The 72089-nt window shown below is 38.2% G+C and overlaps 1 protein-coding gene, 1 long non-coding RNA gene and 2 pseudogenes across 3 annotated transcripts; all 4 read left to right on the top strand.

Annotated features, from left to right (window-relative positions):
- The first annotated feature begins 2098 nt into the window (after nt 1-2098).
- On the top strand, nt 2099-13532 carry SLC10A5 (solute carrier family 10 member 5). The gene is given in 10 exon segments (XM_063708890.1): nt 2099-2192; nt 10143-10204; nt 12450-12767; nt 12769-12868; nt 12871-12954; nt 12957-12974; nt 12977-13060; nt 13063-13380; nt 13383-13465; nt 13467-13532. Coding segments are annotated over 10 exon segments (1227 nt in total).
- A 7384-nt stretch (nt 13533-20916) lies between these two features.
- LOC101148818 (inositol monophosphatase 1-like) lies at nt 20917-25514 on the top strand (annotated as a pseudogene).
- A 2264-nt stretch (nt 25515-27778) lies between these two features.
- LOC129523544 (uncharacterized) lies at nt 27779-43087 on the top strand. 2 transcript variants are annotated; one of them, XR_008668049.2, is made up of 5 exons: nt 27779-27878; nt 34067-34175; nt 35342-35382; nt 41079-41141; nt 42223-43087. It is a non-coding gene; the product is annotated as an uncharacterized lncRNA (long non-coding RNA). The 2 variants fall into 2 exon arrangements; XR_010134956.1 differs by lacking the exon at nt 27779-27878 and adding an exon at nt 29012-29263 and having other exon boundaries at nt 41079-41334.
- LOC101149878 (magnesium transporter NIPA2-like) lies at nt 29635-30735 on the top strand (annotated as a pseudogene).
- Nucleotides 43088-72089: the final 29002 nt, after the last annotated feature.

Genomic DNA, 72089 nt, shown 5'->3' on the forward strand with positions numbered 1-72089 from the left:
AAAATTAGCGGGGAGTGGTGGCGGGCGCCTGTAGTCCCAGCCACTCGGGAGGCTGAGGCAGGAGAATGGCATGAACCCGGGAGGCTGAGCTTGCAGTAAGCCAAGATTGTGCCACTGCACTCCAGCCTGGGCAACAGAGCAAGACTCTGTCTCAAAAGAAAAGAAAAGAAAAGAAAAGAAAAGAAAAGAAAAGAAAAGAAAAGAAAAGAAAAGAAAAGAAAAGAAACAACTGTACTTCCTTGTTGCTCTTCATTCAATTCACGGTACATGTACTTGCTAGAAAGCTCATGTGAAACAGTAATGTGGATGATAGGACAAATCCTTACCCTCTTTTGTGCCCTTTCTTGCTTGGCTACAAACCTTTCCACCTTAGTTGTCTTTGTTACCTACTAGCTAATCCCTACGAAGGCATTAATTTACAACAGCTTTAGAGAGTAATTCTGAGAATTCCTGGGAGTGAAGGCCTCCCCTAGATTGTTTTGATATGTTTCCATAAGAGGAAATTCACTTTCCATTTTTCTATCTGTACTACAACCACCCTACCTGTGAGAATCACCATAAATGGGGTTGAGCCTAAGAATTACACTGTTAACTGTAGAGGGTGTCCAGGTTCTTGGCATCTTGAACAAAGAATTGGACAAAATGCGCAAAGCAAGGAAAGAATGGAGGGTTTTAGTAAAAAATGAAAGTACACTCCACCGTGTGGGAGCGGGCCTGAGCACAGGGGCTCAAAGGCCCTGTTACAGAATTTTTGGGAGTTTAAATACCCCGGAGAGAATCCCCCTGGTTACTTGCGGTACGCCCTATGTAAATGGAGAGGATGAAGTAAAGTTACAAAGTCATTTAGGCATATGCCCTATGGAGAGGATATTTCCTGTTATAGCTGAAGTGTGAATTGGCCTTACATTCCCTCCCTCCAGCCCCTATTTTCCTGCCTCAATACCACATAGAGAGACTATTTGATTTATCTGACAAGTGGTCATGTGTTACGGCCAGGCCAGGTAAACCAGATCTTCTTATCTTGTATTACTCTCCCCAGTCATTACCATGAAGAAGATCCAGTGAGATCAACATTTGAGACCTCTCAGCTAACCTGAGGGAGACATTAGGGGATGTAGCCCGATGCCACTTTCTGCCTTAGGAATTTAGGATTGAAAATGTTGGGTGTGACTGCATTTGCTGGGTTTCCACTTTTTTGGATACTTGCTTGTAACATGGTTCCATGCGTTCTGAAACCTTGTCAGCTGGACTTCACCATACCAAGAGCAGCTTTATCATAATTCGGTAAGAATTTGGCTGTTTTGGTCCAGCTGAAACCCTAGAGCCTGATTAATCTAATGGAGGATATCCTTTAGTGCTCTGTCAGTCGGCACAGTGATTGTTAAACTGCTTCTAAATTCTGAGATAAGTATTAAGCAAAGGGACCCACCTAAAGACAAGGTCCTTCATTTCAACCAATCTTAGGAGCACCTGTTTTCTGAAGGTATGGGCAGGGCACTGCAGGGGTCTAGAGATGGGAAGGCTGAGTGCTCTCCCTTTGGATAATGACAGTTAATAAAAGCAGTATTTAGTGAGCACCTGGCAGTTAATATACATGATTTAATGTAATTAGCTACAATATTAAGAAGAAGAATATAAGGAAAGTTTGATGGAATAAGACCAATTATCTGCTATAAAGATTTGGAGGTGCCAGTGTGGTGGCTCATACCTGTAATCCCAGCACTTTGAGAGGCAGAGGTAGGAGCCCAGGAGTTTGAAACTAGCCTGGGCAACATAGGGAGATGCCTGTTTCTGCAAGTAGTTTTAAAAATTAGCCAGGTGTGGTGGTATGTGCCTGTGGTCCCAGCTACTCAGGATGCTAAGCAGGAGAATTGCCTGAGCCTGCGAAGTGGAGGCTGCAGTGAGCTGTGATCTCACCACTGCAGTCCAGACTGGGCAACAGAGTGAGACTCTGTCTCAAAACCAGACAAAACAAAAAAGATTTGTAAGGAAAACTCTCAGGAGGAATTGGAAATACTTCATGGAAAAGTTGGTTTTTGAATTTAAGGCCGTAAAGAATGGATGAAATCTGGAAAGCTGGAGGGGGGATTGGCATACCATGAAGGGGAAACGCCAGGAGAAAACCCTGGGAGACAGAGAAGGACTGGTTAGTTTAGGGAAGGGTGAGAACTCCGATGTAAGGAGTATGCAGGGTAAGTCTAAGGAACCCTTGGGAGGGACCTGTTGTGCAGTGTCTTGGATGCCAGGCTGGGCTAAGGAGTTTCTCTCTAATTTGCCATGGGACTGTTCAAGGCTGTGGAGCAGTGAAGAGATTGATGGCAGCTAGCACATAGGATTTAGAGGTTGTCGAATAGCAGCATGCAGACAGGGGTATATTTGGAAATGACTGAAGCCAGCTAAAAGATTTACAGTAGTCCAAGAAACAATGAGTGATGGAAACCTGACTGTAGGCAGCAGAAATTCACAGGATGGGGACAGATCCAAAACTCTTCGTGGAGATATCATCCATGGGATTTTGGCAAAGATTAGGGAGATGGTGACACAGGAGCAGATTTGGGGATGAGTTCTTTTGGGGGCATGTTGAGATTCAAGCAACAGTAGGAAGTCCAAGTAGAGATGCCCAGAGGGCAGCTGGAATCGCCACCTGAGTTTGGGAAGGGAGAATTAGGAAGACTGAGATTTTTCTGCTGAGGTGATAGTTGACACTATGGGAAAAGAGGTGATTGCAGAATTGCAAAAGGATGATATCAGAGGTAAAAGATCCTCCTTAGAGGATCTTAGTGTGGATCCATCCTCTTGAAGAAAGGCTTGTCAAGGAAGTTGTTATGTATAAAATAAAAATAGTGACTGAGGCTGGGCACGGTGGCTCATGCCTATAATCCCAGCACTTTGGGAGGCCGAGGTGGACAGATCACTTGAGGTCAGGAGTTCGAGACCTGGCCAACATGGTGAAACCCCATCTCTACTAAAAATACAAAAAATTAGCTGACCATGGTGGCAGGTGCCCGTAATCCCAGCTACTCAGGAGGCTGAGGCAGGATAATTGCTTGAACTGGGAGGTGGAGCTTGCAGTGAGCCGAGATAGAGCCACTGCACTCCAGCCTGGGCAACAGAGACTCCATCACAAAAAAATAAAAAATAAAAAATAAAAGTGACTGAAAGCATTTAAACCCACCAGGAACTGATATCTTGACCTAAGATGTTGGTTATCAATTAAGAGCACAATTTGACTATGGAGAAAACAATCAGGTGACACGAAGGAAGAACTGCAAGGAATCAATTGGCAAATTTATCTTTCAAAACTCCTCATACAGAAAAGACTTAACAAGGAGAGGAGAACCACCCCTGTGATTGTAATAAAGTTTGGATGACAGGCTAGGCCTCCCGATTTGTGATATTTGGGATCACCCTGTTTGGTTTTATTTTTATAACTATTGTCCTGAAATAACCTTTGTTCTGTTTCCTTCTTTTGGTTTGTTTTACTCTGTCCAGTGTAATAGGAGCAAGCATAGATAATTCCCCTTTAAAATATAAACCTAAATAATAGGTTAAGAGAGATCCACCATAAAACCCATTCCTGCACCTAGTAATTTATCCTGCTTGTTCCAGCACTGGAAGTTGATCCTGCATTTTTACCTGGTGATTACCTGGGCAGGGCTACAACCTGAACAAACATTTATTCTAGCCAGAAAACACTTCAAATGGCAAGATGACTCTTTCAATATTTACTAATCTGCTATTAGCTTAAGCCAGTACACTCATAATGACTTTCAAACATACAAAGAAAGGTTAATAAATCTGAATGACAGCTATCGTACTCTTAAGTCACTAGGTTAGTGGCAAATAATGGTATAGAGCATATAATGATCAAGGAAATGACTACTATAAAATACATAACAAAATATTACCATGGAAATGAACCCATTTATACGGGCATGAGAGGCTACTCACAGCAGGTTTCTCAGCAAGTGAAAGGGAAGCTCAATTCTGTCCAGCTCCACTCTCCAGCCGAAGAGCATGAATGGCCCTTTAAGGGGAATACATTCCTTCATGGATGAAGGCACTTTGGCTTCTCCCTGTTTTCTCTAGTGGTAAAACTCAGGAGAATTGGCAAAGGAGATTCTGCTTAAAGATTTTTTTTTTGTTTTTTTTTTTGAGATGGATGGAGTTTTGCTCTTGTTGCCCAGGCTGGAGTGCAATGGCGCGATCTCGGCTCACTGCAATCTCTGCCTCCTGGGTTCAAGCGATTCTCCTGCCTCAGCCTCCTGAGTAGCTGGGATTACAGGCATGCACCCCCATGCCCAGCTAATTTTGTATTTTTAATAGAGATGGAGTTTCTCCATGTTGGTCAGGCTGCTCTCCAACTCCTGACCTCAGGTGATCCGCCCACCTCGGCCTCCCAAAGTACTGGGATTGTGCCTGGCGAAAGATTTTTAAATCTTCTAAAGAATCAGATCTTGCTCATTTTAGACTCATTTTCTTTTCCTACTCTTTAAAAAAGTGGAACCGACATATAGCTCTGAAATAATTCAATTGAGCCATCCACTAAGGGGTTGCTTCCTGTTTTCTGGACACTCATGCAGGCAGTAGAGACATTGGTGAGAAGGGCTTTGGTGTCAATTAGTCCAGAGTTCAGCTCTCTGCTCATTTATTTCATTATCCTTAAGTCATTTAACCAGATATTTCTGGAGAACCCAGTGGCAGGTTTCAGGTCCCAGGGTTATGGTGATGAACAAGTAGATACCGTCCCTGCCCTCATGGAGCATACACTTTAGCTGCAGGGGAAAATTTTTTAAATACCATAATAAAATTCAAAACAAGGCCACAAGGCTCGGATTTTCTGTGTGATCTTTGGCAAGTGTCTTAGCACTTGAGTTGTTTTCTTCTCCTTCTTCTTCTTCTTCTTCTTTTTCTTCTTCTTCTTCTTCTTCTTCTTCTTCTTCTTCTTCTTCTTCTTCTTCTTCTTCTTCTTCCTCTTCTTCTTCCTCTTCTTCCTCTTCCTCTTCTTCTTCTTCTTCTTCTTCTTCTTCTTCTTCTTCTTCTTCTTCTTCTTCTTCTTCTTCCTCTTCTTCTTCTTCTCCTTCTCCTTCCTCTCCCTCTTCTTCTCTCTTCTCTTTTCCTCTTCTTCTTCTTTTTTTTTTTTTTTCCTGAGACAGAGTTTTGCTCCTGTGACCCAGGCTGGAGTGCAATGACACAATCTTGGCTCACTGCAACCTCTGTCTCCCGAGTTCAAGTGATTCTCCCACCTCAGCCTCCCTAGTAGCCAGGATTACAGGCACCCGCCACCACGCCCGGCAAATTTTTGTATTTTTAGTAGAGACAGGGTTTCGCCATGTTAGCCAGGCTGGTCTCGAACTCCTGACCTCAGATGATCCGCCTGTCTCAGCCTCCCCAAATGCGGGGATTACAGGCGTGAGCTGTGGTGTCCAGCCTAAGCTCCTCAGTTTTCAAACAGGGTTCTTGGGCATTCGATTCAATAATAATTGCAAATAACTATGTGGTCTGGTATGTAGGAACCACACAATGATCATTATCTGATATTGTTTTAAATTTTACAATTACAGGATTTCAAATTGTTTTGTTCACTCACTGCTACATCCCAAGTGCATAGAGCTATGCCTGGCACATGGCAGGCATCCAATAAATATTTGTTGGCTGACTGACTTTAAAGATGAAGAGAACCATGATGGCACAAAAAGACAATAACGGAGATGAAATTAAACCACAAGGAAAATTCATACACTACTTGATGGAGCCTTTGTAAATTTAACATAAGAAAATGTTTCTTCTTCTTCTCCTCCTTCTTCTTCTTCTTCGAGATTGTGGTCTCACTCTGTAGCCCAGGCTGGAGTGTAGTGGGTGATGGGATCATGGCTCACTGCAGCCTCAACCTTCTGGGCTCAAGCAATCCTCTCGTCTCAGCCTCCCAAGTAGCTGGGACTACTGGCATGTGCCACCACACCTGGCTAATTTTTTAATTTTTGGTATAGATCGGGTCTCACTATGTTGCCCAGGCTGGTCTGGAACTCCTAACCTCAAGCGACTCTCCTGCCTCAGCCTTCCAAAGTACTGAGATTACAGGCATGAGCCACCATGCCTTGACTCAAAGTGTTACATTTTTGGGGAAATCCAAGCCAGAAAACAGAATTAGTGCTCAGAAATTGAACTCATAACTAGCCCTAAGTGAAAAACTCAAATACTTTCTTCTCCATCTTCATCCACTAGAGGGCGTATATTAGTTAACACAAGTCAGCCTTTCCCAAGCACGGCCGAAGCTGTTTTAAAATGATGATTAATGGAACAACGAGTAGACCTAATGACCTATCCTGTACATTTTGATTTAGGCAGATTGTTAAACTAAATGGTCTCAGATAAAAAATTAATAGTATCGAAAAGAAATGATCAAAATGTGATTCTTATAGTTCCTCAAACTTTGTAATAGAAGAATAAACATTAAAGAAATTACATCAATTTCTTTTTTCAAACATTTATTTGTCAAAGTCATTTTGTTTATATCCTAACTCAAGATAATTCAGTTAAAATGTACTTAAGAACAAAATCATGAATAATATTAACATATTTCAGGACATTACACCAGTAACGTGCCAGCAAGAGTATAGTTTTTCATTTGAAAGAAGCTTAGCAGGTGCCAAAGAATAATCAAAAATTAACTGTACAAAATGACATTTAAGGGGATCATTATGTGATGATTTTACTTGGATCATATTTGTCAATCTAAACATTTATGATATGGCTGAAGAAACTGAGGAATGAAAAATCCAAAACACCTATTTTTGGTTTGAAACTTGTTTCTAGAGATTGTTTTTTTCCCCCTATTTTGGTAGTGGAGCTTTAATCAGTTAAACCATAAGATACCTCCTCTTTAGTCAGGCAGTTGTTTTATTCAATTCTGTGGGAGGAGGAAACAGTAAAATTCAAATTTCACTGGGGAACACTTTAGACTGAAAGAAAGGATTCTTCTCCTCTATTAAATATTTTACATCCTTAAAAATGAAATTGTGACTGGTCACCAGAATAGACACTTGCATTGAATAAATATGTCAGACTCTATATTGAATATTAAATAATTATTTTGTCTCAGGCAAATGCTCATTTATATTCTGTGTAAACCGCTGTGACTTGCTATATATTTCCTGTTGTTTATTTACCAAGAGCCTGAAAACTACTTGAAATGAGGACTTTAGTCTACTTTTCTATAAGCATGGAATGATTGCCATAGGGCTAGAATATAATTCATGCTCAATAATTACTTGTTGAATTATGTTTTTAATACTATAAGCCAATATTTCCCTAAATATGTTCTGTTGAGAATTAGGCTCTCTAGACAGAAGCTCGTAAAACATTACCTCCATGGTCAAATAAATTTGAGGAACTACCTGGTGTATTCTTTTTTTTTTTCATTCAACAAACATTTATTTAGCTTTGACACTGTTGGGTGCTAGGTTGGTCTTTGCACAAACAGGAGAGTATGGCAGAGAAACAAAGGCCATCTGAAAAAGTGACATCTGCTGCTAGTGTAATAGTGTGAAAATAACTCATATATTATTACAATAAAATATATTTTTTCTGGATTTATCATATTTCTCATTTTAAAATGTTTAATTTTTTTCTATTTTTAATTTTTATAGGTATATAGTACATATATACGTGTATAGGGTACATGAAATGTTTTGATGTAGGCATACAATGCATAATAATCACATCAGGGTGAGTGGGACATTTATTACCTCACTTATCATTTCTTTGTGTTAAGAACATTCCAGTGATACACTTTTAGTTATTTGAAAATGTACTATAAGTTATTGTTGACTGAAGTAACCCTACTGTGATATCAAATATTAGATCTTATTTATTCTACTGAACTATATTTTTGTACCATTAACCATCCCCACTCACCTTGCCTCCCCTCTACCCTTCCCAGCCATCATTCTGCTCTCTATCTCTGTGAGTTCAATTATTTTAATTATTAGTGCCCACAAATGAGTAAGAACATGTGAAGTTTGTCTTTCTGTGCCTGGCTTATTTCACTTAACATAATGTCCTCCAGTTCCATCCATGTCCTCTAGTTCTTGCAAATGACAGGATCTTATTCTTTTTTATGGCTGAATCATACTCCATTGTGTATATGTACTGCATTTTCTTTATCCATTTGTCTGGTGATGGACACATAATTTGCTTCTAAATCTTGGCTATTATACCACAATAAATCTAAGAGTGAAGATATTGCTTCAATATGCTGATTTCCTCTCTTTTGGGTATATGCCTAGCAGTCAGATTGCTGGATCATTTGGTAGCCCCATTTTAGTGTTTTGGGGAAGCTCCATACCGTTCTCTATAGTGGCTGTATTAATAATTTACATTCCCACCAACACTGTACAAGGGTTGCCTTTTCTCCACATCCTTGCCAGCATTTGTTATTGCCTGTCTTTTGGATAAAAGTATATAACTGGGGTGAGATGGTATCCCATTGTAGTTTTCATTTGCATTTGTCTGATAATCAATGATATTGAGCACTTTTATATACCTGGTTGCCATTTGTATGTCTTCTTTTGAAAATGTCTTTTCAGATCTTTTGCCCATTTAAAATATAGGATTACTAGATTCTTTTTCCTCTTGAGTTGTTTGAACTTCTTATATATTCTGGTTATTAATCCCTTGTCAGATGAATAGTTTGCAAATATTTTCTCCCATTCTGTGGGCGTCTCTTCACTTTGTTGATTGCTTCTTTTGCTGGGCAGAAGCTTTCTAACTTGATATGATCCCATTTGTCCATTTTTGCTTTAGTTGCCTGTGCTTATAGGGTATTACTCAAGAAATCATTGCCCAAACCTATTTCCTAGAGAGTCTTCCCAATGTTTTCTGTCAGCCATTTTATAGCTTGAGGTCTCAGATTTACATCTTTAATCCATTTTGATTTGATTTTGTTTTTCTTTTTTTAGGCAGGGTCTTGCTCTGTTGCCCAAGCTGGAGGGCAGTGGTGCGATCTTGGCTCACTGCAGCCTCTGCCTCCTGGGTTCAAGTGATTCTCCTGCCTAAGCCACCCCATTCCCTGGGATTGCAGTGGCACACCACCACATGTGGCTAATTTTTTGTATTTTTAGTTGAGATGGGGTTTCGCCATGTTGGCCAGGCTAGTTTCAAATTCCTGGCCTTATGTGATCTGTCAGCTTCAGCATCCTGAAGTGTTGGAATTACAGGCATAAGACACCGTGCCCGGCCTGATTTGATTTTTGTATGTGGAAAGAGATAAGGATCTAGTTTCATTCTTCTGAATATGAATATAGTTTTCGGGCACCATTTATTAAAGAGACTGTTCTTTCCCTAATATATATTTTTGGCACCTTTGTCGAAAATGAGTTCTATGTAGATATATGGATTTATTTCTGGGCTCCTTTCTGTTCCATTGGTCTATGTGTGTGTTTTTATGCCAGTACCATGCTGTTTTGTTTGCTATAGCTCTGTAGTTAATTTTCATGTAAAGTGATTCCCTAGTTTTGTTATTTTTGCTCAGGATTGCTTTGGCTATTCTGGATCTTTTGTGGTTCCATATTAATTTTAGAGTTTTTTTTCTGTTTCTGTGAAGAATGTTATTGATATTTTGATAGGGATTGCACTGAATTTGTAGATTGTTCTGTGTAGCATCAACATTTTAATAATATTGTTTCTTCCAATTCATGAACATGGAATATTTTTCCATTTTTTGTGTCCTCTTCAATTTCTTTCATCGATGTTTTATAGTTTTCACAGAGAGATTGTCTTTATCTTTGGTTATATTTATTCCTAGGTATTTTATTTTATTTGTAGCTATTATAAATGGAATCACTTTCTTGATTTCTTTTTCATATTGTTTGCTATTGTCTTATAGGAATGCTACTGATTATTGTATATTGATTTTCTATCCTCAAACTTTACTGAATTTGCTTATCAGTTTGAATAGTTTTTTGGCGGAGTCTTTAGGTTTTTCCAAATATAAGTTCATATCATCTGCAAATAAGGATAATTTGACATCTTTCTTTCCAATTTGGATACACTTTATTTATTTCTCGTGTCTGATTGCTCCTAGCTAGGACTTCCAGTACTATATTGAATAATAGTGGTGAAAGTGGGCATTCTTGTTTCAGATCTCCTCATTCAGACTGATACTAGCTGTGGGTCTGTTGTATATGACTTTTCTTGTGTTGAGGTATGTTCCTTGTGTACCCAGTTTTTGAGGGTTTTTTATCATGAACTAGCTTTTCTACTTCTTTAAGATGCATTGTTAGGTTGTTTATTGGAAGTTTTTTCACTTTTTTTGATGTAGGTGCCTATAGTTGAGTTTTATCAAATGCCTTTAAGCATCAATTAAAATGGTCATATGATTTTGTCCTTCATTGTGTTGACATGATTTATCACACGGAATGATAGTGTATACTGAAACATTCATTTAGCTAGTCTCTGTGTTTTGGTTGGAGAATTTAGTCCATTTATATCCCATGTTATTATTAATAGGTAAGGATTTATTACTGTCATTTTCTTATTTATTTTCTGGTTGTTTGGTGGTCTTCTCTTCATTATTTCCTTCTTTCCTGTCTTCCTTTTTATGAAAGTGATTTTCTTTGGTGGCATGTTTTAATTTCTTGCTTTTTATTTTTTGTGTAACTTTGTAGTTTTTTTATTTTTTAATTTAATTACCATGAGGCTTGCAAATAACATCTTTTTTTTTTTTTTTTTTGAGATGGAGTTTCTCTCTTGTTGCCCAGGTTGGAGTGCAGTGGTGCAATCTTAGATAACTGCAACCTCTGCCTCCCAGATTCAAGCAATTCTTCTGCCTCAGCAGGAGGCAAACATTGGAGAAGATTTTTACTGTATACTTACCTGCATTTTTAATTGTGTGAAAATATTATGTATTAAAAATTATATTTAGAGAAATATATACAAAGATTTTATATGAATCCTGCATCAGAAAAAACAAGTTTTAAGGCCCCCTCTAAATGCCAGTTTGGCAAAGGTGACATTGAAGTGGGATTTTTTGGTGCCTCTGATTTGGGATTTTATCACTATTGTTATATTACTCAGGTCAAATCATAAATAAAGACTAGGAATTAAAAGGAAAGAAAGGCATTAGCTATCTTTTTGGAAAGAAAGTCTGCAAGTATTAATTGATTCAAAATTGCTACTTAAATGTAAATACATGTGTTTATCCATTATAAAGATGTTATAAAGTTGTTCAAGTTATTCTCTTATATTCCCAAATCTCTATTGTGTCTTTAGCCATTCCATTTCATTTTTAATAATTGTCATTTGTAGTTTTCTTTCTTTCCCCTTTAAACAGTACAGTTAGAGGTTTATCTTTATTTTTTGTCAGTCTTTTCAAAGAAACATATATCAGTTTTATTCCCCTATTGTTTCATTGCTTTCTGTTTCACTAATTTCTACTTTTTTTTTTTTTTTTTTTTTGAGATGGAGTCTCGCTCTGTCATCCAGGCTAGACTGCAGTGCCGCAGTCTCGGCTCACTGCAACCTCCACCTCCCAAGTTCAAGTGATTCTCCCACCTCAGCCTCCCAAGTAGCTGGGATTACAGGCACTTGCCATCATGCCCGGCTAATTTTTGTATTTTTCTCGAGACAGGGTTTCACCATGTTGGCTGAGCTGGTCTCGAACTCCTGACCTCAGGTGATCCACCAGCCTTGGCCTCCCAAAGTGTTGGGATTACAGGCGTGAGCTACTGTGCCTGGTCAATTTCTGCCCTTGTATTATCTCCTTCTCTCTGCTTTTTAAAAAGATTTTATCTGATGTTCTTTTTCCAGTTCCTCACATAGGATGGGAAACTTACTGTTTTTAATTTACTTATTTGGATGTGATTTTTTATGATCTTTATTTTGATACCATTTAAAACACAGGCAAGTTCCAAACATAGTACATATAACTTTTCCATAGACTTTACCCAAATGCACCAATTATTTACCTTTGCCCTGTTTGCTTTATCATTTGCAGTCCCCCTCTGTCCATATGTATGCACATATTGATTGATGTGTGTGTGCTTGTGTGTGTGTGTACTTAACTAGTTTTTGGTCAACTTGATCTATCAGTTTTTGAGACAGATGTGTTAAAATCTCCCACTATTGTGGTTTTATTCATTTTTTTCTTATAATTCTAATGGTTTTGCTGAGTAGTGTATTATCAGGTGCATAGAATTTCTGCATTGTTATATGCTCTTTGTGAATGTTGCCTTAAATCCTATTTTGAATTATAATAATATCATTTCACTAGCTTCTTTTGGTGAATATTTAACTATTATGTCTTGTTTTTATCCCTTTATATTCAACTTTTCTGTGTTGTTTGTTTTAGGATGTCTGTTATAAGCAGCATATAGCTGGACTTTGTTTTTTAAATCCGGTTTTGTAGTGTCTCTCTTTTATAGATGAACTGAACCCTTTATTTGACCAAGAAGATATCATCATATGTTATAAACTGTACCATAAATCTGGTGACTGATGAAGAAGGAGAAACAAATGTGACTATTCAATTCTGGGATTCTGAAGGTAGGCAAGAAAGACTCATTAAAGAAATCAAGAATGTGAAAGTCAAAGTACTCAGACAAAAAGACAGTCTTCTCCAGGCACCAATGCATATTGATAGAAATATCCTAATGCTTATTTTACTACTAATACTGTTGAATAAATGCACATTTAGTTGCAATATTGAATTACAGGTGTTTCAAACAGCATTGAAGAGACCTTTGCCAGTAATTCTTGGGGCAGTTACATAGTTTTTTTTTTATGCTATTTTGTGGATTTCTTTTGTCTCAGATTGTGGCATTGCCTGAGGCACAAGCTTTTGGATTTGTAATGACCTGCACGTGCCCAGGAAGGGTGGGAGCTGTCTCTTTTCTCTGCTTCTAGACGGAAATTTCACATTGGCCATTTTGATGACTTGCACATTAACATTATTGCCCCGATCACGATGCCTGTCAATTTTACACATACAGTAAGATATTAGGGTTGTCAGGTACATTTCATATTCCTGTTTCTAAAATTGTGTCAACACTCCTTTTCATACTTTATCAGTATCTGTTGAAATAGTCATCAAGCGTAGAATACCTGAAAGAGCAAACTTCTTAGAGAGAATAATTAGACCTCTGAGTTTTATTTTAATGTTCATAGGGATTTATTTGACTTTCAGAGTGGGATTAATGTTTCTAAAAACAGACAAACTAGAGGTGCTTTTGTTGGGTCTCTTAGTTCCTGCTTCACATTTCTCATTTGGGCACTTTTTTGCTAAAGTTTGTATGCTGTGTCTTCTTGTTTATAAAACTGTTGCTATTGAAAGTTGGTTGTTAAATAGTTTCTTAGTCCTGGCCATTATTCAGCTGTCTTTTCCAAGTCCAAGGCAAACTTAGCCTCTGTGGCTCCTTTTACAGGAGCCATGTGTTCTGGATGTGAAATGTTACTGTTCCTTTTGGTCTTACAAGGCTAAGAAAAGCTGTACCCTTATCTTAGAAGATAAGAGAAAAAGAAATTGCCTAGCTTAACAATTAAGGCATTGCCGAATTCCTACTCAGGCACTGTGGGAGAGTCAAAGAGTAACTAAAATGATGTCCATTCATAAGCCACTTATGAGCTGATAAAAAAGTTGACATGGGGTGAGGAAGAATATATGTGTATATACACCCAACACCATAAATGTTAAGCATCCAAAGAGTGCTTCCAACAGTAGAGCGCTACACAGGAGTTCAGAGGAAGGCGGTAACTTTTCAGTTGTGTTGGTTTGAGAATGTTTTATGGAGTACAAGGTGAATATGATACTTTATTATGGTAGCAAAACGTAAGATCTTATTAGCTATCCTGGACACTCCACCCCTGACCAGCTGCCATGGTGTATATATAATTATATTAGGTCAGAGTCCACTTAAATCATTAACTATTAACTGAGAATATCATGGCATGTAGAAACTAAACCTTTTTTTTTAATGAAGAGAGAGGTCATTTAAAAGAAGTCAACTCCAAAGACTAAGTGCAGTTGACAAGATGCCCATGATTTCTGGGGAGGGAAATTGCCCACTCATTCCTGTGGTGGCCTCTCTTTATTATGCAAATACAGGCCAAGTAAGCACTGTCATCCTTGCCTTTGGGAAAGGATAACAGACCTTCTTGTGGCTTCACAAAGGCCACCCTTCCCTAGAACTCTCTTGTGTACACTCAGCTGTCTGGGGAGGTGTCAGGGACATTGGATCTCACCTCTCTTTCATTCTGAGGTTCAGCGTAATTACAACCTCTCTCACAGATGGGAGTCAGCTGACAGGAAAGGATACCAAAGGCCTCCAAGAGGGAGCTTCCCTTAAGGAAGGTTGAAAGAGTGAGGAGCTGGACATCATGCCAGGAAGCAGAGTTTGTGCTGCTGTCCCCTGACCCCGACAACACCTGGGCACAGCAGATGTTCTTAGGGTTAGGAACAGTGGCTGCAGATGGGACCAGAGTTTTAGATACCGCCCCTTTGGGAACTCAGAGGTAGTGCATACTGTACTGAGGTCTCTGCAACTTTCTGAACTACTTTCACAATATTGGACCAAAGACCCTTTGGATTTGTGAGACCAATTTGCAGCTTTACCACAATCAAATCTGAACACTAAGACTTCCCTGTGTACCGACAGATTTTGCATTTCACTTTCAGTAGGCATTTGGAAGCAGAACGGCCTCTTTGGACTGAAAAAATCTAGGTTACCTGACAACAATTGTGAGGCAGATGCTAAGGTCTCTAGAAAAATACTAGGCTTCTTGCTCACCTGACACAGGTAACTTGAAACGTTATCATTTGAAGGAATAAGATAGGTGATATTTAATCTCTCTTGCTTCAAATTGATTATACTGATTTTAGCAGCTTTGCAAAATCATTGGGACCACATTCATTTAAAAAGGTTAAAAGATGATGGATGACATTTCTGCTAAAGCCTGGAAATTTTTATTTAGTTATGAATTAACACTTGTCATCATGCAGTTGGCAAGATTTTTAAGATGATTGACAATGAAGAACGAAATAGCTAGTTTCTGAAAGCTTGTCTTTAAAACAAAACAAAAATCATTTAATAGGCAATAGAGATATCCAAACCAGATACCTAAGGCATCATTCTTTAGACAATTAAAGACAAGTTTCTTGCTTTTTGTGGGGTGTGGGAATTGGATCCACAGTTCACATTATTAATCTCTGGGAAGTGTTTCATTGGCAACATGATTGTGACAACATCTTGTCCTTTGATTAAATGAAGAGAAACAATCACTTCCTAAGCAAGGAGCCAAATAGCTCACTTTTCTGGTCCTGCTGTGGCTGGGACATCTTATATCTGTGCAACAGTTTTTGCATGATGATGATGTATGTACCACAATGCTGCCCCTTCAAGAAGAAGAAACATTTTAAGGACCATAAACTAGTCCTCGTACCTTGTATAATGCAACCTCCTTGTGCCGTACATTCTCTGCGTGAGGACTTTTGTAGGACCAAAGGGAAAATTTCCCTTTGTTCTCTGAATGCTTGCTGAAAATCAACTGACAAAAGACAGATTAATAGGAGAGAAGGATACAAATTTATTTGATCATAGTTTTAAGTGACATGGGAGCCTTCAGAATGAAGACCCAAGATACAGGGGAACAGTCCATTTTTATGTTTAGGTTCAAACAAAGTATAACCAGCTGTGTAGAAATAGGATTGGACCAAAAGTGTATAGTGTAATGCAAATACACTGAGTGGGGAAACCCGGCAAAGCCTTTCTATTTAGATTTTATTTGGCCTCTCTGTGGTGCATTCCTTCCTTCTGTGCACTGGGCAAGACCCTCTGTGGAATGGGGGTCTTGAGACCTACAGTCAGAAAAAGTGGGTTGGATAGTTTCTTTATGGTCTGTTTTTATGCGAAAAATTGGGGAGATTAGAATAATATTTTTGGGTTTCTAGGACCTGCCTTGGGGAAGAAGAATTCCAGTTTCTAAGGCAAGCCTTGAGGGAGAATGTGGGGCCAGAGACAGGAAGGCAAGAGGCTTCAAATAACTTTTTTTCTGTGAGGCTGCTTCTGAGGCCTTCATTTTGGGGTGTCGTTTTCTGAGCCCCAACACTTTGGAGTCAGTGTGTTTCACTGCTCTGCTCTTGCTGTGTGACCTGTGACCTGTGTGAGGACAAATCATTTACCTTCTCTGAGCCTCAGTTTCTTCATCTGTGTGATGAAGCTAATTATACGTACCTCAGGCAACGTTTAACAAAAATAATGCATATAAAAACACAATTGCTGAAAGCATAGTAAGTCCTCGATAGATGGTATCTAAATACATCACTGAGAAAAAGGGCAGTTAGTTCTGGCTACTGACTATTAAAAAAAAATTAATATAAGTTTACCAGGTAATGCTTTGGCAAATAAAAGCTGCTCAACCGAAGTCATATGTCCAATTTGTGTTTTGTCAAAATGGTACTACGGAAAAATGAGAGAAAGGGTAAAGAAAGAGAAATGGGAAAAGGCGAGTGAATGGAAGAATAAAGAAGAAAAGAGAAAAATAAAGAGGAATTGAATTTCAAAAAGATTTAGAGAAGAAAGGGCAAGCAAGAGAAAAGAAGTTAGAAGAACCAGAACTGGGAAAGAAGAGGCCAGATCTGAGGCTCCTGCGCCGGTGAAGACCCGGGCCGGGCCTGGCAGAGCCTCTCAGGGCGCAGCTCGGGGCGGGGCCCAGCAAAGCAACCACGCCCCCTCATTGATGGGCTTAAGAAGCGGCGACCTTTTGGTCCCGGGCAGCCCCTCTGCCTCCCAAAGCACTGAGGCTGGATAGCACCAGGAACCCAGCTAGCAGGACAACTCGAGGTGAGGCCTCTGTTTTCCCCGCCCCCCTCGCCTACTCGAGGTGAGGCCTCTGTTTTCCCCGCCCCCCTCGCCCTCTCCGGGTTCGGCGCTTCTCTCTGCTGGGGCGGGGGCGAGCGCGGTCTGCGGTGCGCGGTCAGCCCCTGGGGCGAAGGCCGCATCTGGGTGACTCTTGCCTGCCACGTTATCTGGAGCTGCCCTGGGGTGACCAGGAACACTCCCGATGTTGGAGTAGCGGTTCGCGGACGCCACTGCACTTAATCCCTGTGGCAGCTTCTGTGGAATCATTGCCGCTTTTCATTTTCCCTACTCCGAAAAGCTCAGAGAAACTTGGCGCATCCCAGGCTCAGTTAGTCACCGTAAGTGATGGGGCAGCGCCCGAATGACTGGCAGCGCCAGTCGCGCTGCTAGGGACAGGTGGCCGACAGATGGCAGAGAGATCACTTACAGGTAGTCACTGTAAGAGATGGGGCAGCGCCAGTCGCACTGCTGGGGACAGGTGGCCGAGAGGAAGATGGCCTGGCTCCCACGCTGGGAAGGGTGTGACCAGGACAGAAACAGCAGGAAACAGTTCAGGTGTTTATGGATTTGGGAAAATGAAAGTGAGTAAATACGGCCCCTTTCCATCAAGAAATGTACTTGTGATATGATATATACGTGTATATCAGAATAAATGTATTACATATATATGTTTTCATCCACCATTACTGGCTCATAACTCCCATAAACCCTTGTTACAGTCTTTTGTTATAATGTCGGGGCACTGCAGCCCCCAGAAAAATGGAATTTCTCTCTTTGACCTTCTGTCCTCCTTTCATCTGCTGCTTTTTCTCCCCAAGGTAAGGATCTTCCCCTACCTTTGTGTCTTGTAGCTGGTTATAAATAAATTCTCTGGCCTATCTTTGTCTGATTGTAGTTCATAAGACTCCCATTTCGGAAGAGGCCCCGCTCCATACCCAGGAGGAAGGAATGCTGCAAAGGGGAACCAAGAAGAATCTGAACAGACAGACCTCACTGGGTTTCCTCGGTCTATTACTGTTAGATCATACAGATTTTGTGGGATGATATTCCTACACAATTATCTATCAATCATGCCTATCCGATGAAGTCCAGACTCAGGCCCTCAGATGCTGTCTACTCAAGTAACTTACATGTTTATATCTGCAGGCCAAACCTCTCTTCTGAGCTCAGGATCTATCTATTCAGCTGAATAATTGACAGCTTCTTTTGATTTCAGGGAGGCCTCGTATCTCTGCTAATTGAACTCTTAGTTTTCCAACCTCTTACCCACATCCCAAACTTGACTCTTTTTTGTGTTACTCCCCATTCAGTAGATGTGACCGTTATGGATTCAGTTGCCAGACTGGAAAATCTGGTCATCCTTGAACTCTTCCTCTCCCTCATACTCCATAGCCAATCTGTTACTGAGTCTCCCCAATTTTATTTCCCAAAACAGATATCTCTTGACTCCCTTAACTTCTCCACCAGAAAACTTCCCTCCCCAGGTTTCAGCCAATCATCAGGTCTCCTCCGCTCTACTGCATCCTGAATGTAAATCATCTAACCGTCTACCCCCACCCACTTTCTGCCAGTCTGTTCAGTAGCCACAATGCAGTGATTCCTCAAGTGTCTCCCATCAAAGTCTTATCCCTGAAGTCCTGTAAGGGACCTCATTACCTGTAAGGTCCTACAAGGACCTGTAAGGGACCTACCCTGTAAGGGACCCCACTTCCTCCCCAGCTTTATCCCTCCTAATTCCCTTGACGTCTGAGCTGTCACACTTAGGCCCTTCAGTTAGTCTTCATGTACCAGGCATCCTGCAGTTGAGTGAGTTCATGCCTGTTCACTTGTTCTTCTCATCTTGGTTTAATCTTGTCTTCAGGGAAACCTGATCTGATGCCTAAGTCCAGGTGAAAGCTCCCCTGTTAGATGCTTCTCATTGCACTTCTCCTCCTTAGCCTTTATTATTACGGTTATGATTTTGCATGTGGTCTGTGCATTTTTGATTAATATCTGAGTCCCCTCCTAGAGAGTAAGTGTGAATGGGACCTGGTTTTCCTCCCCATGGTGCAGTGTATAGGGTATAATAGGTATTCAGCAAACATCTATTGAAAGGTGAAACACATAGTGACTTCTGGGTGGAGAATCCCTAGAAGAGAGGGTAGCTTTTGAAATAGGCGCTGAAGAATTGGTCAAAGTGACATTAGTGCTGTGAGTGGCTTGAGCCATTTCTGGCAGGAAAGCAGGTGCAGCTTGAAAACGTCTAGTTCTGTTAAGACTAGTGGAGCAGAATGAGTGTCAGAATGAAAAAAAAGCTTGGTAACAATTCTTGAAGATCTCTAAGGAGTTACTTACATGACTCAGAGAGTGGCCTCCTTAAAAAAAATTTTTTTAATGCCTTTATCAGGAAGAAAAAGCAACAGGCAGAAACTCACTGTGTTAGTCCTTTGCCCTCCTTTCCTCTCCTGTCTCTTTTCCTGTAATGTAAGCCCCAAGATAGGGATTTCTGAGTATCTTCAAGATGCAACTCTATGTTAGCTATTCTCAATTGTAAAGAAGACAAAACTAGGGTTGCTTTATACTGAGGCCACATTTTTGGAATCTGACAGCTTAAAAAGCTTCATTGTGCTAGGTACAGTCTTTAGAGTGTGATCAAGCCACTGATGAGTTATTCTAGTCTTCAGAAGTCAGTGGAAAGCTGGACACTTCAGAACACAAATATATGTTGTTGTTTTTTCTCCTCTCTAATTTCAGAGTAATACATTTCATTTTTTTTCTTTTTTATTATTCTTTTGGTCCTGGAATTTTCTTTTCTCAGATTGCCATAATAGAAAGAACAATGGAATTTAAAATCAGTTCAAATTCTTACTGTGTTATTTCTTTCTATCATCTTGGGTACAGAAGTTCTCATCTCTAAGCCTTAAGTTCTTGATCTTTATAATCTTATTAAAAAGTCCATCTCCTGTGTAGAGCACCTGCCTGCCTGGCATTTAGTTAGTACATGTGCCTTTTGTTCCTTCCTTTCAAAACTTCTCTTATTTCAGTATTCCCAGTGTTCTTTCTTTTATCTTCACTTTATCCCTCACCCAGACATTTACCTATCTATTAAAATGTTTTCTTGTGTCCTTTTTCTCTATTTCCTAAACCAGTTGTTGATTTTTTTTTCCTAAACTCCTTTTATTTCACCCAGCTATGCAAATTGCGAGGCCAGGGATATGACCACAAACAATTAAGGTTTAATTTACATGAATAAGCTTTCTTTCTCATGAAAATACTATGTGTCACTTCTCACTTGGTCTAACGCCCACAGAATCCCCACCCTATCTGGCACAGATACACTCAACATGCAATATTAAGGACAATTTTTATTTTATTTTTCTCCATAGAATAGTCCTTCTTCAGTCTTTGACTCAGCTCCTTACATGGGCTTTGGTGGGGGTCGTGGGGCAGCACCTGCAGGTCTAAATCAGGGTAGGGGTGTTCAATCCTTGCGGGCTTCACAGGATCGGTTCCTGACTACTTTGCTGTGAATTGCACAACTCACACAGTAATGCAGCTTCACATACAGTTCGGGAAGCAAATAGGCTTCGAAGATGCTTGCTTCAGAAATGTCCCTGACTGCTGTGGCCTCCACTATGTTCCGAATGTCGAATTTCTTAATGGCCTTGTCCTTGGGCATGCATTGGTTACAGTTTGTGCTGGGAATAGGCTGCACGTGGCTGCAGCCCTTTTTTGGTACAACCGTTGTTCCCTCTTTTCTTTGTTATCTTGGAGGCGTGCACCAGAGAGTGTGTTTTGTTTTTTAATGTGTTTTGGTATGGACACATTTGGAGATAATTTAATAGAATTTTTTTCGTATATTTCTGTATTAGTAGTGAAGTAATCCAGGTAGAAAATGTTCTTTAATTGGTCTAGGAGTAAATCTTGGAAAAAAAATTGAACTCTGGAATAGGGCAGGGGGTAAATTCGAAATGAAAGTCTGTTGCTAATTAAGATGTTTTTTTGTGAAAAAACTATTCTATAATTAAGACTTTTAGAGAATTCTAACTACTTTGTGCTGACATGTGTTAAATATTTTCAGAAGATGGCTGATCCTTGGCAGGAATGCATGGATTATGCAGTAACCCTAGCAAGACAAGCTGGAGAGGTATGAATTAAAACTTTGTCAGCCATAATGTGATGGGTGTGAAGTGTGTGGTTGCCTTATTAAATAAAACATGTATTTTGTTCAGTCTGCATTTGTTTTCCTTTTACTAAGCACTTTATAGTGAGTACTTCAATTTTATATCATTAAACGTCTTGTGATGACAGTCGTGCAGCTAAAATAGGATGTTAGAATATATAATTCTGTACCTAAAAGGTCATAATTATTGGAGGCTTATGTTATAAACATTTTTATAAGAAATTCTTAAGAATATGTTTTTTCTTTTTTTTAGACGGAGTTTCACTCTTGTTGCCCAGGCTGGAGTGCAATGGCATGACCTCGGCTCACCACAACCTCTGCCTGCCGGGTTCAAGCGATTCTCCTGCCTCAGCCTCCTGAGTAGCTGGGATTACAGGCATGCGCCACCATGCCTGGCTAGTTTTGTGTTTTTGGTAGAGATGGGGTTTCTCCATGTTGGTCATGCTGGCCTTAAACTCCCGACCTCAGGTGATCCGCCTGCCTCGACCTCCCAAAGTGCTGGGATTACAGGTGTGAGCCACCGTGCCCAGCCAAGAATATCTTTAAGGAATGTTATTTAAAGTCAGATTGAATGTTTTAAACCATTTTTGTGTTTTATCTTTTTGTTTGATTGAAAATTACTTATGTTTTTCTATTTGCCTACCAAAAACCCTTTTTAGGTGGTTCATGATGCTCTTAAAAATGAAGTGAATGTTATCCTGAAAAGTTCTCCAGTTGATTTGGTAACTGCTACGGACCAAAAAGTTGAAAAAATGCTTATCTCTTCCATAAAGGAAAAGTATCCATCTCATAGGTATTTTTTTATTTCCATTTCAAATGATAAAATGAAATCTAAGTTGGAGTTACTTATACCAGGCAAGCATTTTGATTTTAGACACAGAAATTGACTTTAGTTAGCTTAAGCTGAAAAGGGATTTATGTTGTGGGTGTGGGCTCCTTGGGCCAGAACCATGGGAGGGAGGAGGAATATCTGAGGGAACACAGGAGCTATGGCTGAGGAGGCCACTGGTAGCCTCACTCCTGACTCTGATGGTTTGAATACTTTCTAACTAACCTTTTATCTTTACCTCATTAGTTTAAGATTACAAATTCTGGGCAGGGATATGCAGTTTCTGAGTTTAGGTGCTTTGCATATGCTCAAGCTGACAGGGAGTAGGAAAGAGGAATATTTGGATTCCTTCATAGTAAAAGGAATGGTTGGGTGCTGGGAAGCTAACGTGACAAACGTCTGCCGTTGGCATGATTTAAAAATTCAGTTTCATTCTGTGTATCGTAAACTTCTTTATATGGTAGAGTGGCAGTAGCTCTAGAAAGTCTGCGAGAAAATCCTGAAATTAGAGCTCTTTTACAGGCACAGAAATTTAACAGAAACATTATCATTCTAAACTGTTAGCACTGTGATTCTGGACTTCTTCCTAGTCATGTCATTGGCCATTCCTGGTGTTTTTAGCCATTGAGAAGAAAAAATGTTTAAAGCCATGGCTAAGTGTATTTCTTCTGAATAAAAATATTTATAGCTAAGAGAAAAAGAGATAAATAAAGATGATGATAGTGGTTATTAAGACAGTTCAGTTTTAAATGAAAGAAAATAAATAGAAAAGAAAACAGGAAAGAAGAAAACCAGTGAAGTCTAGCACCATTTATGGGATTTCCATAAGATTTAGTTAGAAACAAGTTACCAAGTGTAGCCTACACTCAAGGCAAGGGGTATTAGGCTCTGCCTCTTGATGGGAGTATTAGAGAGTGTCTGGACCCATTTTTAACATCATGGCATTTCCTTAATGATTTCTCATCTCCAAAAACTGTTCTTGTCTGGTGTGTGTGTGTGTGTGTGTGTGTGTGTGCGCGCGCGCATGCCATGCATATGCCATTACTTATTCTGTTATTATATTTTATAATTTTTTTTTTTTTGAGACAGAGTCTTGCTCTGTCACTCAGGCTAGAGTGCAGTGGTGCGATCTCGGCTCACTGCAACCTCCACCTCACGGGTTCAAGCAATTCTCCTGTCTCAGCCTCCTGAGTAGCTGGGACTACAGGTGCACGATACCACGCCCAGCTAATTTTTGTATTTTTAGTAGAGAGGGGTTTCACCATATTGGTCAGGCTGGTCTTGAACTCCCGACCTCAGGGGATCCACCCGCCTTGGCCTCCTGAAGTGCTGGGATTACAGGCATGAGCCACCATGCCCAGCCACATTTTAAAATTTTGAATTCTGTAATTTTTCACATGACTTTACTTTCAGTGAAATAAAATAAATCATCTTCCCCCTCACTGTTATCAGTCTTTCTAGGGACAAAGAAGCAACAATAGAAAAGTAGGGTGCAGACTTTTATATTTTATACAAGACTGTGTAGCTTAGGAAATGTCATGGTTTGGAAATTGTTAATAGGAGTGTGTCCTTCTTGCTTTTAGTTTCACTGGTGAGGAATCTGGCAGCCGGGGAAAAAGGTGTCTTAACTGACAACCCTACATGGATCATTGACCCTATTGATGGAACAACTAAGTTTGTCCATAGGTATGTTTTAAACATTTTAATACAATTGCTCTTCGTATATTACCTGGATAGCCCTTTAGAGTGCTCTGTGCGGGAACATACACATTTTAGAGAATTGTGCACTTTGTTTATGCATCTTTATTCTAAGAAAGGGTATCTAAAGTGAACAGAGCAAATTGTATTATGCAGACTTCTCATCGGATATGGAGGTAAAGAAATATTAATGGTGTGATCTTTTTATGTGGAGTAGCATGCCCTGTTCACCATTCTTTTCTTACTCTTGGAGCCATATAAAAATGGAAGCAAACAATCTTGCTTCTTTGAGATCGAGAAAGAAACTAATGAGGTCACTATTGGAATGCTGTCAATACAGAATGAGTTCAGTCCAGAAGAGAAAACAGTTAAAAATTGGAGGAGTGTTAGGTTCAACAGGCTTAGGCTTGAATTCTGGTGTTTTTAAATTGACTTTGTGACTTTGGGCAAGTTAATCTTTTTAAGCCTCAGTTTTAAAAAAGACCATATTAATGTCACCTGTCTAATAGAATTGTTTATTGATGGGACTCTATGAGTGGTACATTTATGTAAGAACTTAGTATAGTGCCTGGCACAGAGTTTAAGTATATGATATCACTAGAAGAAAGCCTGATGGAATTGCGCATGTGAGTTAAAATGAGTAGCCAACTATGGTGGGATTCCACATAGATGTTACTTATTTTTTTTTTAAGACAGGGTTACACTCTGTCACCCAGGCTGGAGTACAGTGGCAAGATCATGGCTCACTGCAGCCTCGAACTCCTGGGCTCAAAGTATGCTCCCACCTCAGCCTCCCAAGCAGCTGGGACTATGGGTGCAAGCCACCACACCAAGCTAGTTTATTTATTTTTGTAGAGATAGGGTCTCACTATATTGCCCAGGCTGGTCTCAAATGCCTGGCCTCAAGCGATCCTCCCACCTTGGCCTCCCAAAGTGCTGGGATTACAGGCTTGAGCCACCACACCCGTCCCATCAATGTTACTTTTGAAGTTGCCATGTAGTTGTACACATCTGTACTATGTACAGAATAGATAAAATCTATAAAGTTTTATAGACTTTATATACATGATAGTGTTGTATCTTTTAAATGTGGAAAGATGCTTATGATGTAATGTAAGAGGAGAAGATTATATGATACAGTGTGTATAGTTTGATCCTGTTTTTGTTAAAATAAAAACTCATATTTAGAGGTTTTTATTTGTAGTAGTTATGTTGACCCTATTTTGCCTTGATCTTGACTCTCTTGTGGGTCGGAAATTTCAACCTATGTGTTTAAACTGTCATGCAACCGTAAAAATAATGGTGAACTGTCTACTATTCAGATGTGAAGTTACAGGTTTGGTGTTGGAATAGAGACAAGTGACAGCAATCCTGAACAATGCAGTACCTGTGTCTACCAAGGCTCCAGGCTGCAGGAAAAATGATGAAAATAGACTCTTTTCTTTTTAAGAATTCACTTTAATTTTCTTAAAATTTACTTTTATTTTTTGAAAAGATATTTTCACAGTCATTAGATTATGGCATTTGATATTCAAAAGATAGGAAATGGCATACAGTAGAAGGTACCCTTGCCACTTCTGTCCCCGGTTTCTCAGGACCCATCTCTCAGGTGACCATTGTTATCCATTTCTTATGAATCCTTTCCGAGATGTTTCATGCCTGTGTGGGCATCTTGTGTGAATGCATGTATGTGTGTATAATACGTCCCCTTCCCTATTTACACAAGGAGTTGTATACAATACACACTGTTCTGCATCTTAGATATTGTGGGGAGGAGGGATAAGACTGTTTATAGGAAAAATTTTATGAGAACTTACATTACAAAAAGATGAATTTTAGTAACTATATTAACAATAAGTTCTATCTTGGTAAATTTGTGTTTTGTCTTTTGTTAAGATTTCCTTTTGTAGCTGTTTCGATTGGCTTTGTTGTAAATAAGAAGGTATGTCGTTTTAAATGTATTGTTGATTAAATGCCTTGCTTTCGTTTTCTGGGAAAGAGTAAATGTATCTTCATAATAAATTTAGATGTCTTTATTTTCAATTCATATAACTGCATTATTTTGAATATAAGCTACAGGACTGTTAAAATGTTCATAACACATTTCCAGTGAAGAAAATATAATGCTTTCTGAGAAGCAGGGGTTGTAAGGAGAAAATGCACACAAGTAACTGAAAAATGCACACATAGCCACCATTATATGTGTCAGAGAGTGAAATGGGATAGGAGTTTATGTGTGATCTAAAATGCTTCATGGAAAACGTGGGATTTAAGCTGGGAATGCTTCAATAGGTATCAGTGAAAAGAGCCCTTTAAAGACCAAGAATTAGCAAGGGCCAATGCATGGTTTGAAAATAGCAAGTGTATTGTGGGATTGACACATTATTGAATACTTGTGTAGAAAGCCCAGCAGAGTAAAATCCATAGCTATTGCATTTCCTTGCTGTTTGGCTGTTTGTTTGGTTAAACAGTGAAGATGTTTGCTACTATCTTACATCCCTGTCTTCGGGGAATTTTTGATATGTTTGATCAACCTGTACACAAAAACACTAAAGAAATTTCTGAAAATAAAACACAAATTAATACAAATGGAGGCTTAGCCCTAGGGTTGTATTAATCATGAGAACGTCCAAAAGGAGCTAAGTGAGCATTCAGTCTATAATCAGCCCTGGGCTGTGTGCTGGTCCTGCCATTGAACTCACATCTCAGCACAGAGTTGGATGTGTGAACAGGTAAAGATGATATGTAGTGGAACTATTACAAAAAAATACCGTGGGAACACAGGATGTCACCAATCTGCCAAAAGTGGGTTGGGAAAATCTTTATAACAGAAGGGGGTCTTAGAAGTTGGTCATGTGAGTTGATCCTTAGAAAACTCGGGCTTTGCCAGATGGGGGGAAAAAAGGAAAAGAAAAAAGAAAAGCATTTTAATCCAAATAAGAGCTTGGAGAAGTCGAAGACCATGATGTGTGCGTGGAACAGGAGATGGTCATGGAGAGGGAAGCACTGGAAGTGGCCAGGGCAGAGGTTAGTTTGGCCTTACTGTAAGGCACAGTGGCCAATCTATGTTGAGAAAATTTAGTTTTTGTTTCTAGGTAGTTGGGAAACAGAAGAGGCTTTGGAGTGTAAAGTGACAGATAATTCTAACAATGTAGAGATTATACTGGGGTTTGGGTAATTCTGAACTAAGTAAAGGCAGTGAGAATAGCCAAGGAAATGCCAGAATTGGGAAGTGTTTTTAAGACTAAATTTGAATGATGAGATTTATGGGGAAGCAATGGGAGGTAATCAGGCAATGAGTGATTTTGACCTCCTTGATAGAGATTCTGCAAGACTAGGTTCCAAAGTATATGTTTTTATCTATGATTATGGGGTTGATGGGAGCCAAATTATTCATAAGTTGAATTTGTGGACTGGAAAGGCCAACCCGTATGAATATGGAGAGCTACAAGGGAAATGGAAGTAATGGAAGAAGGAAGAAAAGCCTGAAGTACCTAACTTTTAAGGCTGAGGCAGAGAAGGAGTTTCTAAAATAGTGACTCTGAGATGGATTGGTGAGTGAGGTAGAACTGAAAGAGTAATTCTGGAAATATGGAGGTACAGAATTAAGTATTAAATAAGGGTTGATGATGGCCAGCAGTCTCCAGTTCTTCAGCCAATGCATTTGGTCAGGAAAGTTCACTGATATTCTCTGAGGGACTTTCAGAAGAATAAGTGATCAGGGCACAAGCCAAATTGTAATGTATTAAGAAGAGCACAGGAGATGCAACTGTAGACTACTCATTGGCAGTAAAGGGAAAAGGAGGGAATAACATTTTGAAGGTTTTGTAAGGGAGGGAGAAACTTGGTGAGAAGGTATGAGAAGAAAAATCCAAGAGAAGAGGTAGCGGTTGATGGAGCAGTTTTTCAGAGAATATAAGAGAGGTAGAAATCCTAACACAGGAGGTGTGTTCACCTTAGAAAATGGAAAAACTCTGTCTTCTTCTGGAGCAGGAGGGAGAGAGGTAAGGTGAGTACTATTAACTCTGGACATAGATGAGGTGAGAGTGAAGGATTCCAGATCTGTTGAACTCTTTCTCTGATTAGGCTGGAAAGCATCCTACAGTATAGCCATTTCAATCTATTATTAGTAGTATATGATATTTTCTTGTTATGGTCTTAGAACAATTCATTGATTTAATGTTGAAAAATACTCAGGTTTGGTAAAGGAAACTTGTTTTTCTTCTGCAGATAGAATTTGGAGTTCTGTACAGTTGTGTGGAAGATAAGAGGTACACTGCCAGGAAACGAAAAGGTGCCTTTTATAATGGTCAGAAACTACAGGTTTCACAAGAAGGTAGGTTTATTCTCCAATTTTTAGTGCAATTGATATTGTGTACTCATATTTTATTGTTCTTTTAATGTTTACCTATGGAATTCCCCAGTTGTTAAGTGATTCATAAACTGTTTATTTTCTCTTTGTTCTGTTATTTCAACTTCAGTTTTGAATGTGGAGTGGAAATAGGGAAAGCAAATGTAATTGAGCAAACACTTCAGGCTCAGCATTGGATTTGACGATGGAGATAGGAAGATGATTAAGACTGGCTTCCTACCCTCGTTTGAGTTCATGGTTTATGTATTAGCCATTGTAGCTAAAATTCCTTATAGAATTCCTCTGATCTGATGCCATTGTGACAAATTACTGGAAAGTAATTTGGGGAAAAAAGTCAATTAAAGATGGAATCACTTAAAATGATACACATACATTTTACATGAACTGGATGATTGGCATTTGAAGTCTTCTTCCTCTGTGACAGCTGTTGACCTAAAAGGAGAAAGCTCAGGCAAAATTAATATAGAGAGTTTATTTGGGCCAAGGTTGAGGTCTGCAGCCCAGGACGCACTTCCAGGTTGTCTTAGAGAGTGCTCCAGAGAACTAAGGAGAGGCTCAAGTTTTTAAAGAAAAAAGGATAAATCAGAAGAGGTCATTTCTAATGCTTTTCAGGAATTTTCTTTGGTTTACCGGTATCACATTAATTAGTGATTGGCTATACATTGTTGAACTATAGAGCATATGGCATTTTATGGCTACTTGGCATCAGATAGTCTAGAGCCTGCATAGCAAGTGGCTTCAAGAAGCAATTATTTAGCTCAAGGGGGAGTGAGACTGACTGCTAGTATAATTCAAATGCCTCTCTGGGCCTGATAATTTAAAGGGGCTGACATTCCACAGAAAAAAAAGTCTTTTTTTTTTCCTTCTTTCTCACAGCCGATTGAAGTTTTGAGCTACCTTTCTTCCACAAACTACATCCAACATTTTCCAGTTTGCACTTTGAGATTCTTTTAAATGCAGCAAGAATTTAAAGATGCTTGCAAAGCAATTTGAGTTCAGAATCTTCCTAGACTTTTATTTAATTTTTCTCCTCAATCACTTAATTTGAGAGCAGATTTTTAGGTCATTTTCTTTTTATTGAATTCTAAGGCCCCAAAGATTGGTTGAGGCGTCCTAGTTTTCGAGATGTTAACGTGAAAAAACGTGCATCTTAGAACTGAAGGAAGCGGGGCTTCTTGGCGCTTCTGAAGGGAGAAAGCTGCACGAGGATGGCGCCAGGAATGCTCGCACCTCCTACCGGGGTGGCCTGCGTAAGACGGGGCGGTCTCTGTGCGGGTGTGCGGGTGTGAGCCACGGTACCCAGGGCCAGATCGCAGAAGTGAAGCTGGGAGGCTGGCCTGCAGACTGGGGTGAGGTCGCCACTCCTTCCTTTCAGGCTGGAGCTACTCTGCTAGGGTTTAAAAACTTGAAATGAGAATAAAGGGTAGTACTTACGAGAAAATGAGAGACAGTAAATCATATCTAACCTCCTCCAGCCTTTTTTTTTTTTCATAAGAGACCAAATTAAACTTACGCATTCTCCTAGCTGTGATTGCCCTTCAGTTACAGAGAGTGAGAGCAGAGCAAGACCAGGTCTGAGATAGCGAAGCAACTCATTCCTTGAAGGACATTCACACTGATATCCTGTTTTCAAACTATTTGAAAATTGCATCATTCTGCCTCCAGTACTGGCAGTTTCTCTGTTCTGTGATCAGTGTGATTCACAGGAACATTTTGTTAAATGAGCCGAGGGTGTGGAAAATATGACTTTTATATTGGTCTGGGATTAGCTATGAGCTCCAGCATTTTCACTGGAGGTAGTTTCATTTGGGGAGGGAAAAAAAAAGGCTTTCTGGGACTTGCCAGAAAAGGTCCTCTGAGAGCAGGTCAAGGTGGCCAGGCATATCCTAAAGAATGGTTGTGGTAGGCTAGACTGCTGTCAATGGCAGCTGGCGAGGTGGCCAACTCAGCTACATATGGGTTTGCACCGGCCACACTGGTGACTCCACTAGGAACTCTCAGCGTCCTAGTAAGTGCTATTCTTTCTTCATACTTTCTAAATGAAAGATTTAATCTTTACCGGAAATTTGGATGTTTGCTAAGTATTTGAGGATCTACAGTTACGATCACTCATTCTCCAAAAGAAGAGGGTATTGAGACTAAATAAAATATCTCACAAGCTAGGTGATCCAGGTTTTGTGGACTTTGCAACACTTGTGGTCATTATGGCCATGACATTAATCTTCCTGGTGGGTCCCCACCAGGGACAACGATCTTGTGTATGTAGCAATCTGCACATTTGTGTATGTAACAAATTGGCACATTTTCAGTCTCCTGGGTTAAGAGCCTAGGCAGTACTATCAGAGAGCTGTTTGCTGGAAAGCCTGCGCTGCCACATCCCCTGGCCTGTGTTCTGCTGCTAAGCCTCATTGTCTGTGTGAACACATAGATTAATTACCTAAATTTGGCCCTGGATATATTTAACACTTCCATCATGACTCCAATATATTACATATTCTTTATGACATCAGTTTTTAAACTTGTTCAGCTATTATTTTTAAGGAGTGGCAAGATATGCCCATTGATGATGTCACTGGTACTTTTGACTGGCTTTACAATAATCGTGGGGATATTCTTGTTGCATGCTTTTAAAGGTGTCAGCTTTAGTCTAGCAAGTCTGCCTGTGTCTCTTCGAAAAGACAAAAAAGCAATGAATGGCAATCTCTCTAATATGTAAGAAGTTCTTAATAATAATGAAGAAAGCAAAAGCTTAATCTGTGGAATCAAACAACACACTGGTGAAAATATCTCCTGAAGAAATGGAATTCTGACAGCTTTTTAAGAAAGATATAATTAAAAGGTTAATCTGTAATTCTGTTATAAAGTGAATTTGAATATCAGAATATGTCTGAAAAAGCACTGTTCTCAAATAATGATCTTTAAAGACAATCCTTTTAAAGGTTTCACTAATTTGAACTAAGAAATCACTTTTCTGATTTTTTTTTTTTTTTTTTTTTTTTTTTTTTGGAGACGGAGTCTCACTCTGTCACCCAGGCTGGAGTGCAGTGGAATGATCTGGGCTCACAGCAACCTCCGCCTCCCAAGTTCAAGCGATTCTCCTGCTCAGCCTCCTGAGTAGCTGGGACTACAGGCGCGCCAGCTAATTTTTTGTATTTTTAGTAGAGATGGGGTTTCACCATGTTAGCCAGGATGGTCTCAATCCCCTGACCTTGTAATCCACCCTCCTTGGCCTCCCAAAATATTGGGTTCACAGGCGTGAGCCACTGTGCCCGGCCCTACTTTTCTGAAATTTAAACGATGGTAGCTCACTAAAATGAACTCAGTGCATGACTAATTTCTATTAACATTTTATTACTGCAGATATTTTTTTACATTTTGAATCCTTCTCCAAAATCTAACACTGCTTAAAATGACAGTTTTAAGTCTATAAAAATGCTTTATTTTTTCGTTGGTGATGAAAGTCTGAAATGTACATTTATTTGTCATCCCCACTTCATTAATCCCTAATCACATAGGCTTTTTGATTTTAATAAAGAACAAAATTATCCCAAAATTATCCTGTGATTTACCTTACCTATTATAACAAAATATAATACATATATTTTATATAAAAGTTAAAATATAATACATATTATATTTATATAAAAATTATAATTATATAAATATAATATATATAAAATAGGTAAGGTAAATCAGAGGATAATCTATATAAAATAGGTAAAGTAAATCATAGGATAATAGAAATATGTATGAACCAAAGAAATGTGGTAGCTTTCATAGAAACAACTCTTTTCCTTTGCATAATTATTCTTCACTTTACAAAGTATTAAATTATTTAACTATTAAAAGTAGTATAGCAAAAAGAATAAAATGCCTAGGAATACAGCTGTCAAGGGAAGTGAAGGACCTCCTCAAGGAGAACTACAAACCACTGCTCAAGGAAATCAGAGAGGACACAAACAAATGGAAAAACATTCCATACTCATGGATAGGAAGAATCAATATCATTAAAATGGCCATACTGATCAAAGTAATTTATAGATTCAATGCTATTCCCATTAAACTACCATTAATATTCTTCACAGATTTAGAAGAAACTATTTTAAAATTCACATGGAACCAAAAAAGAACTCATATAGCCAAGAAAATCCTAAGCAAAAATAACAAAGCTAGAGGCATCATGCTACCAGACTTCAAACTACAAGGCACAATAACTGAAACAGTATGGTACTGGTACAAAAAGAGACACATAGACCAATGGAACAGAATAGAGAACTCAGAAATAACACTGCACATCTACAATCATCAATCTTCAACAAATCTGTCAAAAACAAGCAATGGGGAAAGGATTCCCTATTTAATAAAAGCTGCTGGGAGAACTGGCTAGCCATATGCAGAAAATTGAAACTGGACCCTTACACCTTATACAAAAATTAACTCCAGATGGGTTAAACCAAAAACTATAAAAAACCTAGAAGAAAATCTAGGCAATACTATTCAGGACATAGGCACGGGCAAAGATTTCATGACGAAATCGCCAAAAGCAATTCCAACAAAAGCAAAAATTGACAAATGGAATCTAATTAAGCTAAAGAGCTGCTGCACAGCAAAAGAAACTATCATCAAAGAGAACAGGCAACCTACAGAGTGGGAGAAACTTTTTGCAATCTATCCATCTGACAAAATTCTAATATTCAGCATCTACAAGGAGCTTAAACAAATTTACAAGAAAAACACAACCCTGTGAAAAAGTGGGCAAAGGACATGAACAGACACTTCTCAAGAGAAGACATTCATGAGGCCAAAAAACATGTGAAAGCAAGCTCAACATCACTAATCATTAAACAAATGTAAATCAAAACCACAGTGAGATACCATCTCACACCAGTCAGAATGGCAATTATTGAAAAGTCAAATAACAGATGCTGGCAAGGTTGTGGAGAAATAGGAACACTTTTACATTGTTGGTGGGAATGTAAATTAGTTCAACCATTGTAGAAGACAGTGTGGCGATTCCTCAAAGATCTAGAACCAGAAATACTATTTGACCTAGCAATCCCACTACTGGGTATAGACCCAAAGGAATATAAATTATTCAGTTACAAAGATACATGCACACATATGTTCATTGCAACACTATTCACAATAGTAAAGACATGAAATCAACCCAAATGCCTATCAATGATAGAATGGATAAAGAAAATATGGTACGTATATACTATGGAATACTATGCAGCCATAGAAAGGAATGAGATCATGTCCTTTGCAGGGACATGGATGGAGTTGGAAGCCATTACCCTCAGCAAACTAACGCAGGAGCAGAAAACCAAACATTTCATGTTCTCACTTGTACATGGGAGCTGAACAATGAGAACACACGGACACAGGGAGGGGAACAATACACACAGGGACCTGTCGGTCGGGGGTGAGTTGGGGGACAGGAGAGCATCAGGAAAAGTAGCTAATGCATGCTGGGCTTAATACCTAGGTGATAGGTTGATAGGTGCAGCAAACCACCATGGCACACATTTACCTATGTAACAAACTTTCACATCCTGCACATGTACTCTGGAACTTAAAATTAATTTTAAAAAGCAGTACAACAGTTACAAAAATGCTCAGGACAAACACACCTGGTGAACATATATCTTGTCTGATGGGAAGAGGTGAAGTGTGGGGTGTCGAGTGTGTCCTGAGCTGCAGTCAGGATGTTTCAGAGGAAAATGGAAAGCCTTGGATAATTTGCCAGCTTTGTAAATGGAAGTGAGAGAAGAGCTACCATGTAATTTTCACTTTTGTTTTCTTTCAAATCTATATATAAGTTCGCTATTGAATTTAGTTTCTAACATCTACCTTTTTGTGTTTAAGATATTTGCTCGTTTTTCACTACATGTATCATGCCTGCAGGCAAATTGGTTATATTCTGTACATTTGGGGAATGGTCTAAGGAGCTGGACACTCTTTTTGATGCTTATAAAAAGCTGACTTGGAAATAATAAGTTTATCAGTTTTAATATTTTAAAGCTTAGAAATGAATTTGATAAAACTAGGAAGAGGGATAAACATGTTATATTTTCTTCTGAATAAAAGTGTCTTTTTTTAGAATTCTAGTTATTAAAATCTAGTGATTATTTAAAACATTTCCTTTTTAGATATTACCAAATCACTCTTGGTGACCGAGCTGGGCTGTTGCAGAACATCATAAATTGTAAGAACTATTCTTTCCAATACGGAAAAGCTTTCTTGCATTCCTATTCACGGGTGAGCTCTTTTCATTTTCCACCTAAAGTTCTAGATCATTTAACATCTTAAAATAATATAGTTTCCTTTAGAAATGAAATATTAATAGAAATGGGATTGGTACCATAATTCTAATTTTGTAATGTAGCTTTGAAACGTTTTCTTTGAAAATAATTTCAAACATAACAAAAAGTTGTAGAAATAAAATAGTGCAAAGAACAATTGCCTTTTTTAATAGATTTGCCTGTTGTGAATATTTTACTCCATTTGCTTTATCATTTAATTATTCTTTCTCATCTTCTCTCTCTCTTTGTGTATGTCCGTGTGTGTGTGTGTGTGTGTGTGTGTGTGTACACACACATTTTTTTCTCCCTCATTATTTTAGAGTATATAATACTGTGGTTTTTTCTGTAACCACAGTACAATTGACTTCAAAAATATACTTTTTGTCTAATCTACCATCCATATTCAGTCTTGTCAGTTTTGTCAGTAGATCTAATAATATCCTTTATAACATTTGCCTTCCACTGGTACAGGATTCAGTTTAGGGTGAGCATTACATTTAGATGTCATGTCTCTTTAGCCTCCTTTGATCTGGAACATTTCCATAGCCTAAGAAATTACTCATTTCCTTTAAGTTTTCAAATTATTTGCATAGAGGTCTGCAAGGTAGAATTTTATAAACAATTTCTGCCTTCTCCATATCAATAATTATTTCCCCCTTCTCACTTATTTTGTGTATTTGTGCTTTTTTTTCTTTGTTCATGTTTTTAGTCTTGTTACCTAGTGGTTAATCAAAGACCCAGAATTTTGATTTATTTACTGTTTTTCTCTTTTCCACCCTATTATTTTCATCCTTGTGCTTTCTTTTTGTCCACTTTGTTTTCTTTTTTCCCTTTTGAGTAGAAAATTTTAATTCTTTGATATTTATTGATATAAGTTTTTAGGCTATGAATTTTTATCTGATCACTGTTTTCAGTATCTTCCATACATTCTGATTATTTATTGTTTTCATTATAATAAGTATATTTCATAAGTTCTGTAATTTGTTTGTAGTTCCTTTTTCACCCAAGAGTTTAATTCTTAAATTTTCACAAGGACAGATAGTCTTAGCCTGTTTTCTGTTGCTTATAACAGAATACCTGAAACTGAGTAATGTATAAAGAAAAGGAATTTATTTCTTTCAGTTATGGAGGCTGAGAAGTCCAAGGTCGAGGGGCTGCATTAGGTGAGTGCCTTCTTGCTGGTGGGGATTCTTTGTAGAGTCCTGAGGTAGCACAGGGCATCACATGGTGAGGGAGCAGAGCGTGCTCGCTCAGGTCTCTCTTCCTGTTCTTATAAAGCCATATTTCCATGATAACTCAATACGTCCTATTCCCATGAGAACTCAATAAACTACTAATCCATGAATGGATTAATCCATTCACAAAGGCAGAGCCCGTGCAACCCAATCTTCTCTTAAAGGCCCCACCTCTCAATACTGCTACTGGAGATTAAGTTTCAACATGAACTTTGAAGGAGACAAACACTCAAACCACAGCATTCACCCCTGACCCCCAGAACTCATGTCTTTCTCACATACAAATTCATACATTTCATTACCATTATCCTAAAGTCTTAACTAATAGTTTTACAAGAATATCTTAGAATTGCTTATTCTGCATAAATTTTCTATTTAATATGTAGATACATATCTTCTTTACTTATGGAAAATTTCCTTGAGATATAATTTTAAATATTATTGCACTTTGGTTATCATTTTCTTCTTCAGAGACACCAATAAGAATATTCCATCTCCTTGTGTCTTCCATTTCAGCTACTTTCTCTCAGTCTCTTTTTCTTTTATTGCTTCTCCTGATTTCCTTTAAGTTTTCTTTTGCATCTGTGCCCTTTTGGGCACCTTGTAATTTATTCTTCATTTTCTCCCCATTTCTTTCCTGAGTTCACTTACCCTGTTTTTTTTTTTAAATTTTTTGTTTCATTTCTGCTTTTAGTCTCTATTTCAGATTTAACAATTTTTTTTCATATTCACAACCAAAAGTATTTGAGGCCATTTAACTCAGATTGTATTGATGTTTCAGTTTTCTTCTGCTTCATTATTGTTTTTTATTTTAAAAGACAGAATGCTGTTTTTATTTTCTTTTGTTGTGTTACAGCAGCAATTTAAAAAAAATGTAAGTTATGGTATACATTTGCTGAATGTTCAGGTTTGTTACATAGGTATACATGTGCCATGGTGATTTGCTGCACCTGTCATCTAGGTTTTAAGCCCCGCATGCATTAGGTATTTGTCCTAGTGCTCTCCCTCCCCTTATCCCCCACTCCCTGACAGGCCCCAGTGTGTGATATTCCCCTCCCTTGTCCATGTGTTCTCACTGTTCACAATGTTGGTTTTCTGGAGAGACTTCAAACAAAAAGAAACCCATTTTTATTAGCAATGTCTGATGTTTTGCAGGCTTGTGGGGATGTGCTCTACTTTTTTCTATTTTGATTCATTTTGTTATCAGGGCTCCTTGGTTCAGAGCTCTGTATTTTGTCAGTTCTGCCCTTCTATGCAGTTTCCTTTATAATATCTTTTGAGTGGTTGTGGTAGGCAGGGTTGGCTTGTCTTGCTTATCATTGATTTCTGCAGGATCCTTAATTTTTCAATCTTAGTCCCAACTTTTCCTTGAATACTTGGTCTCCAAGAGGTACTACCTCTTCTGTCTTATCTGATTCTCCTCCAAAATCACAGTTTCCCCGAGGTAGCTGGACTGTGAATTACCAAGGGCTGATCTGTGCTCAGTGTCTTTGCATTTATTGTCTCACTTATACTCTTTTCTGAGGGTGGTTTTTTTCTGTGTTCCCTGTGGGTCCTTGGCTCCTCCCTGCTCTCCCTCACAAAGTCTTTTCTGCCTCTTCTCCTCCACTCCGTGTATCCAAAGGCTAGGAATGCTGTGTTAGAATTAGTTTGTTTGCTCTTTCTTCTGCTTACAGGTAGTTTGAGATTTGTATTTTCCGATTCCTAGAAATGCTGAAGGAATAGGTCTTGTGGGTTTTATTTGTCCTCCTTTTTGATTTTATTTAATTTTATTTTTCAGGTGGGTAATGGGGAGTTTCAAAATCAGCATGCCACTATTCCTTTCTAAACCTCAGAGTCCTTCTGTAATCAGTTTCATAAATGAAGAAATTAAAAGCAAATATCTATCCTTACTTTTATGTTTACATTTTCAAGAAAAGCTAGAGTTTTGAGGTCTTTAATATAGTTATGCTATATTAAATAGAATTTCTGACCTTTATTGTAGTTGTTTGCATTAAAAATCATAAATTTTGTTACTCAACAAAATCTGTTAAGTTTTGAATAACAGATATTTTACTGCCTACTGTTTCTACCTTTTTTCCTTTTGAAAATATCATCACTGAGTTATAAGAGTCTTAAACCTGATCAAAGGTCATCTAATAATCCAGCCTTTTTTTGTAGGTGAGTCGACTGAGGCTCGGAGAGGTGATGTGGTTGCCTTAGATCGAACAGCTGGGTGGAAATATGACTAGAATCCTGGCTCCCAGATCATTTATCTTTCTCCAATATTGGACTTCTCTTAGGAGTCGGGACCTTAAAAATATAGTTTGGCCATAAAACTAATTTTATACTATACATCTTTGTTCTATATAGTAATGAGTAAAGTAAAAGAGAGAGAGCTTCTGTCAAATAGCTACAGAACCTCCCAGAATGATGTCCTTGAGGGAAGGGCAATAAACTTATTGCTACAGTGTGCTGTCTTGAAGCAAGGACTGTAACCATGGGCTATAAAATGGTTATGTTAGTCATAAAAGAGCTGCAAGAGGTTTACAATTTTAACCTTTAATTTTGCTGTTGGATAAAGTAAAAACTAATTTTTACTTCAGGATTTTTTCAGAAGTATAAGCAGGGAAATATTACCAAGGAGAAGTTCTGACATTGATTTAAGATCTTTTGCATTCAGCTGCTTCTTTAGTTTAGCAATGTGATTTCAGAGTTACTTATACAAAACAATGAAACTAAAGGGAGTCATAATCTGAATGAATGCTTTAAACAAGCAGAAACAGTCTAATAGGTTCCTGACTAGGAACAAATATTTTTAAGACAACAATTATTGTGGCTCAATTTCCTTTAATTTTTCAAAATTTAATTAGATGAAATGTACCTGGTATATATTTTCTGGCATCATCTTTTGAGAATAATTTTATCATAAACATAGCTACTTTTTATTATGTATCTTTTATATGCCAGGCACTCTTTTGGTGCTTTACAAATATTATTTGTAGTTATTGTAACAGTGATCTAAGGTAAATTGGTATCCCTATTTGATGACAAGAAGGCTAAAACTCAAAGAAGAAACTTGGTCCAGATTCGTTTTTTTGTTTTTTGTGATGGAGTTTCACTCTTGTTGCTCAGGCTGGAGTGCAGTGGTGTGATCTCGGCTCACTGCAACCTCCACCTCCTGAGTTCAAACAATTCTCCTGCCTCAGCCTCCCAAGTAGCTGGGATTACAGGCATGTGCCACCATACCAGGCTAATTTTGTATTTTTAGTAGAGACAGGGTTTCACCATGTTGGCCAGGCTGATCTCAAACACCTGACCTCAGGTGATCCACTCTCCTTTGCCTCCCAAAGTGCTGGGATTACAGGCATGAGCCACCATGCCTGGCCCAGATTAGGGTTTTTAAGCAGCTGAGCATGGAACAAACTCAACTCTTTGTGACCCCAAACATAGTCTTTTTAATGATATACCCTATTAGCTGTATAGCAGGATCAGATTAAGATAGGATTCAGAAGGCACAGTGTAGAATCTATACCATAGCCTTAATTACCTGGTAATATAAGTAATCTCTTTGGTAATATTTGCTCACAAAATATATGCTCTAGCTGACTACAAGACTCCTTGCCTGAGATCCCATGATGTGCATTAGAAGTGATGGAAGCACCACTAGTTGCTATCACTGTTGTTCTGCTAGCCTAGGATTCTCTGAATAGAATACTAAGGGATTACTTATAGAAGATCTTGGTCTTTGCTTTCTATAATATGAGATATCAGCTATCACATATCTCATATGAAAAGGGGAGAAACACATCTTTCTTTATAACTGAAAAAATGCCACAAAAGCTAATTTGATTTCATTCATTTGGGAAACAAACATCTTGGAAATTTATTGCACCTGCTAGTTCTTTCTTAAATTTGATGTGCAGCAAAAACATAGGCAGGAAAAAATTCCAAATCAAAGACATTATATCATTCTAATCCTTTTTTTAAAAAATCGCTTTGAAATGAAGGATGTACTTAGGTGCAATATTTTTTATAGATACAAAATAAATACCACATTTGTAATCAATTTATCATTACTTTTTAAAAAAATAAACTGGGAAAGATCTTGGTAAATAGAACCCACTGCTTTATTTCCAGAGCTTTAAACAGTCACAAAAGGAGTTTGAATAGAAACCATTTGCAATTAACTTGCAGACATAATGATCTTTTTCTTCTAAAAACACATTTCAGTGTGTATTTCTTTAATAAAAAGGAACATTGTCTAACACAGCCACAGCACAATTATAAAAGTCATGAAATTAACATTGATACATAATCTAATATAAAGACTTTATTCAAATTTTGAAAAAAATTTTAACCCAATGTCCAATCCAGACTCATACATTGCATTTAGTTCTCATTTCTCATCAGTTTCCTTTAATTTAGAACTTGCTTGTTCTTTCTTTATCTTTTATGACCTTGACATTTTTCAAAAGTATAGGCCAATTATTTTGTAGTCTATCTCTTGATTTGAATTTGTCTAGTTTATTTATTATTACATTTGGATTATGCATTTTTGGCAGGAATGTCACAGAAGTAATGTTCTGTACTTCTCAGTGCATCATATCAGGAGGCACATGGTATCTTTTTGTCCTATTATGGGTGATATTAACTTTGATTACTTGGTAATGGTAGATAGATCATTGTAAAAATGCTATTTTTTCCTCACTTTACTTATTATATATCTTGTGGAGAGATACTTTGATACTGAAAATATCAAACTTTTACCCATTAATTTTAACATTTATTGATGTTTTTTTTTTGAGATGGAGTCTTGCTCTGTTGCCCAGGCTGAAGTGTAGTGGCTCGATCTTGGCTGACTGCAAGCTCTGCCTCCCAGGTTCACGCCATTCTTCTGCCTCAGCCTCCTGAGTAGCTGGGACTACAGGCGCCCGCAACAACACCTGGCTAATTTTTTTTAATATATATTTTTAGTAGACATGGGGTTTCACCGTGTTAGCCAGGATGGTCTCGGTCTCCTGACCTTGTGATCTGCCCACCTTGGCCTCCCAAAGTGCTGGGATTACAGGTGTGAGCCACCACGCCCGGCTGATGATTCTTTACTGAATAAGTTATTACTATAACTGTTATCAAGTAGTATCTTACTTATTCTTACTTATATCTTACATATTCATCTTACCTTGCTGTATTTTCAAGGAAGAGGTGCTATGAGAGGAAAAACCTGTAGTAATCTTTCAAGAGAGGCCTAGGTTTATGCAGAACCCAGGTGGGTTGCAATCCCTTTAGGTCTAGATATGATGCACATCCAGTTGGGAATGATCAATATCATGATACTTTATGCTCCCTAGAGATTATTGTGCATTGTGTATGTGTGCATGTGTGTGTGTGTGTATCTGTGTAAAATAAGCTGTAGTTGCCTTGGGTTTAAAAAAATATGAATATATTTGCATGCTGTTATAGTAGAATTATAGCATTATTTTTAGGGCTTTTTTTCTGTAAAATTATTGCTTTCATGTTTATCTTATTAAATTATTGCTTTGTGAGGATTCGTTTTGGGATTTATATAGTATATCACAATAACTGGATTTTATATATTTTTATTTTAAGATTAAATACCATCTTTTTTTACATTTATTCTCTAGATTGGTTCAACTTATCTCAATCAACATTCAAACTGAAGTTAGGAGGAATACCTTACTTGAAAGGTTATTTTTTCAATCTGCCATTTTTGAATACTATTTTTGAGGATCCAGAGTGTTGGAACAGCAGCTACTAATATGTGCATTGTGGCAAGTGGAGGAGCAGAGGCATTTTATGAAATGGGAATTCACTGCTGGGATATTGCAGTAGCTGCCATTATTGTTACTGAAGCTGGTGGCGTGCTAATGGATGTTACTGGTAAAATTATGAGATAGTGAATCATTTTTCCCTTTACATCTCTTGGACTTTCCTCTGTATATGGAGTTTAAAAAAAGTTTGATACATATGATAGCTTGGATTTTAAGACAAACAGGCTATATAATTTTGTGCAAAATCAAAATAAACATTAGGAGATAGAGGCGAGGATGAGAACTAATGGCAATATGGGACTGATAGTGATAAATGGCTAAGCCTTTTCAAATGTAATAGGAACTCCTGAAGGGCTGTAGAGAAAGCCTAGAGAGTCACTGACTCTGAGGCTTGTATTCAGAGTTCTTTGAATGCTGACCATTGTGATAGTTGATGATTGACTTCAGTCCTCCACCATCACCTTCTGTGTTGGGACTAGAGAAGTTAAATACTTGCTTTGAGCTGATGGTGAAATTTTTGAAGTGAAGAGTGAACCTGGGTTCAAAGAATTCACCAGTGATCTGAGAGAAAGGCAACAAAGAAATAAGGAAATGGGAAGGACAGTTGTATGAAAATTAATTGGAGTCACATTTTCTGTCCATGGATTCTTAAACAGTAAAGAGGTAATAACAGTGTATACACACACACACACACACACACACAAAGAAATAGAGAATAGATGACATTTTTCAGACTAGCATGACTTGAGACTCCCTCTCTCCCCCACCAACCTTGCCAGTAAATACCAAAAAACTGGTATTTTAAAAACCATATACTTAGAAACTCAGCTATGGATTGCCAAAGCTTAAACATTGTAGTTATGTGACAGTAGATTTTTAAAAGAAAACTGAAAGTATTAAAATGTCGTGATTGACCATAGTGCACATTGCTGTACTTGTTTGATATAAATTATTTTTGTACCAGATATAACTATTTACCATACTTGATTTGTTTTAGGTGGACCATTCGATTTAATGTCACGAAGAATAATTGCTGCAAGTTGTACAGCATTAGCAGAAAGGATAGCCAAAGAAATTCAGGTAGCACCTTTTCAATGAGATGATGAAGATTAATTACAGCAGCCTCATAGTCAATCACAGTTGCTTTTCCCCAGATTTGCTGACTCACTGTGGATCTGTGTTTCAGATGTATTATATGCTTAGTTTAAATTGTCTTTGTCCAGATTAAGAATTTTGAACTTGTTTCATATTTTACTATGGCTAGGTTTGCAAGAATAGACATAATGTTTACTTCATTGTTTAAAAAAATTGCATGTAAGAGCTTTAGGAAAAATACACAAAAAGTATAGTTGATGAAATAAGTATAACATCAACTGAAACAGTTAGCAATTTTGCATTTCTGAGTATCAATGGTCTGAAATTTTGACTTGCTATATATATGTATGCCTAGACACTCGCTTAGAAAGTTACCTATTTGGAAAAAAAAATTGTTTGGTTTCAAAAGCCATATTTAAATTTGTAAGGATATATTGAGTACTTCCTAGACCAAGGATTTTTTCTTTGCAGAGAAACTTTTTTGTTTTATTCAGTGTTCATATAACACCTAGCACCGTGCTTGTCAGTTAGCAATCAAAATTAAACATTGTAAGAATGAATATTTTGAAGTCATCAATTCCTAGTTATTATATAGAGTAGATACATAATGAGCTCACCATTCTGTACTTTTGCTGTATTTTTCATGATGATGTAATTTTGAAGTAAAAACAGTCTAGTTATCTTTTGTAAATTTTACATTAACATACTGCCAGATAGAGTTGCTTATTGTAGGCATTTCTGCAATAAATATATTTTCCAAAGCACTTAGTTAAGGTATGTATTTTAATTTGCTTTAAACTCCCTAAGAGAGAAGAAACTGTTCCCAAAAAGCACTCTCATCAGATATCTGATATATTTAGATACAGTGTAACATTTTACTCATTTCAATAGTCACATTTCAAAGATGTTGATGCTGATTTGTGTTGGCAAATTATGCATTATTATTAATATTCAATTATTTGGTTCCCTCCCAAATCCTTATATAATTTCATTGTAACTGGATTCCATTCAGCCTTTAAGTAAGAGAATAGATGACATTTTTCAGACAAGTATGACTTGCAATTCCTCTGTCTCACACCAACCTGGCCAGTAAATACCAATAAATATCTTTTTTCTTTTTTTTTTTTTTTTTGAGACAGAGTCTCACTCCGTTGCCCAGGCTGGAGTGCAGTGGCGCAATCTCGGCTCACCACAACCTCTGCCTCCTGGGTTCAAGTGATTCTCCTGCCTCAGCCTCCTGAGTAACTGGGACTACAGGTGTGCGCCACCATGCCCAGCTAATTTTTGTATTTTTAGTAGAGGTGGGGTTTCACTATGTTGGCCAGGCTGATCTCAAACTCCTGACCTTGTGATCCACCTGCCTCGGCCTCCCAAGGTGCTGGGATTACATGCATGAGCCACCACGCCCAGCCACCAATAAATATCTTAAATATCTTAATCATCCTTGGCCAACAGAATGGATTTTTTTTAAAAAAATGTGGTCTAATCACATGAAGAATGTTCTGTAGCAATGAAAAAAATAGACTTCAGTTACACGCAATAATGTGGATGATTGCAATCTGGCTGAAGCTCTAACTTCCAATGGTTCTGCACATTTTGATATCACCAACGACATCCTAATAATTTACAGAAGCCAAATTGTTTCTGCTTTCAACTTAACCTCTCTTCAGTCCTTCCCCCTTGCTTGTTTTGTTTTAAAAAAAAAATCCCATGTTGAAATGTTCTTTGTTACTTTCTTTGTTTCCTTTGCTGACTTTTCTTCTCTGGTGATAATACAGTTCTGTAGAGTGCTCTCCTTGGTGGTTTACCTTCTGACTATCAAGTCACTCTGAGGAGACCCATGCAAGCCCCATGATTTCAACCATCACATCCTTTCTACTGACTCCCCAGTCTTGACCTACAGCCCATATTTCCCATCTGAATTCTCCCCCTGCATCTCCTGCCTATACTTGATCTGCTCAATATATTTCTAACTATTTTTTGCTCATGCTTTTCTACTACTCTACTGCAGCATTCACCTCGGCCCTTTCAAATTAGCACCTAATATATTTGAGTTTTCTCTTTCCCTAGTCTTCATATCCAATTTGTCATAAGTCATGTCTGAATTCTCCAACCAAACTGGAACACTAGCTCTTCACTGGCCTCCTCTGAGCCTTTTCAGATGACAGTCATTCTGCCCAGAATAGTCTACACTAATAATAGATTACTTTTTTATGATTGTGAAGTTTACTATAAGTTACAGTGATTCTCCTTTCTCTGGGAGTTGACCCCAACAAACAGGACTGTGCTGACTGTCACCACATCTGTAGATGGTGTGGCTCTGTTCCTTGTTTAATTCAGGAAAGGATATCTGACCCAAAAGGACAAATTAAATTTGCTAGGGCATTTGATATTTTGAACCCAAAGACAGAGATTAGGAAAAATTGGGAATAATTCAATGTGTTATAAAGCACTTTAGGTAAGCACTGGAAAAGAAGTAACAAGCTTCTCAGATGGAGCTGGGTATCAGCATTCAACCCCACCAGGCTGCCTGTTTAAGAGGAATGGAAATATGCCATAGGTAATATGTTCTTATTTCCAGTATGTCCTATATAATACCTTCATATCCCTTAGGTAGTTTAAGTAATTCATGAAATATTTTCCTTGATAAAATGTTATTAATAATATTTAGCATTTGCTGAGCACAATGTACCATGCATTATGCTAAACACTTGATACTCATGATCATACTTAAACCTCACAATAACCTCAGGAAACATCATTATCCTCCTTGTACTGAGGCAAATAGATGTTAATTAGCCCAATTTCCCTGCTCAGGGTGACATAGCTAAGCAATGACACTTCTGCAGAGACACGGCTGAGGTGCAGTCTTAACCCCCTGCCTAGTGGTCCTCCTGCTGGCTGTACGTTAGAACCACCTGGGGAGCTTATAGATAAGCCACTGCTGGCATCCCACCTGAGTGAGTCTGACCAGGTCTGGAGGGTCACCTGGCCATCTGTATTTTTTAAGTTTCCCAGGTGATACCAAGCAGCCAGAATTGAGAACCATTTTGTTTCCTGGATGTAACTTTTTTTTGTCTTTCAGACAGGATCTCGCTCTGTCTCCCAGGCTGGAGTGCAGCGGCCCAATCGTGGCTCACTGCAGCCTTGACCTCCCAGGCTCAAGCAATCCTCCCATCTCAGCTTCCTGAGTAGCTGGGACTACAGGCGTGAGCCACCACACCTGGCTTTTTTGTTTTTATTTACTTTTTATAGAGATGTAGTCTGTCTTGCCCAGGCTGGTCTCAAATTTCTGAGCCCAAGCAATCCTCGTGCCTTAGCCTCCCAAAGTGCTGGGATTACAGGCAAGGACCACTGTGTCTGGCTTGATTTCTTAAAAGTAGCCAATTCACATACCCACCTACTCATCCACCTCCAGGAACCTTAGAGGGTCTTAGACACAACTTGATACCTTAAAATTAAAATGTTGCTTTGCTACCTGATGAGTCTCCTTGGATATTATTGTACCTGCCTTTTTTAATTCCCACAAATTAACACTAGATGACAAACTACACGTAAGGAATCATCTTATATTAGGTATTTCCATTTCTGAAACACTATTTTTTTCTTCAAATAACCTCATTAGCCAATATCTGAGTTTAGTGAAATAGTATTAAAACCAAGGGAATCCTTCATAAATTGAATTACTCCGGGTCGTGAGTTAACTCACATTCCCTTCAGCAGAGCCATAGGTGCCCTGTACACACTATGGCCTGGATTTCAGTTGCCTTCCAGGTTCAGCTGTTAAAAGATGTTCATTAATCACAAACATATAGAAAATAAAATACTTGTCTTTTGTTACCACATCTGAGAACACTTTTCCACAAATATATTTCAATATCCCTGTTAAATAATTGACTCACTAATAAAAACATTTGGGAGCTTGTGTCTCCAGGGCTACAAGGCAGGGGGTGCTTAGACACTACTATATGTCCACTTTCCTTTTCTTTTTTCTTAGAAATTGTGTTTGCTTGCATGATGGAGTAATGGAGGTGGGGTTTGTGAGGAACAATATAAGAGAAGTATACAATTACTATTTATGTTATGTTGAGGAAAAATGTAATAACATTATCATTGATTTAGTTTCTCATAACTGGCAACATACCTTCATATCCCTGACCTCAAAGTGGCAGCAACTTGTCTGGCCACTTCAGAGTTGGCAGACTCAGGGCAGTGAGGACGGTGTGCACCTGTGCCTGGTGCTTGAGTTTTTCCTACCACAGCGTTCTCCATTCTGAATTTATTTTACTACCTTAGAGTTTCAAGTGTTAACCCCTTAACATCATTCGTCTGACTTTACACATGATGAAAGGTGAGGTGTGAGGGCTGTAGATGTTCGAATACTCTTTCTAAATGCAAATCAGTGATCACCAGCTTAATGGCTCCTCAGTTTTGGGATGAAGTCTAAATTCCTTAATATGGATTATAAGGTCATCAGGCTTGATCCCCCGCTCCTCATCTCAGGGTTTTCACCTCCATCTTCACGCACTGACATAAAGTTCAGACTGGATTTCTTTCAGCTGCAGCAGCATTCCTTCCTCTGCTGTGAACCTTCACAACAAGCTGAAATTTTCTTTTTTCGTTTTTGAGGGGTAAGAGGTAATACAGTCCTCCCTTGGTGTCTTTGGGGGTTAGTTCCAGGACCTCTGGTTGATAGCAAAATTTGCAGATGCTCAAATGCCCAATATAAAATGGTGTAGTATTGTTATACCCAGACGAGTTAGAGAAAACACCACACTTTGAGACGAATTAAGAGTCCTTTATTTAAGCCAGCGGCCAAAGAGATGGCTAACGCTCAAAATTCTCTCGGCCTTGAGGAAGGGGCTTGATTAACTTTTATACCTTGGTTTAGGAAGGGGAGGAGAACTCAAATGCAATAATTCTGCAGAAGTAAAAACATGCAAGAATCAAAGAAACAAATGGTTACAGAGAGATATACAATTTAAAAGACAAATGGTTACAAAAAAACAGTGGAACCAGGTGTGGGGCTCTAAGTCCTTTATTAGAGTTAGATATAGATGCTATGCCGGACACAGTCTCAAGGCTTTATGTTGTTACCTCTTTGAGTAAAATCCTGGGAACTTCTTACATTGTTTGTTTCAGTACCTTATCAGTCAATTGGGCTCCTTTGAAATGCTGATCTGCTTACACAGGTTAACTCCTTGAGGAAGGGGGTTGGGTAAGGAGCCCTTAATGTCTTGTAAATCAAGAAGCCAAATGGAGTTTGTCCGGCTTTCCCAGCCAAGAGAAAGTCTTACTCGTATGGGAAAAACAAGGCTGGGTTACTAAGGAGACAAGCAGGGAAAACTTAAAAGTAACGAGTTAGAGTAAAAACAAGGTTAGGCATTACCGTATTTGCATATAGTCTATAGGTATCCTCCTTTATACTTTAAATCATCTCTAGATTATTTATAATACCTGTATTAGTCCATTCTCACACTGCTATGAAGAAATACCCAAGACTGGGTAATTTATAAAGGAAAGAGCTTTAAATGACTCACAGTTCTGCATTGCTAGGGAGGCCTCAGGAAACTTATAATTATGGCGGAAGGCAAAGGAGAAGCCGACACCTTCTTCACAGGGTGGCAGGACGGAGCGAGTGCAAGCAGGGGAAATGCCAGATGCATATAAAATCATCAGATCTCATGAGAACTCACTATCACGAGAACAGCATAGGGGAAACTGCCCCCGTGATCCAATTACCTCCACCTGGTCCTACGCTTGACACGTGAGGATTATGGAGATTACAATTCAAGGTGAGATTTGGGTGGGTACACAGAGCTAAACCATATCAATACCTAATACTTAAACTGCGTTTGCAAAATTATGACTGAGATAGTGATAAAGATCCATCCAACTTAAATGACTCCATCTTGCCTCTAACCTCCAAGCTGTCCTTGTTCATTCCTGGATATATGCCGAATTTACTTCGGGAGGAAATTAGTTTATAGTTTAAAACAAAGACGATAACAGCCCTTTCCCCAAACAAACCTCCTTCTTGCCTGGGGACTAGACTACTAACATTAGCCACGAGATTAGAAATTATGGTTTAGGAGTCATGTGGCTGGAGGCTACAAGCTTCTGACCCTCCCTAAACTGCTCTTAAGATCAATGCTTCAGATGTTTTGCAGACCCTTCACTTGATGAACAGCCAGCACCACCCAGATTGAGAAACTGCCCCATCTGATCTTGTGACCCCCACCCAGGAACTGACTCAGTGCAAGAAGACAGTGATGCCCCATGATTTTATGTCTGACCCAACCCATTAACACCCCCTGGCTCAATGCCCCTCCCCTCCCACCAAATTGTCTTTAACTCTGATCCCCAAATGCTCCAGGGACTGATTTGAGTAATAATAAAACTCCAGTCTCCCCTACAGCTGGCTCTACGTGAATTACTCTTTCTCTATCTCAATTCCCGTCTTGATAAATCAGCTGTATGTAGGCAGCAGGCAAGGTGAACCCCTTGGATGGTTACATTACAATATAAATGCTATGTAAATAGCTGCCATACTGTATTTTAAAAGCTTGTATCATTCTTTTTTGTTGTATTTTTGTTGTTGTTGTTGTTGGTTGTTTTTCTCAAATATTTTCCATCTGCATTTGGTTTAATCTGCAGATGCACAGCCTGCAGATACAGAGGTCAGACCATACCCTCTTCCACCTTCTATTTTGAACCCCATCCCAACTAACACTGAACCCACCCACACATGTCTAACTTCCACTTGTATATTACCTACATATTTGGTCTTACCTTCCCTGTGACTTCCTTCAAGAAGCCTTTCCTGACAACCCAAGGGTAGGTTTATTTCCTCTCCTGAGTCTTCTGCATTTCTTCATTCAGACCACTTACCACACTATGTTATAATTGCATTTTGCCTGTAAGGACATGACTATAAACACTGTGGAGGCAGTGTTTTGCTCATTCTTGTACTCTAATTATCTGGCACAGTGCTTGGCAAATACCAAGTTCTTATAAATACTTGTTGAATAAATGAATGAAATCTTAATATCTAATAGCGTCTCTCTTATGCTATTTTATACTCAGGTTTGAGGGCCATAATTTTATGCGCACCTGCAAATAATAGATAGTCTAAAAGTAGTCCAGATTTTCTCCTTTTCACATAAAGGACCAGCTCATATAATACTTGATTTGTTAAAAAAACAAAACAAAGCAAAACAAAACCCCATGAAGCACCCCAAAATCTTGCAGTCATTTCAGATCAAACTGACAGATACGAGATGTGAAAAATATAATAAAACTTAAATATTTTCTGCTATAAAACTGAAATGAAGGAAATTTAAATGATTATGTAAAATGCATCTATATTGACAACTTTATCATACTGAGAAATCTGGATGATTTCAGCCCACTAAAAACAAACTTCACTAAAGTGGGCTAAAGACTGTTTTAGCCCACTAAAACAGTCTTCACGAAGAGCAATCCCCATAGTGGGGATTTACTCCGTCCCTTCCATTCCTGCTCTCTCTGCCTCCTCCCTCCATCACAACTAAAGCCCTGAAGGAGAATAAACTTTAAAGACAAGATTAATTAGATTACACTCCTTCAAAACCACATTATAGTTTGTAGATCAGCCTCGGTGCTGACCTGAAGCTTGTATGCTTTGCTGGGATAGTTACTAAGGGGTTCTTACCTTTTTACTTGGTATAAAGTTGACACTGAGTAGTTATAAAGTCCTTTTTAGTTCCTATCCTGGGTCAAGCCAATTTGGCAAAAATCAAGTTCCTGGGAAACACTATTATATAGTTTGCCCTCATTTCCACTTTCACCAAATCTCAATATAATTACTTTTACAAAGCTCTGTGAAAGCCTATTTGACTGTTATTGTAAGCAGCAGCCAGTGACCTCTGAAACTCATTTTGCATCACTGTAAGAATGTTCATTGTATCTCACAAGGTTCTCTTTGTTACTCCCTAGAAGAAAGTTCACTATGATTTTAAGATTTTAATATAAAAAAAACTGTTCTTTTCCCGAGTCCTTATGTGTTCATCTCCAAGGTCAATGGGAACTTGCTTAAATTATACATTCTAGGAGCCTACCACAGAGCTACAGAATTTGAAATTATGGTTATCATTTTATAAGCTCTTCAGGTGACTCAGATGCACACAAAACTTTGGGAATCTCTCTTATAGACCAGAATTATGTAATTGACTAGGTTTCTCTTCAAATGTGGCCACTGGAAAACTTAGAGACAAATTTGTGATTCCCTGGTAGCAGTTGTGTGGAGTATTATGCATTTTAGTTATTTCTCTGTCTGTTGTGTTTTCATCTTTGATTTGTTTTTATTTCCATTTTTATCTCACTTCTAATTTAAGTTCTTGTTATGTTATATATCCATATAGCCATCTTAAATGATTTTTGAAACAGGGCAAGAAACAGGCAGGTAGATAGCCAGACAAATAGAAAAATAATGATTACACTCAGCTTCTGTAGAGAACAAGGTATTCTTGGCAATTGGTGCAGAGTAAGCACCCTTGGCAGACCTGGAGAAAGCTGTGTGTGTGTGTGTGTGTGTGTGTGTGTGTGTGTGCTCACTTGTGCTGGAAGTATGGAGGAGGAGGTTGTGCATATGTACTAGAGAACTATAGTACTTGTTGATCAGTGAATGACTTTTTTATTTTACTGTCATAAAGCAACTATATGTCCTATTTTCTCTTTATTAAACTCATGGTACCAGCTAGAAAACTCTTCTGAAACAGTGGCTTGGATGTTTGGTGAGACAACTTTTCCCCATTTGTGCCTTTTCTTGCTTGGGCATAAACCTTTCCTCCTTAATCACTGTCTTGTATTCATTACTTGCCAGCTAATCACCATAAAGCCACTAATTTATAGGAGCTTTAAAGAATGATTCTCAGAATTACTGGCAGTGAAGGCTACCCCTAGATTGTTTTGAAATGTTTCCATAAGGGAAAATTCGTTCTAGCATTTCTATCTGTACCGCAACCTCCCTGCCTGTGAGAATCACTACAAATGGAGTTAAGTCAGGAAATTGTACCACATTGGGACTGGGGACGGTCTGATTTATCTGTCTGATGATTGGCCATTTGTTACAGCTGGAAAATACAGATTTTCTTATTTTGTTTTACTCTCCCCAGTCATTTCCATGAGGAACCTCCAGTGAGACCAAAATTTGAGACCTCTCAGCTAAATGACTCCCAGAAGCCATTAGAGGACGCAGCGTAGTGCCACTTTCTGCCTTGGAAACCAGGATTGAGGTTTTTGGGCGTCATTGCATTTACTGGGTTTTCACTTTTTTGAATACTTACTTGTCACATGCCTTCATCTTTTCTGAAACATAATGACAGCTGGGCTTCATCATACCAACAGCAGCTTTATAATAATTGGGCAAGAATTGGGCCATTTTCATCCAGCTGAAACCCAAGTCTGACTAATTTAATGGGGAAATATCCTTTAGTGCTCCATCAGTCAGCACAGGGCTTGCCAAACTGCTTCTAAATTCTGAGTTAAGTATTAAGCAAAGGGACCCACCTAAAGACAAGTTCCTTCAGTTCAACCAAGCTTCTGAGCACCTGTTTTCTGGAGGTATGGGCAGGGCATTGCAGGGGTCTGGAGATGAGAAGGCTGAGTGCTCCCCCTCTGGATAATTATAGTTAATAAGAGGAGCATTTAGTGAGTACCTGGTAGTTAATATACATGATTTAATTTAATTTGAAAAAGTTGAGCATTACTCCCTTCTCACAAATAAGAAAAAAATAAGTCTAGAATGGATAAGGAAACTACTCTTGACTATGCAGATAGGTGTTAGAATTAGGATTCAAAGCACCTGCTTTTTCCTGTGTAAACAAAAAGGTATCTGAGATATGTCTCAATCAATTTAGAAGTTTATTTTGCCAAGGTTAAGGACATGCACCTGGGTGACAGGTCTGTGCCTTTCTTCAAAGATGATTTTGAGAGCTTCAATATTTAAAGGGGGAAGGGTAGTGGGGAAAGGGGAAAAATATTTAAAAGGTGTGAGTAGATAAGAGGCAAATGGTTGCATTGTTTTGAATCTTTGATCAGCCATTCACATGTGAGAGGTGGGCAGAAGAATAGTCACTTTGTTTTTTTTTGAGACGGAGTCTTGCTCTGTCGCCCAGGCTGGAGTGCAGTGGCGCGATCTCGGCTCACTGCAAGCTCCGCCTCCTGGGTTCACGCCATTCTCCTGCCTCAGCCTCCCGAGTAGCGGGGACTACAGGCGCCCACCACCACGCCCGGCTAATTTTGTTTTGTATTTTTAGTAGAGATGGGGTTTCACCGTGTTAGCCAGGGTGGTCTTGATCTCCTGACCTCGTGATCTGCCCGCCTTGGCCTCCCGAAGTGTTGGGATTACAGGCGTGAGCCACCGCGCCCGGCCAGAATAATCACTTTTGCATTTATCTGACTCAGTGAACCTGCATTTTTACATAAGATAAAATAAACACAGGGCAAAGGAAGCAATCAGATATGCATTTGTCTCAGATGAGCTGAGGGATGACTTTGAGTTCTATCCTTTCTCCCGTATCTATCAATTTACATTGTCAGTGTGAAATTCGACAGAACTGTTTTAGGGTAAGGATCTTGGGGACCACAAGGAATCTCCTAGTGAGAAAATTGTGAGAGAGGTATGTAGCTTTTAAAAATCTTTGTAGCCATCTTATTTAGGAATTAAATGGGAGGCAGCTTTGCCTGTTACGCAGTTCCCAGCTTGACTTTTCCCTTTGGCTTAGTGATTTAGTGGTCCTGAGACTTATTTTCTCTTCACGCCTCATTGCTGTACCACATCCAGCATGGGGGTGTGTGGGTATAGGGGGAATAAGACACATAAATTAATGTGTCTTATTAATAAATAAAACATATTATAAATTAATAAAAATTATATTAATAACCCTAATACCAAGAAAAAAATAAGGAAAGTTTGATGAAATTAGACAACAATGTGTGATAAAGATTTGGAGGGAAAACTCCCAGGAGGAATTGGAAATACTTTGTGGAAAAGTTGGCTTTTGAACTTGAAGGCCTTAAAGAATGGATGAAATCCAGAAAGATAGAGATGTGACTGGCATATCATGAAGAAGAAATAGTATAAGAAAACCCTGGGAGACAGGGAAAGACTGATTAGTTTAGGGAAGGGCGAGAAGTCTGGTTTAGGGAGCATGCACTTAGGTTTAAGAACATATTGGGAGACACCCTATTGTGCAGGGTCCTGGATGCCAGGCTGGGCTGCTCAAGGCTGTTGAACAGCAGAGAGATTAATGGCAACTTGCACACTGGATTCAGAGATTGATGAATGGCAGCATGCAGACAGAAGTGTATTCGGAAATAATAGAAGCCAGTTAAAAGGCTTTTATAATAGTCCAAGAAATGATGAATGAGGGCAACTTGACTGTGGGCAGCAGGAACTCACAGGACAGGGACAGATCAAAAATCCTTGGTAGAGATATCATCCATGGGATTTTGGCAATCATTAGGGACATTGTGGTGCAGGAGCAGATTTGGAGATGAGTTCTTTTTGGCACATGCTGAGCTTCAAGTAAGAGTAGGAAATTAAGGTAGAGATATCCAGAGGGCAGCTGGAATCGCCAACTGAGTGTGGGAAGGAGAATTAGGAAGACAGAGTTGTCTGCTGAGAGGTGATAGTTAACACTGTAGGACAGGTGTTCGCACTAAAGCAGAAAGATGAAATCAGAGACGAAGGATCCTCAGAGCATCTACTTAGTGTGAATCTAGCCTCTTGAAGAAAGGTTTATCAAAGAAGTTGTTACATGCAAAATAAAAATAGTGACTCTAAGAGCATTTTAACCCACCAGAAACTGATATCTTGACCTCTCTAATTAAGATGTTTGTTGTCAGTTATCACCCTAATCTGACTGGAGAAAACAATCAGGGTGAGATGAAGAAAGAATTGCAGAGAATCAATTGGCAAGCTTATCTTTCAAAACTCTGTGTACAGAAAAAGCTTGACAAGGAGGGAAGAACCACTTCTGTGAATTTAATGAGGTTTGGATGACAGGCTGGGCCTCTTGATTTGCAATATTCAGGATCACCCTGTTTTGGTTTTTGTTTTGTTTTGTTTTTTAAAACTGTTGTCCTAAAATAAGCCCTTTTTCATTTGCTCTTTTTGGTTTGTTTTACTATGCGTTGTGTAATGTGAGCAGACAATGATAATTCCTCTTTAAAATTCAAACATAAAGAGTAGGTTAAGAGAGATCCACCATAAAACCTGTTCCTGCACCTAGTAATTTTTTCTGCTTGTTCTAGCACTGGAAGTTGATCCTGCCTTTTTACCTAGTGATTACCCAGGCAGTGCTACAACCTGAACAAATATTTATTGTAGCCAGAAAACACTTCAAATGGTAAGATAACTCTTTCAATATTTACTATTCTGCAATTGGCCAGAACGCTAATGACTTTTAAACACACCAAGAAAGATTAATAGATTTGAATGATAGCTATGACACTCTCAAGTTACTTGGTTAGTGGCAAGTAATGGTATAGAGCATATAATGATTGATGAAATAACTACTATAGAATAACAAAATAGTACCATGCAAACGGGCTCCTTTATACTGGCATTAGGTTCTACTCACAGCAGGTTTTGCTGCACATGCAAGGGCAGCTCATTTCTGTCCAGCTCATATAACAACTTCCTTGATAAATCTTTCCCCAGTAGGTTGGATCCACACTAAGAAGATCCTCTAAGGAAAAATTGTTTCTAAATCATCTTATCCTCCTGCCTTTCTGCAGTCACCTCTTCTACAATGTCAACTATCACCTCTCAGCAGATAACTCTTAATCTTCCTAATTCTCCCTTCCCAAACTCAGGTGGCTCTTCCAGCTGCCCTCTGGGCATCTCTACCTGGACTTCCTATACTTGCTTAAAGTTCATCATGTTCCCAAAAGAACTCATTCCCACATCTGGCCCTGCATCACCATCTCTTTAATCATTGCCAAATTCCAATAGATGATATCTCTAGCGGGTTTTGAATCTATTCCTCTCTGGTAAGTTCCTGCTGCCCACAGCAGAATAGGCCCTTTCAGGGGAATACATTCCTCCAAAAGTTGAAGGCACCTTTAGCTTCTCCCTGATTCTTCTAGTGGTAAAACCCAGGAGAGTTGGCAAATGAGAACCTGTTTAACCCCTTTCCCATTCTCCCTGAGAGTAATTGCCAGTGGCGCTGACAGCTGCAGCATTTACTCCGAGATAACTTCCATGAAGTATCTCACTTTTATTATTATTTTCACATCTCTCTAGTATAGTGACTTTGGAAACAAAATCCATCATTCTATTTATAGCATTCTGTTTTTAGAGGTGGTATTTCCATTTACAAAATACAGTAATTCTCATTCACTGAAAATGTCAAATCCTAAAAAAAACATGGTATTCCTACCATTGTTCTTGAACAGTTGTTGGCCAAAGATTCATTTGATGAATCAGATTTTTCCAAAATAGACAGTTCTAATGATTCAGACAGTTTTCATATTAGTTCTGTTTAGAAATAATTCAAAGAACAATTTTTACATTTTATTTTCAAGTTGAAAATCAGTGAGATTTGCTTCAGCCTCAAAGAGCAAGTTTATGTAAAATAAAATAAGCACTGGCAGCGAGCTGCACTTTTTTTTTTCTAAACAGGAAAAGGGCTAAAGATTTAAAAATCTTCCACAGAATCAGATCTCACTTATGTTAGACTCATTTTCTTCACCTACTCTTTAAGAAAATGGAGTCGACATATAGCTCTGAAATAATTCAACTGAGCCATCCAGGAAGGGGTTGCTTTCTCTTTTCTGGACACTCATGCAGGCAGTGGAGACATCGGTGAGAAGGGCTTTGCTGTCAAATAGTCCAGAGTTTGACTCTTTGTTCATTTATTTCATTATCCTTAAGTCATTTAACCAGGTGTTTCTGGAGAACCCAGTGGAAGGTTTCAGGTGCTAGGGTTATAATGATGTTAGTTGGAGAAGCAGACAATTTAAAAAAGCATAACACAATGAAAATCAAGACAGGGCCACTCAGAATTACTGGGTTGTCTGTAATTGACCACATGGTCAGAGAAGTTCCTGAGGTGTTCTGGTCCGTCAGTTTCTGTGTGATCTTGGGCAAGTTTCTTAGCTTCTCAGTTTTCAAACATGATTGTTGGAAAGACTCAATTTAATAATAATTGCAAACAACTAAGTACATAGTCTGGCATGTAGAAAGCACATGATAATAATAATCTAATATTGTTTTAAGTTTCCCAAAGACAGGATTTCAAATTGTTTTGTTCACTCACTGCTGTATCTCCAGGGCATGGAACCGTGCCTGACACATCGCAGGTATCCAATAAATATTTATTAGCTGAATGACTTCAAGGATGAAGAGAACCATAATGGAAACAAAATACAACAATGCAGATGAAATTAAACCACAAAGAAGTTCAACGTTGCTTGGTGGAGCCTTGATAAATTGAATCTAACAAAGTCTAGCTTTTGGGGAATCCAAAACAAAAACCAAAAAAAACTCAGTCTGCTCCTCCCATCTTTATCCACTAGAGGGAGGCTATTACTTAACATAAGTCAGTGTTCCCCAAGCTCAGATGAAGCTGTTTTAAAATGAGTTAGTGGAACAATGATGAGATCTAATGGCCTGTCCTGCACATTTTTATTTAAGTAGATGGTTAAAATAAATAGTCTCAGGCTGGGAGGGGTGGCTCACGCTTGTAATCCCAGCACTTTGGGAGGCCGAGGTGGGCGGATCACCTGAGGTCATGCGTTTGAGAACAGCCTGGCAAACAAGGTGAAACCTCATCTCTACTAAAAATACAAAAATTAGCCGGGCATGGTGGCACGCGCCTATAGTCCCAGCTACGTAGGAGGCTGAGGCAGGAGAATCGTTTGAACTCAGGAGGCGGAGATTGCAGTGGGCCGGGATCGCACCACTGCACTCCAGCCTGGGCGACACTCATCTCAAAATAAATGAATAAAATAAAATAAATAAATAAATAGTCTCAGATAAAATCAAGTAGCAATCAAAAGAAATTATCAAAATGTGATTCCTACAGTCATTCAAACTTTGTAAAAGTAGAACGAACATTAAATAAATCATTTTTATTTTATTAGCAGAAAGAAGCAAAATAAGTAAAGCTGAATTTTTAAAAAAAAATCTTTGGGCATTCAAATTATGATGCTTTAAAAACGTTATCACTTGATTGTTTTAGGAATGAAGATTAGCCGGTATTGCTTTTTTGCATGTTTTCTTGAAAGCTCAATCCAGACAATTTGAGAATCATAATATTTTGCATTTCATTACAACTTATTTCTGTCTCTTATTCTTGGATGTAGTTTGTAAAGTATAAATGGTCCCTGTAAAACCAATGCTGAGCATATGTTGAAATGGTGAGAAGCATAAATAGAACAATAATCCTCTAACAGAGCCTGGAAATCCTCTAACCTCAGAGGACTCGTTGTTAAGTGCTGCCTCTGCATAACGTGCAGGTGGAAGTCCCATGGTCCTTCCTCAGGTTCACCTCAATTCTCTTCTTGGAATTCTCAGGTAGGACAATCTATTGCTTAAATGGAGATTATGTTATCACAATTAGAACAATTTTAGAAATGCCTTTTGAACTGATTATATATGTGTAAATAATACAATGTCTGGAATTTTTCATGTTGGAATTTCAGTGGCTCAAAATTATGAACAAAAGTCATTATATGGTTCAAATTTTAAATTCAAGAAAGCATCTATATTTAAGGCCAACTATTTCCCAAAAGGCTAACTAGAGAGAGACCGCTCAGAGCCAGCTGTTTTCTTTGGGTACTTGATGCCTGCCTGCACAGAGGGGAAAAGGCAGCCTGTTTTAGAAGGTGGTTTGCAGGGAGAGAGAGACGCTTTGCTCCCAGCAACCCAAAGAGCTGGAGGTGCCAAAAGAATCTTCATAAGTTTTGGTGCTGTCTAAAGAAAAGGAAGATTGATACTTATTTTTTAAATGTCTGCTTAAGCAGGGGCTTGTCAATCTTTCTTATTCTCCCTAAACAGGGGGAAAGTGAATTGGGTGACCTGCTGTCTCAGGGACTGCCAGGTTAGGAGTGGGGTCAGGGGGAGGTCAGGGCTGTTTGTGATTTCTGGGAGGTGAAGGTGATGGATCCCCTGTGTTTTTGTCAGCTGGAGAGATTGTTGCAGACAGAAGAAGGGTAATTTGTTTTATTTTTTGTAGACTAGGTCTCACTATGTTGCCCAGGTTGGTCTCAAACTCCTAGGCTCAAGCAGTCCTTAATCCTTGGCCTCCCGAAGTGCTGAGATTATAGGCATGAATGACCCTGCCAGGGCTTGTTTTGTTTTAAAGGATTCATTTCTGTTCATTTAAAAAAATTAACTCGCAAATTTAATTTGAAGATTCCTCCCATGACTCCAGCATTGGCAAGATCCAACTATCCAGTCCCAGTCTTTTTCCTTCAGGAAGGGGGCATGATTTGCTCTTTATGGAGCTTTCCCTTTTCTCTCTTCTAGTTGCTGGTTCCTTCAGCATCTTGAAAGGCATAAATATATCCCTACTTATGCAACCTGAGGGAGGTCACAGTCACCTCATCCATAGTTGCTGATCTGGAGTGCTGTGCTTAGGGATGGGCTGTGGCTCCAACATGCCCTATTGAAGTGGGTTCAAGCCTTTAAAGCTCCCCTTATTCACTTCTAAGTTTGGACATATCCACTGCCAGCCCCCACCTAGGATATTCATATGGCTTTCATCTGATGACTGCACCTCTTTGTTTCTCCTCTTGTGGTGTTTCCAGCAAACCTGTATCTCCAAATCACATCTCCTTAAAGGGTCTGTTATTGTACTGAGTGGGGAAACATTTAAGACCTTTCCTATAAGATTTAAAATAATACTAGAATGCTTACTTTCACCAGTTTTATTCAACATAATACTGGAAGTCCTGGCCAGAGAAATTAGGCAAGAGAAAGTAATAAAGGGGCATCCAAACTATAAAAGAAAAAGTCAAATTAGCCTTATTGACAGACAGCATGATCTTATACTTAGAAAGACATAAAGACTTCACAAAAAAACTGTTGTAACTAATAAATTCAGTAAAGTTGCAGTATACAAAATTAACATACAAAAATCAGTAGCATTTATACATACCAACAGTGAACAATCTAAAAAAGAAATCAAGTAAGCAATCCCATTTGTAATAGCTACAATTTACAAAGAATATAAAATACCAGAAGTCCTAGCCAGAGCAATCTGTCAAGAGAAAGAAATAACAGGCATCCAAATAGGAAGGGAGGAAGTCAAACTATTCCTTTTCACAGAAAATATGATTCTATATTTAGAAAACCCCACAGTCTCTGCCCAAAGGCTCTGTGATGGTTAATATTGAGTGTCAATTTGATTGGATTGAAGGATGCAAAGTATTGTTCCTGGGTGTGTCTGTGAGAGTGTTACCAAAGGAGATTAACATTTGCGTCAGTGGACTGGGAGAGGCAGACACACCCTCAAAACTGGGTGGGGATCATCTAATTAGCTGCCATTGTGGCTAGGATAAAAGCAGGCAGAGGAACGTGGAAAAACTAGACTGGCTTAGTCTTCCAGTCTACATTGTTGGATGCTTCCTGACCTTGAACATCACACTCCAAGTTCTTCAGCTCTTGGACTCTTGGACCTTTGACCACTGACTGAAGGCTGCACTGTCGGCTTCCCTACTTTTGAAGTTTTGGGACTTGGACTGGCTTCCTTGCTCCTCAGCTTATAGATGGCCTATTGTGGGAGTTCACCTTGTGATTGCGTGAGTCAACACACCTTAATAAACTCCCGTTTATTTATATATACATCTATCCGATTAGTTCTGTCCCTCTAGAGAACCCTGACTAATACAGGCTCCTAGATCTGATAAACAACTTCAGCAAAGTTTCAGGATACAAAATTAATGTACAAAAATTAGTAGCATTTCTATACATCAATAATGTCCAAGCTGAGAGCCAAATCAAGTTATTGGCTCTCAGTTTGGGCATTACTCGTGTATAGAAATGCTACTAATGCTTTTGTGGCTTCAAAATAGCCAAAATAATAAAATATCTATAAATACAGCTAACCAGGGAGGTGAAATATCTGTACAATGAGAATTACAAAACACTGTTCAGAGAAATCAGAGATGACACAAACAAATGGAAAAACGTTCCATGCTCATGGATAGGAAGAATCAACATTGTTAAAATGGCCATACTGCCCAAAGACATTTACAGATTCAATGCTGTTTCTATCAAACTATCAATGACATTTTTCACAAAATTGAAAAAATATTCTTAAATTCGTTTGGAACTAAAAAAGAGTCTGAATAGCCAAAGCAATCCTAAAGAAAAAGAACGAACCTGGGAGCATCACATTACCCAATTTCAAACTATATTACAAGGCTACAGTTACTAAAAAAGCATGGTACTGGTCCAAAAACAGACACATAGACCAATGTAACAAGTCAGAGAACCAAGAAATAAAGCTGCACACCTACAACCATCTGATCTTCAATAAAGCCAACAATAACAAGCAGTGGGGAAAGGGCTCCCTGTTCAATAAATGGTGCTGGGATAACTGGCCAGCCATATGCAGAGGATTGAATCTGGACCCCAACTTTTCACCATATACAAAAATTAACTCAAGAGAGATTAAAGACTTAAATGTCAAACCCAAAACGATAAAAATCCAAGAAGGAAACATAGGAAATACTATTCTGGACATCAGCCCTGCCAAAGACTTCATGACAAGGACTCCAAAAGCAATTACAACAAAAACAAAAATTGATGTGGGACTTAATTAAACTAAAAAGCATCGGTACATCAAAAGAAACTATCAACAGAGTAAACACACAACCTACAGAATGAGAAAAATATTTGCAAGCAAATCAACAACCAAAAACCAAACAGCCCCATTAAAAAAGTGGGCAAAGGACATGAACAGACACTTCTCAAAAGAAGACATACAGGTGGGCAACAAGGACAGGAATAAATGCTCAATATCACTAATCATTAGGGAAATGCAAATCACAACCACAGTGAGATACTATCTCACACCAGTCAGAATGGCTATTATTAAAAAGTGGAAAATAATAGATTCTTGTGAGGTTGTGGAGGAAAGGGAACATGTATACACTGCTGGTTAGAACGTAAATTAGTTCAGCCATTGTGGAAAGCAGTCTGAAGATTTCTCAAAGAACTTAAAATAGAGGTACCATTTGACTCAGCAGTCCCATAACTGGGTATATACCTAAAGGAATATAAATTGTTCTATCATAAAGATACATGCATGCGTATGTTCATCACAGCACTATTGATAATAACAAAGACCTGGAATTAACCTAGATGCCCATCAACAGTGGGATGCATAAAGAAAATGTGGTACATATACATCATGGAGTACTACACAGCTATAAAAAGAATGGGATCATGTCCTTTGCAGCAAAATTAATAGAGCCGGAGGCCAATATCCTAAGAGAATTAACACAGGAATAGAAAACCAAATGTTGCATGTTCTCACTTATAAATGTGAGCTAAACATTGAGTACACATAGACACAAAGAAGGGAACAATAGACACCGGGGCCTACTTGAGGGTGGAGGGTGGGAGGAGGATGAGAAATGAAAAACTGCCTATTGAATATTATGCTGATTATCTGGGTGACAAAATTATTTGTACACCAAACACCCACAACATGTAATTTACCCATGTAACAAACCTGCATGTGCACCCTTTGACTCTAAAATAAAAGTTGGAAAAAAGAAAAAGAAAGAACATAAAATACATAGGAATCAATTTAATCAAAGAAGTTAATCTATTTTAAAAAACCAATAAAACAGTGATGAAAGAAATTGAAGAGGACACACACAAAAAATGGGAAGTTATTCCATGCTCATGGATTAGAAGAATATTGTGAAAATGATAATACCCAAAGCAATTTACAGATTCATCAAAATTCCTACCAAAATGTCAATGATATTCTTCACAGAAATAGATAAAACATCCTAAAATTTATATGGAACCACAAAAGACCCTTCATAGGTGGAGCAATTTTAAGCCAAAAGAACAAAGCTGGAAGCATCACACTACCTGACTTCAAATTTTAACATAAATCTATAGTAACCAAATAAGCAGGAGACTGGCATAAAAACAGACACATACCAATAGAACAGAATAGAGAATTCAGATATAAATCCAGATATTTACAGCCAACTCATTTTCAATGAAGGTGCTAAGAACATACAATAGGGAAAGGACAGTCTTTAATAAATGATGCTGGTAAAACTGGATAACTATATGCAGAAGAATAAAAATAGAACCCTTATCTCTCACTATACACAAAAAGCGACAAATCACAATGAATTACAGACTTGTGTCTAAGACCTGAATCTATGAAACGACTAGAAGAAACATTGAAGGGATGCTCCAAGACATTGGTCTTGGCAGATTTTTGGGGTATGACCTTAAAAACACAGGAAACAAAACCGAAAACTGACAAATGGTATAACATCAAACTGAAAAGCTTCTGCACAACAAAAGAAACAATCAACAAAGTGAAGAGACAATCCACGGAATGGAAGAAAATATTTGCTAACTATCCATCTGACAAGGGATTTATAACCAAAAGATCTGACTAGATATTTCTCAAAAGAAGACAAACAAATGGCCAACAGGTACATGAAAAGGTGCTCAACACCACTAACCATCAGAGAAATGCAAATCAAAACTATAATAGATATCATCTCACACCAGTTAAAATGGTCTTCATCAAAAAGATTATTATCTAATAAATGCTGGTGAGAAAATGGAGAAGGAGGAACCCTTGTACACTGTGGGTGGGAATGTAAATTAGAATATCCACTATGAAGAACAGTACGGAGGTTCCTCAGAAGCACTAAAAATAAAATCACCATATGATCCAGCAATTCCACTTCTGAGTACATATCCAAAAGAAAGGAAATCAATATATCAAAGAGATATCTGCAGCAGCTTGGCTCACAGGGGATTGGTCAGGATGGGAAGCCACACACCTTGTGTTCCTAATCTAGGGCAATGCAGCTGTGTGAATTCCTAGTAGCTCTTCAAACTGGTCTCAGAAATTGTGAGGACTGTGGGATTTGCCTGTTGTAAAAACTGTAGGTATCTGCTGTGGCAATGGGGGCTGGTAAGAATCTTTTGCTTACTTACCTTTTACCTATAATGGGAAGTCTCTTCTGAGTCCAGGCCAATCTGATCTGGGTGGGGAAGATGGAGCTGCAGAGGCCGGTGCCTCCATGCTTCTCTCCTGGACTTGCAATCACCACAGGTGCATCTCCACTCACCTCCTGCAGTCTAACACCACGCCTTTGACACTCTAGTCAAATCTTAGCTGTTTATTCATTGACTTGGTCCTTTCTTGTTGGGGGAAGAATTCTAGGCTTCTTTACTCACCCAACTTGCTGATGTCACTCTCCAGGATGTTGAATTTTATCAAATGCTTTTTCTTTGTCCATTGAGATGATTATATGTTTTTTGTCCTTCAGCCTGTTGATAGGATGTATCACATTGACTGATTTGTGTAGTTGAACAATCTTTGCATCCCTGGAATAAATCCACTTGATTATGGTGTATTACTTTTTTGATGGGGTTTTGGACACAGTTTGATAATATTTTGTGGAGGATTTTTGCATCTACATTCATCAGTGATATTAGCCTGTAGGTTTTTTATTTTTGTTGTGTCCTGTCTGCTTTTGGTGTCAGGGTAATGCTGGCCTTATATAATGAGTCAGGGAGCATTCCCTCCTCTTCAATTTTGGAAGAGTTTGAAGAAAACTGGTGTTAGTTTTTCTTTAAATATTTGTTAGAATTCAGCTGTGCAGCTATCGATTCCTGGCTGTTTCTTTGTTGGGAGACTTTTTATTATTACGTTGATCTTATTACTTGTTATTGGTCTGTTCAAGTTTTCTATTTCTTCCTGACTCAATCGTGGTAGGTTGCATGTGTCCAGGAATTTATTCATTTCCCCCAGTCTTTCCAGTTTTTTAGTGTGTAGTCATTCATAATAATCTATGATGCTCTTTTGTATTTCTGTGATATCGGTTATAATGTCTCCTTTTTCATTTTTGATTATGTTTATTTGGGCATTCTTTCTTTTTTTATTGACTGGTCTAACAAATGTTTTATCAATTTTATCTTTTTAAATGAACAAACTTTTTGTTTTGTTGATTCTTTGTCTCTATTTTGTTCATTTCTGCTCTGATCTTTGTTATTTCTTTCCTTCTGTGAATTTTGAGTTTGGTTTCTTCTTGCTTTTCTAGTTGCTTGAGGTGCATTGTTAGATTGTTTATTTGAAATATTTCTACTTTTTTGATGTAGGTGCTTATTGCTATTATAAACTTCCCTCTTGTCACTGCTTTTGTTGTATCTCATAGGTTTTGACATGTTGTGTGCTGATTTTCATTTGATTCAAGAGGCTTTTGATTCTTCATTAACTTCTTCCTTGAGCCAGTGGTCTTTCAAGAGTCTGTTGTTTAATTTTTCATATATGTGTATAGTTTCAATGTTTCTCTTTTTATGCATTTCTAGTTTTATTCCATTGTGGTCTGAGAAGGTACTTAATATAATTTTGATTTTTTAAAATTTGCTGAGACTTGTTTTGTGTCCTAACATGTGGTCTATCCTGGAGAATCTCCCATGTACTGAGAAGAATATGTATTCTGTAATTACTGAATGAAATGTTCTGTCAATGTCTGTTAGGTTAATTTGATCTAATGTTCAGTTTAAATCCAATATTTCTTTGTTAAGTTTCTTTCTAGATAGTCTGTTTAATGCTGAGAATGGGGTATCAAAGTCCCCAACTATTACTGTATTACAGTCTCTCTCTCCCTTTAAATCTAGTAACATTTGTTATATATATCTGGATCCTCAGTGCATGGTGCATTTATGTTTAGAATTGTCATAACCTCTTGCTGAAATGATATCTTTATCATTATATCATGACCTTCTTTGTCTCTTTTTACTATTTTTGACTTAAAGTCTATTTTATTTGATATAATTATAGCTACTTCTGCTTGCTTGTGGTTTGTTTCAATAGAATATCTTTTTCAATCTGTTTACTTTTAGTCTACATGTGTCTTTACATGTGAGGTGAGTTTCCTGTAGGTAGCTTATAGTTGGGTCATTAAAAAATCCAGGGCTGGGTGCAGTGGCTCACGCCTATAATCCCAGAACTTTGGAAGGCCAAGGTGGGAGGAACACAAGGTCAGGAGTTTGAGACCAGCCTGGCCAACATAGTGAAACCTTGTCTCTACTAAAAATACAAAAATTAGCCAGTCGTGATGGAGCACGCCTGTAGTCTCGGCTACTGGGGAGGCTGAGGCAAAATAATCACTTGAACCCGGGAGGCAGAGGTTGCAGTGAGCCGAGATTATGCCACTGTACTCCAGCCTGGGTGACAGAGCGAGACTCCATCTCAAAAAAAAAAAAAAAAAAAAAAAAAATTCCAGTTAGCCAATGTATTTCTTTTAAGTGGAAATTTAATCTGTTAACATTCAAAGTTATTATTGATACATTGATGCTTATTTCATTTTATTAATTGATTTATGGTTGTTTTGTTTATTTTTTGTTTTTTTTCTTTCTCTCTTCTTGTTTCAGTGTCATTTGGTGGTTTTCTGTATTGGTAATATTTGAGCTTTTCCTCTTCCTTGTTTGTGTGTTTGCTCTACCAGTTGTTTTTATGTTTTTGTGTGTTTTCATGATGGTAGATATTGCTGTTTCACTTCCAGGTGTAGGACCCCATGAGCATTTCTTGTAGAGTCAGTCTAATTGTGATTAATTCTCTCAGTTTTTGCTTGTTTAGAAAAGACTTTATTTCCCTTCATTTATGAAAAATAACTTTGCTGGGTATGGAATCTGTGGCTAACTCTTTTTCTTTCAGCATTTTGAATATATTATCTCATTCTCTCCAATCTTGTAAAGTTTCTATTCAGAAATCCACTGTTAATCTGATGGGGGTTCTTTTATAAGTGACTAGATGCTTTTCTCTTGCTGCTTTTAGAATTCTCTCTGTCTTTGACATTCAAAAAATTGACTATAATATGCCATGGAGAAGACCTTTTTGGCACTGTATCTGTTTAGGGATGTAGAAATGTTACATTCCCTTATTTGTTCAAAATGAAGTTAAATCTGGTTCTGAGCTTTATCCCCCCAGGATGCTAAGAAATTCAATCTTAGTCATGGGTAGGGAATTCCTTCCCCTTCCTGAGGGTCAAACCAGACTTTTGGAGCAGAAGAGTGTTTCCACAGGTAAAAATATTAGGAAAGAGACACTTATGATCACAATCAAAGTCCTCCCTTTTCAAGCCTTGTGATTGGGTAGCATTGGCCCCTATGGGTTGAACAAAGGCATAAGAGCCTTTAAGAGTGGGCTCTGCCTTCATTCCAGCTTTCATTGTATCCTTGTTGGCACTCTGTTTAGAGTTTAGCATTTCTACCCAGCAACAGACTCTTCTCAATCTTTTCCCCGTCCTGTTGATTTTCTCTTGCCCTTGTCTTAGAGACTTGCTCCAGGCCATGCTTTTAGGCCATGCAGTCAAAAGCAAAGTCCTGCTATTTCTCCCCTGAGAGTAAGAGAACCTCTAGGATAAAGCAGCTTGGATCAAAAATGTTAGAGAAGCAGGAAAAGTTCTCAGTCTATCCCGAGTCTTACACAATAGGAAGAATAAAATTGAATTTATTATATTTATAAAGTATTCTGTTGTATATTTTACTCAAGACTCTTACCATAGCTTCCCTTTCTGGATGAACAAAAATATGGGTAGAAAGGCCTGTTTTAAGCAGACAGTTGGGCAGGGTGGGTGGGCATAAGCTAGACTTGTGCCTAGGGTCCAGCTGAGAGGCATTGACAGAACTTTGCCTTTGGGGGGACAATGGAAAACTCCAAGAGACTAGATTGTGGCCAACATCTGGATTCTGATGCAGAAAGTACATGCTTTGTCCGTAGAATGTGTCTTAAAACAACTAAAGAAGACTAGATGCTAGTTCTTTATTTTTTTTTTGTGATAAGTCTATATTTTCACCAACATATTGAATGTCTGTTTACCCTGTGTAGAGAATGATAAGGTAGTTACTTGGGCAGACCACTGGCCTTTTTAATTAATAGAAGAGTTTTATTTAATGAACTCATTTTGTTGACAATATATTCAAAGCAAAGATGTTATGGCTTAGATTAAAACTTATAAAAGTAAAATAGAGTTCATCTAAAGGCATGTAAGTGTATTAGTTTCTATTTCAAATAGCAGTAAATTGGGCAAATAAAGTGGCACCAAAATAAGATTAAAAAATTTTAACAAATTACATGTGTTTGTAATTAGAACCTAAAAACTTACAAACATGTTAAATCTCTCATTCTAACTTTAGTATCACTAGGGACTTGGAAAGATATGTTTAAAAGGTGGCCTGGCAGGGGTATATTTGTTTAGGTGCTTGATGGAGCTCTACAGGAGCTGACAGCTGTTGACCAGTAAGGTCAAAATGCAACAATATAGGGACAATTGTCACACTTTTCTCTTACTGGCAAGTACCAGGTGAAAAGTAGGTGTGTACATTGTGTTTTACAAATTTTAAACCAGTATGTTTACATCTCAGTTTTGTCTCAGAAGAGAACTCAATTTTCCTTTGTAAAATAGCTCATAAGAACCCACTGTTACTTTTTTTTCATTTGGTAAAAAAGAAAGAGAATAAATGCAAATAAAATAGACATATCTGTACATTTTTAAGAATAAAAACCAATTTTCAGATAATTGCTGAAAGAAATATGGTTAAACCTTTGACTTTACATCATCAAAGAAGCATCTCAAGAAACTTCCCTTCAAAACATTTATTTGTAAAATCACTTTGTTTATATCCTGACTCAAGATAATTCAGTCAAAATGTACTTAAGAACGAAGTCATGAATAATGTTAACATATTTGAGGGCATTACACTAGTGACATGCCAACAAGAGTATACTTTTTTCATCTGAAAGAAGCTTAGCAAGTGTCAAAGAGTAATCAAGAATTAATTGCATCAAAATGACATTTGCTTTAAGGGGATTTTTATGTGATGATTTTTCTCAGATATTTGTCAATCTAAACATTTATGACATGGCTGAGAAAATAAAGAAATAAAAAAGTCCAAAGCACCTACATATTTTTATTTGAAACTCTTTCATAGAGATTGTTTCTTTTTCCCTATTTTGGTAATGGGTCTTCAGTCGTTTTATCTAAAGAGGATATCTCCTTTTTAGTCAGGCAATTGTTTTATTCATTGCTGTCGGAGAAATCTGAAAACAGTAAAATTAAAGCCATGAGTCAGCTGAGATAACATTTGTTTCCTCAGAATTTCACTGGGGAACACTTTAGATTGCAAAAAAAAAAAAAAAAAAAAAAAAAAAAAAAAAAAAAAAAAAAATTTCTCTTGTGCTAAGTAATTTACTTCCTTACAATGAAAAAGTGAATGAACATCAAAATAGACACTTGAGGCTGGGCGCGGTGGCTCACGCCGGTAATCCCAGCACTTTGGGAGGCAGAGGCGGGCGGATCACGAGATCAGGAGATCGAGACTATCCTGGCTAACACAGTGAAACCCCGTCTCTACTAAAAATGCAAAAAATTAGATGGGTGTGGTGGCAGGCGCCTGTAGTCCCAGCTACTCCGGAGGCTGAGGCAGGAGAATGGCGTGAACCCGGGAGGGAGGCAGAGCTTGCAGTGAGCCAAGATTGTGCCACTGCACTCCAGCCTGGGTGACAGAGCGAGACTCCTTCTCAAAAAAAAAAAAAAAAAAAAAAAGAAACTTGAACAAATGTGTCAGATTCTGTATTGGAAATTAAATAGGCCGGGTGCGGTGGCTCACACCTGTAATCCCAGCACTTTAGGAGGACGAGGTGGGCGGATCACAAGGTCAAGAGATCAAGACCATCCTGGCCAACATGGTGAAACCCCATCTCTACTAAAACTACAAAAATTAGCCGGGCATGGTGGCGTGTGCCTGTAGTCCCAGCTACTCTGGAGGCTGAGGCAGGAGAATCGCTTGAACCCGGGAGATGGAGGTTGCGGTGAGCTGAGATCATGCCATTGCACTCCAGCCTGGGTGACAGAGCAAGACTCTGTCTCGAAAAAAAAAAAAAAAGAAAAGAAAATTAAATAATTCTTTTGTCTCGGGCAAATTCTCATTTATATTCTGTATACATAGCAGTGACTTGTATTTTTTGTGTTATTATTTCCCATAAGCCTGCAGACTACTTGAAACAAGGACTTTGGCCTACTTTTATGTAATCACAGAATGATTACATAGGACTAAAATATAATTCATGCTCAATTGCTACTTGTCGGATTATGGTTTTAGTACTATAAACCAATATTTATCTAAATGTATTCTTTTAAGAATTAGGTTCTCTAGGCAGAAGCTCATAAAACATTAGCTCCATGGTGAAATAAATTTGAGGAAACATCTGGTATATTCTTATGTCGGAAATTTAGTTTCTGCACCTATATTAAACGAGGCTATGTAAAGTCCTGTGGTTAAAAAGTTCACTGGTGTTTAACCTGATGCTTCCCAAACTAATATAGTCATAGAATAATTTTTTAATATACCACAATCAACCTTCCATGGGTCTATTGGGATATTTAGTAAAAACAAATAATTAGAGGATTCCATCATCTAATCCTAGCCTTTAGTGCAACATCCAGGACTATGATTCTGACTTAACTGAAATGTAAAAGTAATTGTGAGAATATTGGGAATAAGATTTAAACACAAAACATTGTAGCTATTCTTGTTCCCTATTCTGGCTCAGAGAATATAACTGTAACAAATTGTGTCCCTGAAAGACCTCATTTATTTATTTACTTATTTTTTTGAGACGGAGTCTCACTTTGTCGCCCAGGCTAGAGTGCATGGCGGAATCTCGGCTCACTGCAACCTCCACCTCCCGGGTTCAAGCGATTCTCCTACTTCAGCCTCCTGAGTAGCTGAAATTACGGGCCTGTGCCACCATGCCCAGCTAATTTTTTTGTGTTTTTAATAGAGACAAGGTTTTGCCCTGTTGACCAGGCTGATCTTGACCTCCTGACCTCAAGTGATCTGCCCACCTCAGCCTCCCAAAGTGCTGGGATTACAGACGTGAACCACTGCACCCAGCCATTGGAAGACTTCTAAAAGAAGATACATATAATAACTAAATATATTAAAGCAGCTAAAGGCCAAGAAACATAATATTCTTTATCTAATACATTTAGTAAAATCAAAATTAATACAACATATTCTTGGGATCTTTGAAGGAAATACCTCCACTGAAATATCTTTTTGCTTTCATATCCCACCTCAAAAATAAATACATAATCTTAATAATCTGTGTTCAGTGTATGTCAAATGTGGAGAAACTAAATTCTTGGTGTGCTGTGTGCCACAGGTAGACTTGTAAAGATACATGCAAAATTCTACTTCCAGGAATATACCCTATAGATGTATTCACACATGCAAAATGACATGTGCACATTTACTATAGTATTTATTTATTGTAGCAAATAATTGAAAACAGCTAAAGGATCATCAGTAGAAAACTGATTTTAAAAGTATGATAGACCCTCTGGTTATTAGGGATGCTCAAATGTTTTCAGCACTTCCTGGTTCTATTGAGGTGGTATATGGCCATGTGACCCTTTTGTCCAATGCCATAAACAGAAATAACTTCTGCCACTTTTAGATGGAATCATTTAATTTTAGTGTGAGTCTAAAATTCTCTTTTGTACTGCCAAAATGACTAGATAAAGCTTGCTGCATTTGCCCGGATGGCCTACTGATGTAGACATGGAATAGAACTCCTGACCAACTCATGATAAACATATAGCATGAGCTAGAAATAAAACTTTGTGGTTTTAAGCCACTCAGATTTGGGGATAGTTTGTTACTGGAACATACCCTAGGCTATACTAACAGCATATCCATTTAACTGAATGTGAAATGGCTATTCTGTTAAAAAAGGAAACAATTTATGTATTTATGGAGTGATGTCCAATATATATTGTCTAAGATATATTGTTAAGTGGAAAAATCAAGGTGCAGAACAGTATATATAGTATAATGTGTGTGTGTGTGTTTGTGTGTTTATGTGTGTGTGTTTGTGTTATATATAACATAGAACATCTCTGGAAACATACTCAAGGCCCTCGAAATTTCGATTGCCTATAAGAAAAAATACTTGATAGAGAACTAGAGTGGGAGAAGACCTTTTACTATATACATACTTGCATTTTTAGTTGTGTGAAAATATTATATATTAAAAATTAAATTTGGAGAAATATATATGAATATTTTATATGAATCATTCATTGGAAAAAAATTTCAAGGCCCCCCTCTAAATGCTAATCTCATAAATGTGGCATTGAAAATGGGATTTTTTTGTGCTTCTTATTTGAGATTTTATCACTATCGTTATATCATTCAAATCATAAGTAAAGGCTAGAAATTAAGAGAAAAGTCATTAGTCTTATAGCTGTGTATTTTTGGCCAAGAAAGTCTCCAAATATTAGTTGATTGAAAATTATCATTTTAATTTGCAAATACATTTGCTTTCTTATCAGTTAAGATGTTTTGTTTTTAAATAAAGGCTTCTGATTAGCTATATAGAACAGCGGTCCCCAGCCTTTTTAGCACCAGAAACCAATTTCCTGGAAGACAATTTTTCCATAGACAGGGGTTTGGGGAGTGGTGGTTTCATCAGGCATTAGTTAGATTCT

Source organism: Gorilla gorilla, chromosome 7, assembly GCF_029281585.2.
Source record: "Gorilla gorilla gorilla isolate KB3781 chromosome 7, NHGRI_mGorGor1-v2.1_pri, whole genome shotgun sequence".
Classification (NCBI taxonomy): Eukaryota; Metazoa; Chordata; class Mammalia; order Primates; family Hominidae; genus Gorilla; species Gorilla gorilla.